The 62,053-nt window shown below is 53.4% G+C and overlaps 1 protein-coding gene across 1 annotated transcript; it reads right to left on the reverse strand.

The window, feature by feature from the left end:
* Positions 1-231: 231 nt before the first annotated feature.
* On the reverse strand, positions 232-54,315 carry MRC2 (mannose receptor C-type 2). Its single transcript, XM_065896930.1, has 30 exons — positions 54,210-54,315; positions 20,997-21,410; positions 20,114-20,287; positions 19,780-19,944; positions 19,502-19,615; positions 18,842-18,988; positions 15,997-16,185; positions 15,719-15,873; positions 14,527-14,634; positions 12,667-12,782; positions 11,653-11,801; positions 10,811-11,028; positions 9,965-10,107; positions 8,765-8,867; positions 8,359-8,497; positions 8,211-8,246; positions 7,791-7,951; positions 7,636-7,703; positions 6,826-6,926; positions 6,399-6,535; positions 3,721-3,835; positions 3,438-3,601; positions 3,161-3,269; positions 2,391-2,629; positions 2,099-2,267; positions 1,855-2,004; positions 1,417-1,536; positions 1,048-1,227; positions 561-587; positions 232-452 (listed from the first exon to the last, which is right to left on the reverse strand). Exons 1-30 carry the CDS (start codon positions 54,313-54,315, stop codon positions 232-234), a joined length of 4,437 nt encoding a protein of 1,478 aa, XP_065753002.1.
* Between the last annotated feature and the right edge of the window lie 7,738 nt (positions 54,316-62,053).

The following is a 62,053-nucleotide window of genomic DNA, read 5'->3' on the forward strand; positions in this document are numbered from 1 at the left end:
GGTGACAAGACCTTAAGCCCCCCCCCCCAGAGGGAAACGCCACGCTGCACTCAGCCAGGTCTCAGCCCAGCGCTCGTGGGAGGGAGGAAGCCCACCAGCCCAGGCCCTGCCAGCCCCAGCTCCCCACGGCAGCTCCCAAGGGCACCCCTCCATGGGCCGACTGGACTGTAGCTGGGGGAGGGCCCGGCGGACCCAGCTCCTCCTGCCCCGGCCCCGCCCACGCCCTTGGCTCTACTCCTGCTGCTCGTTCATCTCCATGTCTGACACCAGGATGTTCTTCTCAGTGGCCTCGCCGGGGCCGGAGGAGCTGCGGCTGTAGCGGGCGCCCTCGAAAGCCCCGCGCTCGACGCCCTGTCGTCGCCGGTAGAGGATCAGGGCCGCCGTCAGCAGGGCCAGGAGCAGAAGCACCGCCATCAGCACCACCAGCAGGGCCGCAGGGCTCCCCGGGAGGGCTGCTGCAGCAAGAAGAACCCCCGCTCAGAAGCCCGGCTATGGCACCCGCCGCCCGGAACAAGGGGGGAAGGAGGACAGGGCTAGTCTCAGCCCTGCCTGTGACTCACCTGACGGGGAGAAGCTGCTCTCCTCAGCTGCAGCAGAGGAGGAACCAGTTAATAACAGCAGCAGTGGTAATATGATAATAATAAGCAAACATGTAAGAACATTTTCTGCAGGCCCAGGCACTTCATTTGCTCATTTAATCCCCTCATACGTACTCTTATTACCCCATTTTACATATGTGTAAACTGAGGCCACAGAGTTTGAATGACTTACCCAAGGTCACAGAGTTGGCAAATGGTTTGGCCTGGGCTTGAACCCCATCCCTGCCTTGAACCACTACAAAATGACGGGTTTGCTGTCTAGTTTGGAAATGTGCAGCAAGGCCCAGTCCTACAGACTAATTAATCCCCGGGGAAGGTCCCGGCGCGGCCCCAGGCCTGTCTGTCTATTCTCTCCCAGCCACTGCATTGTCTGCAGAACGAGAAGCAGGCGGGCCCCCAGCCAGCACCAGATGGCAGGAAGCCGCGGGTGTGCCCGCCGGGCGCTCACCTCGAGGGAGCTTGCAGACCACACCCATGGTGATGTTGGTGCAGGCGCCCGGGCGCCAGAGCCCGCTGCTGCTCTGGATCCAGTAGCAGCTGTTGTGGCTCAGCATGCTGGGGCCCAGGCCCGGGGGCCCCCAGTTGGAGTAGTTCACAGCTGTGTTGTCCTGCCAGACCAGCGTGCCTCCTGGGGGAAGAAGGCACTGAGGGGGCATTGCAGGGGCGGGTAACAAACTGGAGCAGGTGGGAGAGAGCAGGCCTGTTCTAGGATCAACTCCCACCTTCCTCAGGCCCTCACCTCCACCAAGCCCCGCTGGAGGGCATCGCCCCTGCCGCCCGAGGCTTCCCCATCCTGATCCTACACACAGGGACCCACCTTTGGGGTTGAAGTTCATGCCCAGCCAGGCGCCCCGACTCTGGCCCTCAGAGCTCTGCAGATGCTCCCAGACAAACACGTTCTCCATCTCATCCAGGATGGACAGGACCACCCCACCCTCTGGACACAAAGGAGGCTCACGTCAGGGCAGACGGGTCTCCCCGGGGTAGCAGAGCCCCCCAGAGAGGCCCCCGCCCTCTTCCCTGGCAGCCAGAGGAGACGATGGCGTGGAGTCGTGCTTGGAGGGAAGGGGGTTATAGTCACACACGTTATGTCACGGGTGGTCTGTGCGTATTGCAACGTGAGGGGCACTTATGTGTGAGGGCTGCCGACAGGTAGACCGCAGCACGGGGACTGCATTCACAGGGGCTTTGAGTGTCCACGAGAGGGGCTGCCACCTGGAATGCCCACATATGGGCTCTCACCCACCCGGCCCACCTCTCTGACAGCGCTGCAGCGCCTCCTTGTGGCCCAGCAGCAGCTCCATGTGGAAGGAGTAGCAGTGCTCCCGGAAGGGAATCCACGCCGAGTCCGCCAGCCCCTGGGGACAGCTGCCGTGGTAGCTTATTCTTCGGGGAGGAGGGGGCCCTATGGGGGTGCAGGATTGAGAAAGTGGCCCAGGGTCCTCCCAGGGTCAGCCTACCCCCAGCCCACCCCTCGGCCCCAGCGGGTGGGCACTCACCTCCGTTAACTCCACACACAGCCCCCTGCAACTTGGTGTCACAGCTGGTGGTGCGCCAGGCCCCATCCATATCCACGTAGGCGCAGCCCCCCGGGTACTGGGGCTCCCAGTCCTGCCAGCTCACATAGCTCAGCGGCTCCTCCGAGACCCAGGAGTACCGCCGGGAGCCCTGGGCACAGACAGCCATCAGGGTGGGAGGAAGGGAACCAGCCGGGTCAGGGAGCAGGTAAGGCACAGGGTTAGGGGGAGGCAGGGAGGGAAATCAGGGGAGTGGGCCCAGCCCGGTGCCCACCTCCTCACTGGCCAGCCCGATCCAGAGTGGCGTGCGCAGCCCTCGGGCAGCCTGCGTGAGGAAGGCCTGGGTGTAGGGGTCAGGCACGTGCGCCAGGCTGGCGTTGCGGCTCTCACACAGCAGGAGGGCATCGTGCCAGCGCAGCGGCTTCTGCAGCAGCCGGAAGGTGCCGTTGAGGTAGGAGAGCTCAGTGCCCGGGGCAGGGAGCGATGCTGCTGGGCATGGGCTCAGGGAGGGGTCTACAGGGAAGGGGGCAGGGCTCAGGCCGGGCTCTGCCCCCATCACCCCATCCCCAGGCATGAGGCCGGGAGGGGGGAGCGCCGGACATCAGGCAGAGACCAACTCTCCTCTGGGCACAGTGCCTGGCTCAGTGTCGGTCCTTGCTGTTATTAGTAACAATACGTTCTTGCTGATAAAGGGATGAGCAACCTAGAGCTCGACCATGAATCCAGGGCAGAGGGACCCCTGCACGGAGCTGCAGGAGCCTCAGACACAGAACCTCAGGGCCCCCGCCACCAGGCGTGCCCAGTGTCTAGCTCTCCCTGGTCAGCCCTCCGAACCCCAAACCTTCCTCCTGAGTCCCCTTGGTGCCCACTGCCTTTCCCTCTGATTGGCGCCTGGCCTTTCTGCCCATCTGCTTCCCAAGCAGACTAGACTCTGGGGGTGGCCCAGGGGGCCTCTGAGGTCAAGGACCATGTCTCATTCCTCGGGGCATGGCCCGCGGAATCCAGTCCCGGGCTGGGGTTTCCGGGTTCCCCGGTGACACGTACCCGTGCCCTTCTGGCAGATGAAGCCGTGTGTCTCCTCGGCGCAGTTCCGATCATCCCAGCGGCCAGTGAAGTGAGCTGAGGGGCTGTGCAGGACCACCGCACAGCTGGTCTGGGGGGAAGGAGCTGCTCAGGGGAGCCCCGGCAGCCGCCCGCTTGTGCCACTGCCCCCAGAAAGCTGTACTGTGAGCAAAGAGGCTGGAAGGGGGTCCCCAGGTAAGCGCTGCAGGGCAGGGTGGGGGTGGAGGGCGAAGGAGAGAGTGGGGAGGGGCTTCCTCACCGGTATGTTGCCGCTGGGGGCAGGGCTAGGGCCAGAGGGCTCCCCGGGGGCCCAGTTGGTGTACCGCAGAGGCTCCTGCTCTACCCACTGGAAGTCCCTCTGCGAGGCATGGAGGCCAATCCAAAGGTCAAAGGTCACATTGGGCAGGCTGGCTGTGACGAATGCTACAGTCCCCCAGAAGAGAGAGTGATGAGCGACAGGGCAGCCCCCTCCTCGCTCTGCTCTAGCCCTCTGGGGGGATGGTGTCAGAGGATCACGGGGCCTCCCCATGGGCTGGCCCTACCTTGCTCTAAGGGGTTTGCAATGGTGACCAGTTGGGCCTCTTGCTGTTCACAGGAGAACTGTGCCTCTGACCACTTCACCCGGTCCTGGGGGTCCTGGCCCTGGATTCGGAAACACTGTGGGGCGGAGGGGGAGGCATGGCATCCTGCTCCACCCCCCTGTCCCACACACCCAGAAACTCCACTGCGGTGCCCTCGGCCGCAGGCCCTGGGGAGGCTCGGGGGCTGTGAGAGAAAAACATGAGAACCAGGACATCTGGGTCTCCTTGACCAAGGCTCCGGCACCCTCTCAGCCGGGCACAGCGGAGTCACGTACACTTGCCCACACTCTGGGGAATCTTTAAGTGGGAAGATTTCTCCGGGCCACCAAATGCTCTACTACTTGTGATGGCACCGCCTGGGCCATGCCTGGGGACAAGGTCTGTCTGGCTCTCAGCTTTGCATACTCCAAAGGTTTTTGACAGAGTTACTGTATCCTTACAATGATGCCAACAAATTAAGCAAAGGGCCAATTACGTATATGAAATATATTTTGTTTTCAATTAGGTGGAAGAAGTCATAATAATCTTTTGGATAAATTTAATGACATGGGGAAATGCTGAAAATATAATACCGAGAAAGAAAAGCTGGCTACACAATTGTGTTATTTAGTATAATCTCAATTACACGGAAAAAGTCAGGAAGTGAGTAACAAATATTGATAGTGGTCATCTCTGGAGAGTATGGATGAGTTTTAGTTTCATTTTTTGTTTTTTTCCCCAAGATGTTAAAAATACACATCTTACTCTTTTTTTTTTTTTTTTTTTTTTTTTTTAACGTAGAAAAGGTGTAATATTCGCTTGGATATTCTGAAGACAGTGAGAGCTCCAGGACACTATGGGCAGGCTGCAAGCCAACGTATGACAAAGATTTATGGATTATGTTATCTAGTGTTAACTAATCTAATCCTCACAAGAGGGGTTAAGTGGTCTTACAATGTCCTGCAAAGAAGGCATGGATGGAAGCTTGTACTAATGATGCCAGCGCAAACCACAAGGAAATAGTGCCCTTCTCTGTCTGGGGTAAGCGCTTTCAGCCACTAGGTAAAAACAATGAAGGTCTAATCAGGTCTAATGAATAAGCCCCAGGGTCAGGAAGTAACCACTTTCGGAAAGAAACTCACTCTCTAGAGGGAACATTTTGAAAACGCATTTAGATGCATATCCATTCTAATTCACTTTATCGTCTCAAACTTTCCTAGCTGCACACTCAAAACACTTGGGAAGAGAATTTTCTAAATGTTGTTTATAAAAAATCTTCCAAGGATTTTTTTTAACTCTTTTTTTTTTTTTTTTTTTTTTTTTTTTATGCGTTACGCGGGCCTCTCACTGTTGTGGCCTCTCCCGTTGCGGAGGACAGGCTCCGGACGCGCAGGCTCAGCGGCCATGGCTCACGGGCCCAGCCGCTCCGCGGCATGTGGGATCCTCCCGGACCGGGGCACGAACCCGTGTCCCCTGCATCGGCAGGCGGACTCTCAACCACTGCGCCACCAGGGAAGCCCTTTTTTAACTCTTTTAATCAGCTCTTCTGATTAGTTTATAAGGCAGATTAGTTTAAATGCAGAAACGGACCAATTTTTAAACAAAAACCTTTGTTTAATTTGTAGAAGGACTGGAAAATAGGGAGAAGGACTTAGAAAGCCCAGCCAATGATGGATGACCTTTCTTCATCTTTATCTATTTGTCTTCGTGAGGTAATCTTTCCGTCTACAACAACCATTCAATCCATGTGTTAAAATAATTTGAACTTCAGGGAACTTCCCTGGCGGTCCAGTGGTTAAGGTTCTGTGCTTCCAATGCAGGGCACGTGGGTTCGATCCCTTGTCGGGAAACTAAGATCCCACATGCCACATGGCCGGAAAAAAAAAAAAAAAAAAATTGAACTTCAAATACGACCTGTGAAGTCTGAATCACAAAGCGTCAAACCAAGATTTTTTCAAATAATGAAGTATATGCAATCGCTTTGCTCTTATCAAAATTATTTAAATAGTAACAATTATAATTGATAAATTTTGAGTGAGCGCAAAAATTTTTTCATACCACTAAAAGGAAAATTTTGAAAACTTGAAAATACTATTTAAAAATCTCTAGCTCATGGTTTATATTGTTTTGTTCTTGTGTATATTTAATTACATATGACGTCAGTCACATTAATATGTAAGTAAATATATATTTACTTACACGCACATGTGTAACGCACACATACGTACTTTGTATGTTCAACATTTTAATAGGAATTCATTATCAAGGTGTTTGGGGACTTTCCTGGAGGTCCAATGGTTAAGACTCTGCGCTCCCAGTGTCAGTCAGGGGCACGGGTTTGATCCCTGGTCGGGGAACTAAGATCTCGCAGGCTGCACTGTGCCTCCAAAAAAAAAACAAAAAACAAAAAAAAACCAAGCAGATGTTTGGCGACCAGGGATCTAGGAAACTCACCAAACTATATGGGCAACCTCATTACCTGGTGAATGAGAAGGTGTTACTACGCTGACTTAGTTTCCAAGGAGTCTGGCCCTGGCACTGGGGCCATGCAGAAGCCAGGGTGGTGGGTACAGGCAAGAGGCCACGACTTTGATGCTGCCAAAGGGCGAGGACTCCTGAGGCTCAGTCTTCGCCTTGGGTGCCCCCTCTCCACCTCCTACCTTGTTGAGGAACTGGCTCCAGCCAGGGGGGCAGCCACCTGTGGGTTGTGGGTCTGGGGGCTGCTGCTCTCTGGTGCTGTTGCTGCGCTTGCAGATGTAGGGCAAGGCTGTCATGCACCTCTGGTCCCCCCACTCCTCTGCAGAGAGAGAAGAGCAGTCACCCCAAGGGCAGGGCATGGCTGCCAGCACCCTGGCCTCATGCCCTGAGAGGAGGTGGGGCTGGGGCTCATGTCCCTGTGTCCAGCTCTGAACTCAAGTCCTCTGTGGCTGCTGGATCACAGGGACAGGCCCGCCCCTCTCTGGGTCTAGCCCTTCTTGGGTTGTGGGAACAGAGAGAATGAGAAGAGACCTAGGGCCCCTGCGCAGGCTCACCTCACTGCCCCCAACGCCCACCCTCCCCTCAGCTTCTGCCCCACCCTGTGCTCACCTCGGCTGGCCATCATGTACACGCACTTCTTGTCCTTGCCTATGGGCCGAGGCTTGCCGGGTGCCCAGGAGATGAAGTTTATAACGGAACCATCTGTCCATCTGCAATGGCACCGAGCAGGGGTGACTCCAGCACTGGGCACCGTGCTCCCCTGTATGCAGCAATGAGGGGGCAGGGACCAGAGCCCAACACCAGGGGCTCAGTGGCCGTAGGCTGAGGAGTGGGGCTACTGAGCTCAGTGCAGCTAGAACCCAAGGACCTGGCGCCTCCAGGTAAGGGCCAGCCTTCCTGGGCATCCGTTTCTCTGACTAGAAAAGAAGTCTAAGGATCCCAGGGCAGGGGTCCAAGGGCAGCGCTACACTCAGACACCCATGTGCTCCTGGGCCTTCCATGCCTCACACATGGTAGGTGGGCCGTGAATACAAAGAGGCCCCTCCGGACCATCCTATGTTCTTGCCCATGTCCTGAGGGGACCTCATTCATGAGTGACCCCAGCCTAATAACGAGCTGTCATTACTTAGTGCCCGATAACGTGCTGGACGCCATGCTAAGGGTTCACATACCTCATTTCTAATTCTCACAATGATCCTACCAGGCAGGCCTCGTTTCATTCTCAGGTGAGAAAACCGAGGCCCAGAAAGGTTAACTCACTTGCTCAAGGCCACACAGCCAGTGCAGAGCAGCGCTGGATTCAAATCCAAATCTGTCTGTCTCTGTGCCGCCTGCCTCCCTCCAGCCTGGGTTGAGGCTTGCCATTCACGCATGCGCCCCGCTGCCCATCCACACCCGCTGCCCCGCCAGGGCTCCCACCTGAAGCGCCCGTCGCTCTCTGAAGTATGCAGGCCGATCCACCAGTGCTGCTCTTGGCCCCGAGAAAACTAGGGAAAGCCGGGCAGGCAGGTGAGGGATGGCAGGCCCTTTCCCTGGCTCCCGGGCCTGCCCTCCCTGCTCGCTAGCCTGCCCACCTTCTGCAGGTTGTGCCCCAGGAAGTCCAGCTCCGCCTGGCTGTGCACGGAGACCAGCTCGGCCAGGAACCACGTGCATATGCGCTGCGCCTGCGCCCACGTGGAGTGGTGCTCAAAGAACTTATACTCCGCCTCCTGGAAACGCAGCCATTCCCGTCGGCCTGCGGGGACGGAGGGGGCGTGGGGATGGAGGCCAGGCTGGGGCTGCCTGCCCGCCCAGCCCAAGGAGGACAAGGCGGGCCCAGGGCAGCCTAGGCAGGCGGGCCTGCGAGCCCATCCGACCTGGGCCAGTAGGGTGCCCCCATCACCTTTCCCTCGGCTCAAGCCCTTAAGCCCCTTCGTTCTGTCCGGGCCAGGCCCTGCCCAGGAGGTGACGCCCCTTACCCCCTCCGGGCCGCCGTGGGGAGCGGGGTGCCTCACCTTGCGGGCTGCCGTCAGGCTCCCGCACGTCGGCGCCTATGGGGACAAGAGGGACAGAGACGCTGCAGGGAAAGGTGCCCCTCCCCTGGACCCCCGCCCCCTCCGCCCTTCGTCCCATGCCCAGTCCGCCAGCGCCGCCCCACCCAACCTCGAGGGATCTTGCAGATCCAGTCCAACTGCGTCTCGCACTGCATGGCTACCCACTGCAGGGAGGCCAGGTCGAGCACTGCACAGCCCCGGATGTCGTCATCGTCGTGCCGGCTCCGGTCGAAATTGTGGTAAGAGAACTGATGAGGTCGGAAGGGGAGAGGGATTTCAGGCACCAGGCGCAGGCTGCACCCACCCCCCCAGAACAGACCAACCAGAGACCTGGCATAAGCTAGGAACCCCCAACCTGGGCTAGACGGTCCCCACCCCCTTTCCCTTACCTGCCAGCTCTGGCCTGAGGCGCTGCCTCTACTAAACCTCACGCACCTCCAAAAGACCACGCCCACATCCAAACCTCCCCCGCCCAGGCTCCGCCCACCTGCCCCGCCTCCTCCAGGCCCCCTCACCCCTAGTCCATCGCTCCAGCGCCAGCTGTGCCCCGCTCCGGGGTCTCGACGGTTCAGGCCGATCCAGAACCAGTGCTGCTCGTGGATCTCGGGCTCTGACTCACTTTAGCACAACCCGGGGGTGAAGACAGAAGACATGGGGATGAGAGTTATAGGGGCCCCTTGCAGTTGTGACCTGGGCAGTCCCAAGGACCTGGGGCCTCTCGAACTGGGCTTCACACTCACCGGGCAAAACACTGTTGGGGCCACGCTTAAAAAGCTCTCCCCAGAGAGAACTGGGCTAGCTGGGCCAGGCGCCACGCTCGCTGCGGGCAGGTGGCCTGGCTCCCTTCCCTTGCTTTCCTTTGGGTGGGGTTTGCCCTGCCAGCAAGATTGCAGGCTTTCACTTTAGGCAGCGATGGGGACGGTGAATAGACCTGGGGCCGTGGAATCAGATACACCTGGATTCCGGTCGTGGGTCACCCAGGGACCAGCTCTGTGACCTTGGGTAAAAAAACCCAACCTCTCTAACAGCCCGCAAGGGACAGTGTCTACTCAGTAGGATTGAGAAGAGTCTTGAACGTGGATTAAACGTTTAGTGCAGTACCTGGCACATGGTGAGAAGCAACTGACACGAGCTATTATAATTACTAGTCAAATAATGTAATTGTGCTGTTTGCTGGGAGGAGATATCCCTGGAATTAAGATGTCAGGAAGCCTGGATCCATTTGGATTTTTCCCAAGGCTAAGGGACTGTAGGGCTGTATGTCCTAGGAACCCACAGGACAGAGACAGGGATCTGGAGGGACCCCGCGGGCAGATGCTCACTTTTGTAGCCTTTCTATTCCCCTCTCTCAGAAAAAGCTGTTTATTGAGAAAGTGTGGGCTATTATGGGATGGTGTAGGGTTGCAGGAGGGGGCGCTCACTTGGATCAGCTTGGAGGTTTTGCCATGGAGAAGGAGGGATGGTGAGGGCGGTTACTTGTGTAAAAGTCTGTGAGTCTCAGGGGGTGTTGCTGGCTCTGGTGAGCAACCCAGGGTCTCCGACTCCAGGGAGACCAGGGTTACTTGAGGGGGGGTCAGGATGGGCCTGGCATTAGTAGCAGATGCACAGGTCATTCCAAGCCCTGGAACCGACCGCCCTGGGGTCGCCTTAACCCTGCCCAGCAAAAGCAAGAGCCCGACTCGTGTGCATATGGACCACCGCCCCAGGCTCAGTACCCGAAGATCTTGTTGAGCATATTGGCCACAAAATGTTCCTCCTCATAGCTGGCCAGGCTCAGCAGCTGGGCCCCCAGCTCCTGGCAGGCCCTCTGGGCCTGGACCCAGCTCTTCTTGTCCTGCAGCCGCTCCGCGCTGAACACCTGCAGGAGCAGAGTCCAAGCTGTTCCCCAGCCCAGCTCCCCACGGGACACCTGCCCTCCCAGGACATGAGTGGGGAAGGGGGCTGGGGCCTCACTGGACAATCCTGCTCATCAGAGAGGGAGCCCCAGGGGAGGGGAACTGGCACAGCCATCTCCCAGAGATGGTCCCCCTAACCAGCGGGGCAATCAGGGCTCTTATCCCAGCAGAGCCACAATTTGCTATGGGCAAGTCCCTTCCCCTCCCTGGACTTCAGCTTCTTCCTGTAATTAAAAGACCCTGGACTACCTCAGTGGCTCCCAAACCCAGCAGGGTTTCAAAACACAGATTCCCAAGCCCCACTACAACCCACTGAATCCCAATCTCCATAGTGACAGCCTGGAAGATTTGTTTAAACCGGGCTCCCCAGGCAACTCCAAAGAGCAGCCAGCCTGGCCCCAACGTTTGGGAACCTCCGCAACCGATGGTCTCTGTGGTTTTTTCAACTCCTCAAATATTTATTGAGCACCTCCTATGCACCAGGCCTCAGATGCCACTGACAAAAGGGTTTCAACAGAAAGTACCTCTGCCTGTTGTCTGTAAGTTTCTCCAGGGCCCGCCTGCCTGGATCATGGCTGGGTCCCACTGGGGCCACCCACCCTGCCAGGGGTGCTGCCTCTTTGCTCTTGTTTCTCTCCCCCGACCCCAGGCCAGCAGGCTGCCTACCTTATAGCAGTGCCGGAGCTTGGGGTCTGAGCCCCAGCCCTGGGGGCAGGCACCGGTGAGGCTGGGTGTGGGGTCTGGTCCAGGCAGCTCAGGCGTCACTGGTGTGCCCAGGCTCTGCCGGCAGATGTAGCGAGCCCGGAACGACGTGCAATTCTTCACCTCCCACAGCCCCATGGCGCTGCCCGTGGCCAGGGCCACACAGCCCCCACGGCTGTACCCTGGAGGAGGGAGAAGGGAGACCCACATGCTGAAGAGGACTCACCAGTCCTCCCTCACATCCCCGAGGGGCACCACCACGGCCCTCGCACCGGGAATCAGCTTAGCCATCTCTGCAGGGACATGCTCTGTGGAGTCGGGGCCCAGTGGGGAGGCCTTCTATGTTTGCTCCTGTGAGACCTTAGGCAACTTGCTTAACCTCTCTGAGCCTGTTTCATCATCTGCCTCATCAGGTTCTTGAAAAGGTTAAAAAAGACGATGAATTTAAAATGGTAACAGTAATAGCGAGCACGTGTATGCTCACTACTCTAAGGGCTTTATGTGTATTAACCCATTCAAGCCTCATGTCAACCCTGTGAGGAAAGTACCATTATCCCCATTGGACAGATGAGGAAACTGAGGCTCAAAGATGCACAGCTAATAAAGTGCACAGTCAGGATCTGAGCCGGGCAGTTTGGCTCCAGAGCCTGTCCTCCTATAACCACATCACCACACTGTACGAATGATCTGTTTCCCATGAAGCCCTGGGTCTCGGTCGTGGCAGGGCTGGTCCACCGCGGCCTCCTGGCTTCACCAAGGAAAGTCCAAGAAGGGGGCTGAGCGGGCGCTGTGGAGGAGGGGCTCACCGGGCTGGTCCCGGTTCCAGTGGGTGTACATGACCTCATCCCCGCTGAGCCAGCGGAAGGAGCCGGTGAAGTTGAGGTCCTGCAGGGCCGTCCAGAAATACTCGCCATCCCAGTTGTAGATGAGGCTGCTGACAAAGGCCTGCTCGAACCTGCGGGAGAGAGGCTGGTCGAGGCAGGGAGCTCGCCCCCCACCACTCCCTGGGCTACAGCCCAGATGCCCTGCTCCAGGAGCCTGCGTGCTGCGCCCAATCAGAAACTTCCTCAGGGGGCTCCCTGGGTGGCGCAATAGTTAATAATCTGCCTGCTAACGCAGGGGACAAGGGTTCGAGCCCTGGTCAGGGAAGATCCCACATGCCGCAGAGCCAACTAAGCCCGTGCGCTACAACTACTGAGCCTGCGTTCTACAGCCCGCGAGCCACAACTAGGGAAGCCCGCGTGCCACAATTACTGAAGCCCGCGCGCCTAGAGCCCGTGCTCTGCAACAAGAGAAGCCACTGCAATGAGAAGCCCGCCCATCGCAACAAAGATTAGCCCCTGCTCGCTGCAACTAGAGAAAACCCGTGCACAGCAATGAAGACCCAATGCAGCCAAAAATAAATAAAATAAATTAATTTTAAAAAATTAAGAAATGCTTTAAAAAAGAAACTTGCTCAGGGAAGTGGGGACCCCTGGGGACCCTGCAGCTGACACACAACAACCCAGGTCCCCTTCTACTGTCTTCACCTCCATGCCTTGCTGAGGAGAAAGATAATCAGACACAGCCAAGGTCTCTTTGGGGCATCCAGCCCACACCTATGCCTGTTCCTGCCCCTGCCCCTGCCCAGGACCTGTCCCATGCTGGGGTCACTTAATAAACAGGAGTCATTCTGGTGACAATATTAGAAAAAGGCCCTGGAGCCTGTTGAAGCTCAAAGGACTCGAGTCCCTCTGCACTTGATGGCAGGATGCTGCCCCGTTTGGAGGAGGGACCACATTAGGCCAGGACATAGGGGAGGGCTGGTCCCTCTCCTGTACCTGTTGGTGATGGTGACCAGCTGAGAGCCGTGGTCGGTGCACAGGCGCCGGGCCTCACTGTAGGTCACCTGGTCCTCTCCCAGCCAGTAGCAGGATGGGCTGTGCCACGTCCAACCCTGGCTCAAGAGAGTGGGCAGAAAAGGGGTGTCTGGGGGGAGGACTCTCCTTTCTCACCCATAAATCCTGGAGTACAGGTGCCATCAGTGGCACCACTGAATTTTCTGCAGGCTTGGGCACAGAACAGAAGGGACTGGTTTGACACCAGAGCCGGCTCTTCCTGTGCTGTGTTCTGCACCTTGTCACTCCACACTCCCCTCCCTACCGTTACCCACAACTGCCAGGCCCAGGGTATAAGCATGGCCCACGGGTGGCTGATTGGGAAACAGCCAGTCACCCGGCCTGTGGCCTGGCCACGAAAGATGAGTGGCCCACCGGATTCCTCGCTTGGGTGTTTGAACCAAGAGACGCAGTGGGAAAACTGCCAGTTGGCTGGGAAACCAGAGCCGGAAAGCTGGGAGAGCTGCCAGGATGTGGAGGGGGCTGGGCAATCCTCGGGGGCCTGGAAAAGCTGGAGTACACAGAGGATGCGCCTGGCCCGCGAGCAGGGGGGACAGACCCTCGGCGAGGGGCAGCAAAGCCCCTCCTACACGGCTGGCTCGCTACCCCCGTCCCCATGAGGCCGGGGAGGCTTCACCCCACAGACCCCTTGTCCCCTGGGCCACCCTGAGGGCCTCTCTGCTCTTGCCTTGCAGGTGAGGACCTGAGGCTCAGAATTACGTGGCTTGATTTTGTACAGACAGTGCAGGCAGAGCCCAGACCGGAACCCACACCACAGAGGTTGTGTCTGTCCCTGCCACAGCCCTGTTCCTCCTAAGATGACACCAGGTGCCTGCCAGGGCCTTTGCCTCCAGGAAGCCTTCAAGTGGGATCCCTGGGGGTGGGGGCTGGAGCTTGGGAGAGACAGCGAGGCAGCCCCCAGGGCAGGAACCAACGCAGAGGAGAAAGTGGCGTGTGTGTGTGTGTGTGTGTGTGTGTGTGTGTATGTGTGTGTACATGTGCATATGTGTATGTGTACATGTGTGTACATGTGTATGTGTGTACATGTGCATGTATTTGTGTGTATTATGTGTTTGTGTGTGTTTATGTGTATGTGTATATTGTGCATGTCTACGTGTATATGTGTGTACGTGAGCGTGGCCTCTGCAGATGGAGCCGCCAGGGGCCAAAACACAACCAAGTGGCCTTGAAGAGCAGCCTCCCCATGTGTGTCCACACTGCTCACACCCCTGCTCCTCTGGGGGCAGCGAGGGGTGGGGCGGGCGGGCGGCTGGAGGAGGGAAACAGATCCATCACCCATCCTCACCCTCTTTCATACCTCTGCCCCCCCGACTGATTCATTCCCCCCATTCAGTCCTAATCCCTTCCCTCCCTGGGGCTAGAGCCCAGGGATGGAGACACAGGATGGCCCCATTCCTCCTGAGGAGACAGACAAGCACACGCTGTGCCAGCAAGTGAGGTGGGAAGATGGGGCCGGGGTGCACAGAGGGCCAGGGTCTCCCCAGCAGCCTCCACTCAGGGGATGACTGAACCAGACTGGGGGGCCCGCCCACCGCCACCTCCGGGTTCTCCGTGGCTTTCCATGGAGGGGGGCTCAGGGCTAGGGGTGGCGGGGGAGCTCTGCTTCTTCCCACCCCACCTCATCCAACATCACTCCTGGAACGGAGCAGTTTGGAGAGCGGAGGAGGGGGCGTGACGAGGAAGGGACGATGCCATGGGAGGCTGCGGGCTTCCACCTGCCCTCCTGCCCCTGGGAGCCCCTCTGGTTGGCCTCACCCGGGGCAGCTCCAGAAGCACCCTCACCTTCCGGCAGCCATGGTCCTCCTCAGCGGCCCCCTGGCTCAGCTGGCCTGCCTTCTTGCAGATGGATGGCAGGGACTGGTTACAGGGACTGTCATTCCAGCGACCTTCCTAGGGACACAGGGTAAGCGGGAGTCTCAATCTATGTCCCCCAAATCTCCCAAACCCCTTCAGTGAACCTGGTTTCCAGACCTGGCCATGCCTCTGACTTGCTGTGTGATTCTGAGCAAGAAGCTTGACCTCTCTGTGCTCTAGGCTGGAAAATGGGGGGAGCAGGATTAGTGCTACAAGCCTCACAGGGCTGATGAGAGCACACAGAGTTGATGCGCAAATGCCTCGAAACTTTGACAAGCACTGTCTAAATGGAAAAAGGTGCTCTCTTAAATTACTTACAGCTCATTTCATAAACATGAAGGACAAGCTGGCTGAGACTGTTAGCAGGACAGACAAATGAGATTCCCAGGTCAGCAAGGCGTCCAGCCAGTACCTGCAGATCCAGGGCGAGCAGGGGCCGTGTGCCCAGACCCTAGTCCTCGGCCCCTAACTGCCTTAGCCCTCCTGTGTCCAGGGCACCCAGCCAGCAGTTTTTGTCTACCTTGAGCTGCATCTGGAGGGCAGAGGTGTTAATATGTCCCAGCCCCCAGGAGAATGCCTGGCACGTAGCAGATGCTCAATAAATAATTGTTCATAAATTTTTAAATAGCATCCTCTAAGCCAGACATCTCCACAGTCGCTGGCACTGTTGGCTGTATCTCACGGCAGAATGTCCTGTCTCTGGAGTAAGTAGTCTGTCCCTACAGCTTTGTCCATTCTTTAAGGGCCAGACTTATCTCTGCTTGAAGCCCTGGATCAATTCCTTCATCCACCCACACTGTCTGAGCCAAAGCCATGGCAAACAGTCACAGCTCCATCATTTCTTGAGGGGGCAGGACCCTGGGCTGGGTAGGGCTGGCACCGAGCAGTCCTGCCTGCGGAGCATGTCCACATAATGTGAGTTCTGACGCCACCTGCAGGTGGGGAAGTGCAGCTGGCAAGAGACCAAGATCGTACCAGGCACCGTCCTAAGGCTTCACAAGAACTAACTCCTTTAATCCTCCCAGTGACCCTCTGAGGTTGGCACCATTAGAGTTCCCCTGACACATGAGGAAACTGAGGATAGGCTGGGGGCCCCGTGACAGGGAGAGGGGGTTCTCACCGGCCCCCAGATGGTGACACAGTCCTCCAGGCTGTCCCGGAAGTTGTTGGGCTCAAAAGGATGCCAGTGGGTGAAGCTCACGAGGCTCCCGTCGGACCACTCAAAATTCATCTGCAGTTTCAGATCGTTGAGACCGATCCACAGCTCCTCCACCTCTGGGGTGCGGCCGGGGAGAGGGGAGAGGGGACATCGGGAGGTCAGCCTCAGTCACCGGCAGGGAGGGACAGTCCCTGGGCCCCCGGGCGGATGGGATGGGCGTGGGGGAAGCAGCCCCTCACCCTGCTTGATCTGCTTGGTGATGAACTCCAGTTCGGCCACGCTGTGGATGCTGAGCAGGTCGCCCCCGCCCCGCAGACACATCTTCTTGGACTCCTGCCAGCTGCGCTTCTCAGCCTGCAGGCGGTAGCAGTGGCCCTGGAAGGGCTGCCAGCTGGGCTCGCACTCCACCTTCACGTTGGCCCACACGTCTGCGGACACCAGAGAGGCCGCTGCTCAGGGACCGAGCTGCCCAGCCCGGGAACCGACCCACTGGGTGTCAACACAGGCAGGGGCCTGGAAGTCACCTCCTCCCCAAACCTGTCACAGATCCGCCCTTCCCACTAGGACAGGTCTGAATACCGAATGATGCTGAAAAGACAAAACTCCCAGGGTGGCTGAAGCCCCAGGAGGTGGTGGCAGATTCCACCCAAGACAGGACGGCCCCCCCAAGCTGGGGCTCTCATGGAGAGATAGATGGGGATTCAGGACAGACCAGCCCCAGGAGCCTCAGTTTCCTCCTCTGTAAATGGGGTTTCCTGCTGTAAGATTACAACTTAGCTCGTGTCCACCTCACTTAATAAATGACACAGCCGTCATTGTCTCAAAGAACATCTATGGAGTGTGGCTCCATCAGTTCGGGATGAAGGGGGTGGGGAAATGGGGCCTCCCAGGTCAGCAGCTCGTGAACTCACCACTGCCTGACAGGCATCCCCTGGCTGGGATTTTTACTCTTAATCCTACCCTGCCCCCCGCCACCCCCAGCTCCTCTCCCTGAACCCTAGGGCTGAGAAACCAACCGGTCTTAGGCCCTTCCTCACTCCCATTTCCATGCATTGCAAGATCACCCTCTAGGGATCAGGGTCCGCAGGCACCTGATGCAAACAAGCTCTCACTTGGGTCTTGGCAAGAGAAAACAAGACTTTACCAAACCACCCACAACATCAGGCTTGGACAGGATTCTGCTGGCTGGGCAAGAAAGCATGTACCCACTTGAAGCATCGCCCCACTGGGATCCACTCCATCCTGGGAGATGCTCCAGGGTCCAACCATACTGTCTCTTGGAGACCTGGCAGACTGGGGAAGGGCCGAGAGCCTGAGCAGCCTCCCTCCTTGGCTCAAGACCTATCGATCATCTCTTGTCAGCCACTGAGCTAAGACCCAAGGCTGCCTCCTTGGACAGAAGAGTTTAGTGGGTGTGCAGACCCAAGGGCTGTAGGAAGAAGGGAGTTTAGGAAATGAGGACGCTTTGGGGGCATGATGGCGCCTGCCTCTAAAATGACACGCTTCGAGTGACGAGTCCCAGGAGGCAGAAGCACCCAAGACACTGCTTAGAAAATACGCCTCGTGCAGAGAGATGTGAGCCGGGATGAAAGAGGAACTCCACGGCTAGAGACACACCTGCAGGTCCGTGAGGCCCCAGAGGAGAACTCCCCACAGCAGCCACTCTGGGCAGATCCAGGGGACGGAGGACTTGGTGAGGGGCCAGTCCCGATGGGGGCCACAGAGAGGCCTGCCCACACCGGCCCTGTGGCCCTCCTTTCAGAAAGGGAAGCCCTGGAACTGGTGCCTGCCCCAGGCTCCCCCTGAGCTGGAGGTGAGGTACCCTAGATGTGGGTGCCAATGTTTGAAACCTTTGCTCCTGACCCCCGAGGGGGTGAGGAGGGACAGTGATGGCCAGTGACCCTGAATCAACCTTTGGCAACACTTCAATGGTCAGAAGCAGAAGTTTTGCTCTGTAAGCTCTTACATTCTGTTTTGTGGATTATTTTCTGGTTTTGCTGTATTTTCCGTGTACAAATCCCATCTTCACCCCATGTCTACTGGACTCCTGCAGTAGCCCCTCCAACCTAAGGAGACGCTCCTTTAAGCCAGGCCAGGCCTCCAGCCTTAAAGCAACCCTGCAATGGGGTCGAGTTTATCCTCAATTTGCACCTCTGAGACTAAGCTGCCGACCCAAGGCCACACCCCAAAGCAGTGCCGGCCTCTAGAGCTATCTCGGTGAATCACAAACGTGAACCAGACACTCCCTGCCTTAAAAGTCTGCAAAGGCTCCCACAGCCTACCCGGCCCCACCCAGATTTCACCCAGAAGCCAAGATCCTTCAGGAACTGGCTGCAACCTGCCTTTCTGAACCGTCTTGTTCCCATGCCCTCTAATCCAGTACTTTTCAAACTGTACCTGCACATGAATCGCCTAAGGATCCTGGGAAATGCAGGTTCTAATTCAATTAATTGGTGGGGGGTGGTGCGCCTGAGATTCTACATTTACAACACCACCCGGGAAGTGCCGCTGTGCTGGATGGCGGACCACACTTTAAGTAGTTCGCGCCTATACGCTAACCCTTAGTTAGGGAGCAATACTCCCCGTCCTTAAAGCTGCTGTGAACTTCCAGGCCTCCGTGCCTTTGCACCTGCAGTCCCCTCTGCCAGGAATGCCCTTCCCTCACACCTCTTTATGCCTTTTTAAACTTACGCTCAACTTGAAAGGCCCAAATCCAATGTCACTTCCAGGAAACCTTCCTTAAGTCTCTGGAGCTTAATCAATTTCTTCTCTAGGCCTCTCTGATATTTATTATACATGTGTTTTCTAATAGCACATAACTCAGGATATTCCAATTGAATGTTGAGATGTCTGTCACCTCCAGCAGGCTGTGACCACCATGAGGACACGGTGAGTCCAGAGGCATTGACCACTGTGCTCAATGAACGTTCCCGGAACGAATTAATGGCACATTTCAGTTTGTTCAGACTTCAGCTGAACCATTAAAGAATAGAGAGGATCAGAGCCCCCTGTGCTGGGAGGCTGAGCCGCCGGCAGCTGCGGCCCTGACGAGCCCCACCCACGCCCCTCGGCTGTCAGGCTCACCGGGAGGCGGGGGCTCGGCGGCCGTGGCATTGGGCTTCTTCTTGCAGACGTAGGGCAGCGCGATGCTGCAGTCGCGGTTCTGCCAGCCGCCCGACGACTCCGTGCGGATCACTCCGCAATTCTCCTCGCTCGGGTTGTCCGGCTGATCTGTGGGGAGGGCAGGGCGCCAGCGCCCCAGGCGAGAGAAACTCACCCCCTGGCCCGGGAGACCTACCCCGAACCTCGTGCTCCCTCGGGAGACCTGAGTCCGCTCAGATGCCCAGCGCCCCGCTTCGGCCCTCCTGCTGCCTCACCTGGGCCCACGTGGTCCTGGTGCCTCTGCGCAGCAACCCGTTCCAGCCCCGCCCGCCCGCCCGCCTGCCCGCCCACCCTGGCCAGGCTGCTGGTGCGCTTGGTGCCCCGGTGCCCGCGGCTGAAGGGGTGCATGGAGAATAAGATCCAGTCCCGCTCCCAGGCCCTGTGTCCCGAGGAAGGGGCATCGGTTCCTAATTCAGACAACACACGCCATGGACCAGTGGCGCCCAGTCCAGAAGGGAGTGGAAATCTGCCCCCACCCTCACTGCTCTCCTGGAGTAGGGTACCAGCGAAGGAGTAAATAAGAGACCGAGTGCCTGTGCGGTGGTCCCCTGGCCTCCCTGCGCCCCAGACCCCGCGCCTCACCACTCTCCCAGTTGAGGTACTTGAGAGGCGAGTTGTCCGACCACTGCCAGCCTCCGCTGGTGTCCAGGTCGTTAAGGCCAATCCACAGTGTGGAGCTATAGCCAGTCAGCAGCCCTGTCAGCAAGATGGCGACAGTGAGGAAGGGGTCGCCCCATCCCTGGCCCTCCACCCTCTGCCCCACCACCAGCATCCTTACCCCCACCAGCAGAAAGGGCTCTGGGCCCTCCAAAGGCGGGGCAGGTCTCAGGCGCCTGCCCCCCGCCCCGCCCCAGCCTCACCATTGATGTAGGTCTGCTCATGGATCTCCGTGATGCTCAGCAGATCCGCCCCCTGTTGCTCACAGCTGGCCCAGGCCTCCCTCCAGGACAGCGTGGACTGGAAGTTAAACTGATAGCAGCTGTCCGTCAGCTGGTCCTTGTCCCAGAAGGTCTCACAGTCGTTACCTGCCACCACGATAGCCGAATGTGGGTCCCTCCAGGAGTGCAGTGACCCCACACAGGCTGCCCCGTGCTACGAGGAGAGGCCACTTCCCCACTCTACCCTACAAGTTCCGCCACCCGCACGCGCCCCCCAGGGCCAGCCTCCCGCCAGCCCCGCCCGCTCCACTCTCACTCTTGATGGGGCAGAAGCCCCAGCGCTCGTCCTTGCCGTAGTCCTGGGTGGTGGCGCACCACAGGTGCCCGTCCTCGCGGCCTGTGCTGGTGCAGCTGTGGAACCACTGGTTGTCATACTTGAAGGGGATGGTGCACGGCTTCCCGTGGGAGTTGCCCTGGATGGTGTAGACCTCTGCAGGAGAGGGGAGCCAAGACCTTGGCATCTGGACCCCAGAGGCTGCCCCTCCCTCAGACAAAAACCCCCTATAACCCTGGGAGCCGAGGTGGGCAGGGGTCAGCAGAGAGTGGGAGGGGCAGCGGCACCAGACTGTGGCTTTAACGCTCCCTCTGCCGTCAGGTCAGCCCAGGAGCCTGGGAGAGGGCCTACTGCTCATCCCATAGGGCTGGGAAGGGGGCCCCGCAGTGCCCCTTAATGCCTGTCCAAAATCCAGCTGGCCCTCACGCCAAATTCTATCTTGGAACTCCCAGAAAAGGACCCTTAGGATGAAGCTGCCCACCAGGAAAGGCCCCCCTCACTGGGTGACTCTGGTTCCTGTTCACCCCTGCAAAATGGGGATCAAGACACCTGTGGAGGATTACCCTGGGGTCTCCCCGGAAGAGTGGGCCTGGGGGAAGGGATTTCTCATTTGATTTTACGTTATACACTGTTGTACTGTCTGAGGTCTTTACAAGAGTGTATTAACTCTGTAACTTTTTAAAAAGCAAATTATATGCTTTGAAGTTCATTTTCTCAATTATTCCAAAATGCTTCCCATTGCAATGAAAGAGGTGACTGCCAGAGGTCTGCGGAGGCCAAGGTTTTGTCACCCCAGTATCTGCCCTTGTGGCCCTAGGCCCCGGACACGAGGAGCCCCAGCCCTGCCCAGCCAGCAGCCTCTCACCATAGTAGGGCCGAGCACACAGATCCTCATCGCTGCCATAGATGCGCCACTGGCCACTGCGGGTCTGGTCGCCGCGCTCAGGGGTGCCAGCCTTGGACGTGTTGCTGGAACGGCCCCCCAGGAGCAGGGACAGCTGGTCACCGAGTGTGCGACAGTGCCAGCGAAGATTCAGTGCCTCCCGGTCACACTCGTACATGCCCAGGGAGGCGGTGGTGTTGGTGCCCGGCCAGCCTGTGCCCAGGCACTGCATGGTGCCCAGGTTGAAGAGCCGGTTTCGGGAGACCCACTTCCAGCGCTGGGCAGGAAGGCTGGCATTGCAGGCTGGGGAGACTCGGACTTGCCCACCTTGGGTCTCCAGGCAGCCCTGCAGTCCATGGCTGAAGATGAGGAAGACGTTGGGTTCTGGAAGGGAAGGCAGGACACGAGGCCATCACAGGGGTCTCCTGGCCGCCCTTGATGGCCAGGCCGCCTGCAGACACTGACCATGATCCTGGTGCTGGGTCGTGAGCCTTCTCTCATATGATAAATCACTCAGCCTTCACTACTGGCCCTTTGGGTGTTGGCAAGAGGCACTGCTGTCTCCCTGTGCCCAGTCAAGGCAGAGCCTAGGCGACCAGCCTCTGTTCTAGCCCCATGCCACCTGAAGGTAGGACTCAGCCTTCCGTCCCACCCCCCCAAAGCAAACCCAACTCCATATGGCAAGTTGGGAACTGTTTACTTTTCTGAAGATCTTACGAGGATGGTGAAGGTGTTCACATCACACACCACGCTGCAACCTTTATCCCAACCTCTGTTACGTAGCGCTGTTTTTCCGCCAGAGTTCTCCAGCCTGGAGTCGTTTTGTCTCACTCTCCCCTCCTGCTCCTCAGATGCAGTGGCTCCATCTTTTCCTCTCATTTAGAATCTTCCCAAACCACTCACCACACCCGCCCCCAGCAAAACCCAACCCTTCACGTCCCATAACCATCTCACTCCTTAGATTTTAGACAGAGCTTAGCTCTCTGGCTTCCCCAACCCTGCATCTTCTCACCCATCACCTCACTGAGCAGACACTCTATGAAAGACATTGAAATCCAACCTGCCCCCAGCACACCTACTTTACAGATGAAGAAATCGAGACTTAAATTTAGAGGAGGTAGATCAATGGTTGCCTGGGGCTGGGTTGGGGTGATGGGAATGGGGAGTGACTGGGGAAAGGTACAGCGTTTCTTTGGGGGGTGATGAAAATGTGCTAAAATTAGATTGTCATGATAGTTGCACAATTCTGTGAACATACTAAAACCCAATTAAAGGCACATTTTAAATGGGTGAGTTTTACAATATGTGAATTGTATCTCAAAGCTGTGATTATATCTTAAAGTGTTTGAGAGAGAGAGAGAAAGGGAGAGAGAAAGGACGAAATTGACGTGAGTTTGAGCTGTGACGTGACCCACTCATGGTACCAAACAGCCAGTAAGCGAACCCAGGTCTCTGTGACACCCACGTTTCACCACCTCCTTCTTGTTCCTTAGCTGCCACTTAGCACACGACACACACATGCAGCACATCTCAGTCTCCAGAGCACGTCTGCATCCACTGGCCCTTCAGGATTATTTTCATGCCTTGAAAGCGTGAGTCTGACTGCTAGGGTTCAAATCTCTGCTCTGCCACTTAATGTGTGAGTTGGGCACGCTGCTTGGTTTCCTCATCGTGAGACTACTGTAAACGTTAAATGAGATAAGACATGTAAAGTGTTTGCGACAGGGTCTAGCACACAGTAAGAGCACCATAAATGTTGATGATGATGATTCCATATTTTAGGCAAAGTATTTGACTAGGGGTAGTAGAGCAATTTGACCAGAGTCACAAGGCTGAAATTTGGCCGCAGTCTTCTGAGTCCAAATCCCAGACCTTTCTGTTCCACCATGCTGGCCTTCGCATTCCTCTATAAGTCATTCTTCATGGCCAGGCAGCATGATCTTTTAAAGATGTAAATAAGTTGTAAAAAAAAATTTTTTTAAATAATATTGGAGTGTTGAAGGTCATAAAGAAAACAGCGATAACTTCAATAACATAATAATTTTTTCATGGCATGAAAAATGCCATAAAAAATCAAAATTCAAGTGACAAAAATATGTGTAACTTACTAGAGGCAAATAGTTTATTGCCTAAAATGAAGAGCTTTTATAAAAAATACAATAAATTATGAGTAAAATGGCACCAAGATAGTAGAAAATGAATAAAAGATATGAATACACAGCTAAAAAAAAAAAAAAGAAGAAATGCAATTGGTTCTTAAATATTTGAAATGACAGCCTCTCTCATAGTAAAAGAAAAGCAATATAAGTCAGATTAGTCTCTCTCCTGCCTTCAAAGGCAATTCATCATTCTGCAGATAAAATTCATACTACTTCCTACGAGCCATGAGACCCTACATGTTCTGGTCCTGCCTACCAGTCTGATCTCATATGATACTACTGTCCCTTGCTCAAGTCAAGGACCTCCTTGCCCCTTCTTGAACAGGCCTCTTTCCTGCCTCAGGGCCTTTGCACTGCTCCCTCTCTGCCTGGCATTTCACATTTCAAAAACAGTCACATCTTTAGAGAGGCCCTCCCTGATCTCCCAATCTAAAGTGGTAACCACAGTTATTCTCTAGCATAATTCTCTTCACAGCATTTATCGTTATCTGGTATTTTTTCCAACATCTGGGTTATCTGTGAGTCTGGGCCTACTGACTATTTTTTCTGTTGATTATGTGTCACTTTTTCCTGCTGCCTGCATGTCTAGCAATTTTTATTACATACTGGATATAGTGGATAATGTTACAGGGAGTCTGGAGGTTTTTTTTGGCATATTGGACTTGTAGATGACATTGTTACAGGGAGTCGGGATTGTTTATCTTCCTAAAAAGAATGTTGAGTTTTGTTGTGGCAGGCAGTTCAGTTACTGGTGGATCACCTTGATCCCGGAGAGGCTTTGGTTTTACGTTTTGCTAGGGGGGGGTTGTTCAGTCTTAAGGTGTGGCGCTCAGCCTTGGGTTTAATCATAGATGAGGCCTTCTAGAGTTTTCAAAGAGAACCTTAGGCAATTACTCAGCTCCTCTAACTTGGTGGAACTTGAATTCCAAACTCTTGTTTCCTCAGCACCGGGCGGCAACTGCAAGCTCTTCCTCCCAGCTGCTGTTTCTTGCTGGGCTCCTTAAAGCTTCACTCTGCCCACGCACAGTTTACAAGCCGCCAAGGATTTGAGGAGAATTTGTAGGAGGACATCTCCTGCCTTTCCAGGATTTTCCCTCTTGATTTTTAGCTCTTCTGGTAGCCCCACACTCTGACCAGTAAAGATGTCTGAGCTCCTCAGCCTGGGCAGGGCTCTCAGGAGGAAAAGCTGCTGAAGTGAACCACTCGCTCATCAGCCTCTTCTCTTTCAAGGACTGTTTCCTCCCCAGCATCCGTCTGGTTTTGATTGCTCTCAAACCACTGTATTTTATATTTTGTCCTTAGTCGATAAGGACTCTTGGCCAGAGAATTAGACTAATACAAGCTAACCTGCCATTTCCAGAACCAGAGCTCATGATCTGACGTGGTTTTATTTTCTGTCTCCCCTCTTGTTCCGAAGCTTCCAAGGACTTCATCTTCACACTACATTCCCCAGTACCTATAACTCTGCCCAACACGCAGTAATACTTAATATAATAACGAATGAATGAATGAATTTCATGCCTAAATAACAATCACAACCAACCCGTCTAACTTTCTGCTCCTTGTCCCCGCTGCCAAATTCATTTTCCTAAAACAGAGCGCCCACATCTCCTGTCGCTGCGTGTTTGAAACTCCACAGTGGGAAGGCCAGTGGGGAGGGACACTGGTCACTCTATTCTCTGACAACACCAGGATGGGGGTCCTCTCGGGGCAAGACACGGGTGACTTCCTAAAGGACCAACGAGGGCGACTGCCACAGCTAATCCTCCCCCGCTGCCCTCACCCCAACCCTCCCTTCCGGCCCCCCTCCAGGAACCGTGAACTGGCCCAGGACTTAATCCGGGCCTGAGTGTTTGATTGGATCGGGCATTTGATTCTCAGAAACTCCACTCCAGCGAGGAGAGTCAGTAGTAACAGAAAGTGGCCCTTGGCAGGGGGTAGGGAGAGGGCGTGGGACCGGAAGAGTAGTGCTTGCTTTTATAGGCGCTCTTGGAGATGGGGCTGGACATGCAGCTCAAAACGTCACAGGAGCCCACAGCAGCCCAGGGGGACAGTATCTCCCCTTCCTCCCTGACCAGAAAACCCACGCATGGTCTACATCAAGCCGTAACAAATGGCAAATGCCCATGGGGTCGGGAGACGCCACCTCTCACCTCTCGGCAGATGAGGAAACTGAGGCCCAGAGAGCAGGATGCCCCAATCGCAGTACCCTTCAAGGCCTCCGTTTCCTCCTCTGTCACATGGATCACTGCTGCAAGTCCCCTCCTCACTCAGCTGTCCTAGGTTCTGGGTTCAAATCCACATATCTACCTGGAGCGCCTGCTATGTGCACGGTATGTCCCAGGCAACGCGGGGAACACGAGGAAACACACAGCACCATCCTAGTTAGAGAACGGGGGGTTTGGACGCGGCAGGACATGAGGGCAAACGAGCCCTTCAAGTCCAGGTGTCTGGGGGTGGTGGAGAGAGCTGAGTCTTCAGAGTGAAGTCACTAAGGATCCGCAGGAGGCAGAAGGTGAGGGATGCGGGTCACAGAAGTGCCTTGGCGGCAGCGGCGGCAACAAATGAGAAAAGGATAAGGAATTTGGGAGCGGCAGGGAGGCTGAGGGCAATTCTCAGCGGTGGAACCCAGGGGCTTTGCTAAGCAGGGGGCTGCGGGGCTCTAGGGAGAGCATTTTCCGCTCAGAGTCGAGGGGCGGGAGGAAGGAAGCTGTTTCTCCAGGGGCCAATGGAAGCAGAGATGAAGCCCAGCCTTGGCCGAGCTGGAAATGCTCAGGCGAGAGGGAGGGGAACCAGGCATTTTGAGAACTGCCTCTGTGTGCTTTGCATCCACGGTCTCCGCGGGCACACAGGAAGCGGCAGAGGGAGCTCAAAGCGCGGAGGCCTGATGCCCCCCACCTCCCAAGAAGGTCCCCTCCAGCCTCACCCAGCCCCCTAGCCTCACTCCACTCACTTGGGGAGCCTCAGGTGGCAATGCAGGGAGTGGGAGTGGCCCCCACTAGGACCTCGGTAGGGTCCTCAGCAAGGACAAAGATGACCCCTTGTATCTGGATGGCAACCACACCGACACCACAACACCAGGCACCCAGTTGTGCGCCACGATGCACTTGTTCAGGGAGTGAATGAATGAATGAGGCCAGGGAGGGAACTGTGCATCGAAAACCAACTGCACGTCATTCATTCGTTCAACAAATATTCCGAGATTCTCACAGGTGGCAGGTAGGGTGCCAGGCACAGAGGGTGTAAGGATGAGCCACCCAGATACAACCCAGCCCCTGTCACCATACGGGCTGGCGGGAGCCAGGCTCTGCGTGGAACATACGGAGACGATAACGGAATCCCTGACCTCGTGGAGCTGCCCACAGTCTCTGGTCTTTGTTTTTGTCTACCTAGCAAACTTCCCACACTCTTCCCCTTATTATTTATAAAGTATTTTCCTGCATCTCTAGCTATGTGAGTGGGCACGAGGCTCACTACTGGCCAATAATCACGTCCATCCCCCTGGCTACAGTGATTGGCACTTAAACAGGGCTGATCAGAGTCCTCTCCTGGAGCCCTGACGTCTCCTCTCTCTGTTCACGTGGCTAAACTGGGGCTGCCAACGGCCACGTTTCCACCACGAGGAAAAGATCTTTCTGCTGTAAGCAAGGAAGAAGATAATACGGAAAGAGACGCAGAGCTGAGAGATGCAAGGAGAGGAAGCGAGTCCTTGTGGTGCGGAATGCCCAGCCCCAGCCCCAGCCCCTGGGTTCCTGCGGCTCTTCCTCCGCCGCCCCCGGGTTCCTGCGGCTCTTCCTCCGCCGCCCCCGGGTTCCTGCGGCTCTTCCTCCGCCGCCCCCGGGTTCCTGCGGCTCTTCCTCCGCCGCCCCCGGGTTCCTGCGGTTCTTCCTCCTCCGCCCCCGGGTTCCTGCGGCTCTTCCTCCGCCGCCCCCGGGTTCCTGCGGCTCTTCCTCCGCCGCCCCCGGGTTCCTGCGGCGGTTCCTGCGCCGCCCCCGGGTTCCTGCGGCGGTTCCTGCGCCGCCCCCGGGTTCCTGCGGCTCTTCCTCCGCCGCCCCCGGGTTCCTGCGGCGGTTCCTGCGGCTCTTCCTCCGCCGCCCCCGGGTTCCTGCGGCGGGTCCTGCGGCTCTTCCTCCGCCGCCCCCGGGTTCCTGCGGCTCTTCCTCCTCCGCCCCCGGGTTCCTGCGGCTCTTCCTCCGCCGCCCCCGGGTTCCTGCGGCTCTTCCTCCGCCGCCCCCGGGTTCCTGCGGCTCTTCCTCCGCCGCCCCCGGGTTCCTGCGGCTCTTCCTCCGCCGCCCCCGGGTTCCTGCGGCTCTTCCTCCGCCGCCCCCGGGTTCCTGCGGCTCTTCCTCCGCCGCCCCCGGGTTCCTGCGGCTCTTCCTCCGCACTGTGCGTCACTCAGGATTTCAGCCACATCCCTTTCACTTTTTTGCTGAGCTGGTTTGCGTCGCGCTTTTGTCCTTGTAACCAAAGAATCCTGATAAACACACAACCCTAGGTCCATGCACCAGTCTGGAACATTGGTCCATGCTCCTTACTCCCCTGGAGGCATTGTTCCAGAGTCCCCTCTGACCGTCAGACCAATGATGAGCTTCTTGGGCCAGTGGGTGCCTCTGGGCCACGTCACAGGAGGTGCTTGGAGGCTGGACCCACCGCATCCTCTCGATGGCGTCTCCAGCTGCTCCCCCAGAGACTTTCTCATTCATGACAATGACAAGCATTTACGAAACACTGAACTAGATACTATAGGGAAATTAAGGATGTGGCTTCTGCCCTCAAGATGTTTACAGCGAAGCTGGAGACGCAGAATTCACAAAGCAATCCATGAAAAAGTTACAAGCAACACATCAACAAGTGTGCAAAACAGTCAGATCTAATTTATACCACATGGTTGGGGGTAAATGGATAGAAATGGATTTCCCAGGTAACTGAAGGAATCTTTCTGGTGTGGAATCCATACTTCCTTGCTTCTCAGACATCCAGGGCATCACCCTGGAAATTTATTCCCGTGCTCAGAGGTAACTGGGTTTTAAAGATATCTGCCCTACACTGAGTAACCACACCTCCTCCCTCCGGGTTGAGGGTCACTGTGGCCTCCTTTCCTTTCCCTTCTGCTGTAAGGTACACACAATGTGCTGCTCCTGAGGCTGAGTGCAGAGGCTCACAACTGTCTGTTTCTCAGCAGCAAACCTCTCAGCTGTCCCTGCAGCTTCCCGGACTCAGCCCAGCAGCAGAGGCAGCCAGAGGTCTGACCTCCGATGAGACGGCTGTTCCCCATCACAAGCTGAAGACATCACGCTGAAGGAAGTGGAGGGGAAGTTCACTCGAGCACAGTGCCTGGCACACAGCAGGCTCTCCACAAATATCTACTGAACGAGGGACACGTCAAACAAAACCCTGAAAGGCGCAAGCAGAGACAAGGACACGGAGGGTGTTCCAAGTTCGGGGAATGGCAGAATCAAAGACTGGGGACCCAGCGAACAGCCTGGCTCAGCTCCTAGAGAGCTGGGGACCAGGGACCAGCTGGCGAGCCTGGGGGTAGCTGACCATATTTGGTCCCAGAGGGCGCAGCAGGGTGGCCTCCAGCCGCTGAGTCTCTCCCCGCACCACCCGCCCCCCACCCCGGCCGTCTCCCCCTTTGGCACCCCTCCCCAGGCCACACAGAGGCCAGGGGTCATCCCAGGGAGAGCCACAGGCCGCCCGCAGGGCTGCCAGCCAAAAGAAGCAGCTGTTTTCAATAAGTCACTTGGCCCTGAGGCCAGGCCTGGAAATGTCCGAGTCAGCAGAAGCGGCCGGCTCCGCCCTGCAGAGGGGCCAACCCTGGGGACCAGGCATCCTACCCTGCGCCACCCTCTGCTAGAGGCTGTGTCCATGTCCCTGCACACACACTGGACCTGGGTGGGGGGGCGGCAGGGCATTCCTTCCATGGAGGGCAGGGGAGTCACACGCCTTCGAGGCCCAATACTCTGCCCAACCGTGCAGCATCCCCACCAAAATCCTGAGATAGTGTGGGCTCCCCCTCTACCGTCCACCCTCCAGGCTCTTCCTACTCTCCGGCCTCCTCCCCAGCAGCCCTTCCACTCCAGCCAGGCCAAACTGCTGGTCCATTACAGAGCATGGGACAAAACCGAACACACACAGCCCCGAGGAGGCTCCGCGGCTGTCCCACGCACGCTTGTGTGCAGTGTCTCTCTCAATCTCTCCAGCAGCGGTCAACCTCCTCTAGAGACGCTCTTCTCCCCCCTTAAAATGTCTGTGTTGCACGATGTGATATGCTGTGTCCTAAGATGTTAAAGCAAACTCTGGCAGAGAATGGGTTAAGAGATGGGCTTGTCACCTAATACATGCAAGAGGATGGTGTGAAGGGGGGATGGGAATTCCGGTAAATTCGGAAAGGCAGCTTTCACCCTCCCATGGCTCTGCCTGGGTCCCCCAGGTGGTGCCGGCTGAGGGGAGCTGGCCCCTGGGGCTCTCGGAGACGCAAATCCTCACCCGCCCTGACCTTCCCCCCGTGGCGATTTAAGAGTGTTTGATCTCATGCCCTGCTGTCTTTTGTCTTCTCAGACTAAAGCATCACGATATTTTCGACCTGTCCTTTCCCAGGCCCCATCTTGTACTGAAGGCTAGGAAGGGCGGGGGATGCCGAGCCCCCATATCGCCTCTAACCGCTGGGGGGACCCGGCACCCCTCTGCTCACGGGCAGCTCCCGCAGCCTCGCTCCCCTGCCTGGTCCCCACGTCTCTTTCTCTACTGGAGCATCCCAGGGGCGGGCCCACCTTGACCCCATCCTCCCTCACGCCCGTCTCCAGGACCCGAGGTGCTGGGCCCAGCCCCGTCTTCGGAGTTCCGGGTCTTCGTGGCCGCTGCGCCCCCCACCTAGGCCGTGCGCCCTCCTTCCGCGATGCGCCCCCATCTCCGCGGCGCGGCCCGGGGCCTTTGGGCGCAGACCCCTCCCCCAGCCCCGCCGCGGCCACGAGGTCCGCCAGGCTCCCCAGCCCAGCTCTGCGAACCCCAGGTCGGCGGCCTCCGGCGCCGTCTGCTAGCCCGCAGCCAAAATAAACAGCCCAAAGCCACTTCCTTCCCCGGGGGGCAACTTTCACAACAACGGCCGGCTCCGGTCGTGGCAGGAAGTGGCCTTCTGGGCCAGGACAATCCAACCTTACTGACCAGCCAGCGAAGGGCAGGATCCAGGACCCGCGGCGGGGGCCGGGCCCAGTTCCGCACTCGACCCTGGAAGGGAGCGCGCGTGGGTGGGAGCGTAACCGTCCCGGCGCAGAAATCACGCGCCCGCCGCCCGCGCCGGCCTCCGCGGAGCCACACTTGTTTCACTTATCCGTGGGAGTCGTCAGCAGATTATTTCATAAAAGCACGGATAGGAGAGCCCCAGCCCCAGCGCTGCATTAGATGCTTCATACCTCTGATTTAGGATGAGTAAATGAATGAGTGAAAGGATTTATAATAAAGGAGACACCGGGACAAACTGAGAGAGAGCAACTTTTAAAAAATTTAGTTTGCGGAATTCCCCGGCGGCCCAGTGGTTAGGCCTCCTCGCTTTCACTGCGGGGGCGGGGGGAGGGTTGGTTCAACTGGCCAAACAAAAAAAAATTTAGCTTTGCCAAAGTGGCTGCAGAAGTGGGGGGGGGGGGATAGTAACTTAAAGCTAAAATACTAGAAGCCCCGCCCCCCGCCCCCCTACTGCTTACTGCAGAGTCAACAGAAAGGAAGAAAAAAATCTCCTTTAGGCCTTTCTGTATTTTCCAGAGTGAAGATTTTTTTCAAACAAAGAAAGAGAAACGTGTGGGGAATTAAACTAAAATCTAATGATTTGTTTGTGAGAAACTGAGGTTTCAAATATAAACCATTGGATTCGCAAGAACTATTTTATGAACAATTTTTCGTTTTTCTTTTGGCTGCGTTGGGTCTTCGTTGCTGCGCGCGGGCTTTCTCTAGTTGCGGCGAGTGGGCTTCTCACTGCGGTGGCTTCTCTTGTGGAGCACGGGCTCTAGGTGCGTGGGCTTCAGTAGTTGTGGCTCGCGGGCTCTAGAGCACAGGCTCAGTAGTTGTGGCGCACGAGCTTAGTTGCTCTGCGGCATGTGGGACCAGGTCTCGAACCCGTGTCCCCTGCATTGGCAGGCAGATTCTTAGCCACTGCGCCACCAGGGAAGCCCAACAATTTCTAACTAACAGTCTTTCACATAACATAGAAAAAAGGGTAGGATCCCTCCCCCCCCATTCACACAACACAATGAGTTCCTCATTGGCTAAGTGCTCCTTGAGGGCTCAGGTTCTATCCTCCGCCTCTCCATGTCCCCAGCGTTTGCCTGCCATAGTCTGGACTCACAAATGTCGAATGACAGAATGAGTATGAACTGGAGGGTCTCAGAATTCATCTTGTCAGTCCTTTAGAATTTGGAAACCGAAACACATAAAGGTTAAATGACTTGTCCAAGGACATTCACACAACCGGAACCATGACCTTTCCATTAGGACTAAACCTTATTCAAGTCCTGAACAGCATCACACCAGTATCTGCTTATATAAGTTGACCATATCATTTATTGTCTCATGTTGAGAATGAGAAGGGGAGTTACTAATAATTACAGCACTACAACATGCTTGAGCCAGGGCTGTCCCAGGCAAACTAGGACATACGGTCACCCTGCACTTATGGAAAGAGACCACAAGTAATGATACAAGTTAATGTTTACCATACACTTGGCTAGGTACCCGGCACCGGCTTCCCAGGCTTTCTCGTTAATCCTCACAGCAATGCTCAGAAATAGGTAAAATTCCTATCTCCATTTGACAGATAAGGAAACAGGTATTAAATAACTGAGAGATCAATTCTCTTGATAACACAGTTAATAAGGGGCAGAGCAGAGATGGGAGACCAGGAAGACTGGTCAGTTCCCAACAACTATGCCAGGTACTTGAAACTGATAACCCACAGGCAAGGTGCATTTGGCCGTCACGGTATGTGAAAGAAAAGTGAGCGAGCATTGAAAACTGGAGAGATTTCACATAAAAATCTGCATTTCCAGCTCTCTCAGAAACATTGGGAGGCCTGACAATGCTGAGCCAGTGTGCCTGTAAGGCGCCAGTCACAGTTTCTGGGTGGAGCTGCCCACCTGACAGGGATGCTCACCGGTTTGCCACAGTCCCCACCCACCCCTTTTGCACACCCCCCACTCCAACACTGAAGTGGAAGGAGAATGGCCATATGTTATCATGTTGGCACTACTGTTTTTATCAGAGTGCAGAAACATTCTTCAATATCCTGGTCTCTATTAAGAATGACCAGAGGGTTACGCCTATTTCAAAACCGAAAAAAAAAGTGTGTTAGGGGGTCCCCTCTAAATTAGGCTCCACGGCCCAGCAACCATAATGTCCCTGTGACTCGCTGCATTCCTTTCTCGAGACGTGTCTGAAACACAGTACGATTCTGAGAACTCCTGACACGATTCACCACAAGCTTTTGCTCCACTCGCTGGCAGTTCCGTGACCTTCTGATGTGGCAACATTCAAGGACTTGTTTGGTTCTCGAAGCAAGGCATGGATGGCACTCTTTTTAAAGTTGTGATGAGAACAACAACTCCTTGGAGTTGCTGCCTCGGCACTTTACCGTATGACAAACCTGCTCACACCCAGAGTCTGGACATTTAGATAAGGGTCTGAGTTTGGGATTCCCACCCGAAGTTCCTGCTTTGCTTTTTGGGGGGCACCTTTTAAAATAACCACTTAAGAGCTGAGCCCTTGGAGCTTCCCTGGTGACGCAGTGGTTGAGAGTCCACCTGCCGACGCAGGGGACACGGGTTCGTGCCCCGGTCCGGCTGGGCCCGTGAGCCATGGCCGCTGAGCCTGCCCGTCTGGAGCCTGTGCTCCGCAATGGGAGAGGCCACAACAGTGAGAGGCCCGTGTACTGCCAAAAAAAAAAAAAAAAAAAAAGTTGACCCCTTGAAAAATTAGTGACGGAGTAGGCGGGGGGGATGTGTGGTTGACGAGCCAGTGCGGGTGTGCCGATCCCAGTGGCCGGCGGCGGATGGAGCGGTGAGGGAGAGGGCACGATGGGCAATGCTGGGGAGAGGGCACGATGGGCAATGCCAGAGAGTGGCGCTGTGTGGAAAGTGACCCCGGGTCTTCACCGAGCTCATTAAAGCATTCAGTTGCTGAGGAGCCCAAGTAGAAGAAATAGGGAGTTTAGAGCCTGAGAATTTTGATAAATCCGGTTCATGGGTTAATTTTTCTTTTTTTAATTTTATTTTTATTATTTATTTTTGGCTGCGTTGAGTCTTCGTTGCTGTGCACGGGCTTTCTCTAGTTGGGGCAAGCGGGGGCTACTCGTCGTTGTGGTGCGCGGGCTTCTCATTGCGGTGGCTTCTCTTGTTGCGGAGCACGGGCTCCAGGCACACGGGCTCAGTAGATGCGGCATGTGGGCTCAGTAGTTGTGGTGCACGGGCTTAGTTGCTCCACAGCATGTGGGATCTTCCAGGACCAGGGCTCGAACCTGTGCCCTGCATTGGCAGGCGGATTCTTAACCACTGCGCCACCAGGGAAGCCCTGATTTTTCTTTTCAAGTTGCAGCCAGGAGAAGAAACAGCAGGCTTTGGGGCCTCAGGACTCCAGACTTGACATGATATTTTTTGCCAAGCGGGTAATTAATAATGCTTGTGCTACTCGAGCCATAGTAAGTGTGTTATTGAACTGTACCCATCAAGATGTCCACTTAGGAGAGACATTATCAGGGTTTAAAGAATTTTCACAAAGTTTTGATGCAGCTGTGAAAGGTCTGGCACTGAGTAATTCGGATGTGATTCGACAAGTACACAACAGTTTCGCCAGACAGCAGATGTTTGAATTTGATGCATAGACATCAGAAAAAGAAGATGCTTTTCACTTTGTCAGTTATGTTCCTAGTAATGTAAGACTGTATGAATTAGATGGATTAAGAGAAGGACCCACTGATTTAGGTGTATGTCATCAACATGATTGGATCAGTGCAGTGAGGCCAGTCATAGAAGAAAGGATACACAAGTACAGTGAAGGTGAAATTCAATTTAACTTAATGGCCATTGTGTCTGACAGAAAAATGATATATGAACAGAAGATAGAAGAATTACAAAGACAACTTGCTGAGGAAGAACCCATGGATACAGATCAGGGTAATAACATGTTAAGCGCTATTCAGTCAGAGGTTGCCAGAAATCAGATGCTTATTGAAGAAGTACAGAAATTAAAAAGATATAAGATTGAAAATATCAGAAGGAAGCATAATTATCTGCCATTCATTATGGAATTCTTAAAGACTTTAGCAGAACACCAGCAGTTAATACCACTAGTAGAAAAGGCAAAAGAAAAACAGAATGCAAAGAAAGCACAGGAAACCAAATGAAGAAGATGCTTTGGGATGTGTACACATTTCTGCTTCTGCACTTATTGTCGAGGAAACCATTAAGTATAAAGAACTTTGAGCAACAGCCTAATTGACTCAGCGCACGTCTGACAACAGTCCCAGCTGGTCTCACCTTCAGTCAGTGCGTGGATTCGTAACCTCTCCCTGCCTGCGTCATGTGCGTGTGACGCATATTAAATAAAAGTGGTCAGAAAAAAAGGAAAACAGTTACTGACCTCTGCCCCAACCACCCGGGATGAGTGCTACCCTGCTCTCTCCGTCCTGCCCGCTGACGACCTGGGACTGAGGGCTGCCCTCCCCCTGGCCCATTGTGCCACCAACCCCCCGCCCCTCACCCTGTTTCTGGGATGTGTAAGTAACAAATTGTTACTTTTACTACCTCTCTGTTGGTTTACTGAAATTGTCCCTTCAACCAAAACAATCCCAGGGTTTTCACTTCCCCAAAGCGGGAGCTCAGATGCCGAGGAAGTACCCGCCGACCCCAATCCATGTAGGTGGCTTGTGCCTCCTCTAACCTGCATAATCTCCTTCTTCTTTTTTTTTTAAATTAATTAATTAATTTATTTTGGGGTCTTCATTGCTGCGCATGGGCTTTTCTTTAGTTGCGGCAAGCAGGGGCTACTCTTCATTGCAGTGCGCTTCTCTTGTTGCAAGCATGGACTCTAGGCACACAGGCTTCAGTAGTTGTGGCACACAGGCTCAGTAGTTGTGGCACACAGGCTCAGTAGTTGTGGCTCATGGGTTTAGTTGCTCCACGGCATGTGGGATCTTCCCAGACCGGGGCATGAACCCGTGTCCCCTGCATTGGCAGGCGAATTCTTAACCACTGCGCCACCAGGGAAGTCCTAACCTGCATATTCTTAATTGAACACACCAGCTCTGGCTTCTCAACACAAAAGTTAAATGATCTTAGAATCTTTTTTGCTCGGGAAACTTTAGGATCTCCCTAAGACTATATGCCAAAGATTAAACACTTGCTGACTTCTGCAATGACAAACCAATGGAACCTTCCTTACCCACACCTTCTTTGGAAGCACGGTGGAGGGCTTAGGAGGGTGACTCTGGAATCTGGACCCACCCAGGTACAAATCTCTTCTTGGGCCCTGGGGCCAGCTGCCTCACTTCTGCAAGCCTCACTTTGGGGAAGACACCAATCTCATGAGTTTCTGGGAAGATTAAGGAAGAAAATGCTTAAAGATGCTTTGTACCTTTAGCATTTGGTAAAGGAAGGCCATTATTTTTTGTTTGTTTTAAATATTTATTCATTTTGGCTGCGTCAGGTCTTAGTTACGGCACGCAGGATCTTTCGTTGCAACGTGGGCTTCTCTCTAGTTGTGGTGCACGGGCTCCAGAGTGCGTGGGCTCTGTAGTTGTGGCACCTGGGCTCTCTTAGTTGCCCCGTGGCATGTGGGATCTTAGTTCCCCGACCAGAGATTGAACCCATGTGCCCTGCAATGGAAGGCAGATTCTTAACCACTGGACCACCAGGGGAGTCCCCATTATTGTTTTTTAACATTGAAGAGCCTCTGCCCGGATCAAGGCTGTGAGCTCAAGAGTCTGTTTCACAGCAGAGAGCCTGGGAACCAGGCGTAGCAGATGCTGCAATCCGGATAAGAGGAAATGATAAGAGTAAATAAAGCCAAGGACTTGAGTGTTTAAGCTGCTCTTCAGAAGAATTAAAAGAAAAATAAATCCACGGTCCAGATGCAGAGTCCTCCCGCAATTCCCATGGGTGGGTCCCTGGCAACTATCATTTGTTTCTAACTTCTGAGCTTTTGGACCCTCCTCGGGTGCACCTGGAAGGGAGATGCAAGAAGAGGCCATGGACAGTGTGACAGGGGAAAGGGGGGTACTTCTGGGGAGGTCAGGGCAGCATGGGGTATGCTGCTCTCCCCGCCACATTCTGGTTCTGCAGAAATCAAGTCCAAGGGCAGTCGTAAAGGGAAAATGAGGTCACAAAACAACGCAGCTGGAAGGGAGTGTGGAAGGAGGCGGCGAGGGCCCACTCCGCTTGGGGTGGCAGATGCTGGGGCAGGAGGAGGTGGACAGAGTCTGCGTGGGCCCCTCGCTGGGACTCAGGCAGTCGCATGGCAGTGGGGCTCCAAGAATGGGAGGAGGCAAGGGTTGGAGCAGCGCAGGCTGAGAATCTAGTCTAGGAGTTCAGGTTCTGATTCTGCCATTACAATGTAAATGACCTTAGGGTATTCGGTTTTCTTACCTGTGAACCGAATTCAAAAATACCTTTGCCTTGGGCTTCCCTGGTGGCGCAGTGGTTGAGTCAGCCTGCCGATGCAGGGGACACGGGTTCGTGCTCCAGTCCGGGAAGATCCCACATGCCGCGGAGCGGCTGGGCCCGTGAGCCATGGCCGCTGAGCCTGCGTGCGTGTCCGGAGCCTGTGCCCCGCAACGGGAGAGACCACAACAGTGAGAGGCCCGCATACCGCAAAAAAACAAACAGACAAACAAAACAACCCTCCCTGCCTCTCCACAGCTTCCTGGGGAGATCTACAGGGAGAGTACTATGGGGATGTTGACATGATTCTTTTAGGGTCTCTCTCCCCCATTAAATGGTTCCTTCAGAGCAGAAGCATGTCTCATCCATTTATCTCCCCAGTTCAGGGCATACAACAGGTGCTCAATACATGTGTGTTTTGAAATTTGTTAAAATTTGCCTTATAGCACAATATGGTCAGTTTTTAAAATGTTCCAAGTGTGCTTGAAAATAATTTGTAATCTAAAGTTTTGGAGCATAGTGACTATATATATATCTGCTTGTTGAATCAAATTTGCTGCTCACGTTATTTAAGTTTTTTATATCCTTACTAATTTTTTGGGGCGGGGGGTCTACTGGTTCTGAAAGAGGTATCCTCTATCAGTGAATGATAGCAGTATGTTAAATCTCTATTATGATACTGAATTTGTCTATTTTTTCCTTGTAGCTCTGTTGCTCTGTATAATTTGAAGTCAAGTGCATACAAAATTTAAAACTTCCTGGTAAATTGGACTTGTTGATATGAAGTGCCCTTGTTTATTTCTAGTAACGCTTTTGCTTTCAAGTTTACTGTATCTGTTATTATATAATTTCCTTTTGGTTTATATTTGCACAGTATATCTTTTCCAATTCTTTTACTTTCAAATTTTTTGTACCATTATGTTTTATTTTTTTAATAAATTGTTAAAAATTAATTAATTAATTTTAAAAAATAACTGAAAAAGTTAAAAAAAAAAACTAAGAAGCAAATTCAGTGGAATGCATAATAGGTTCCTTGGGAGAATGCTTTAGGTCTCAGTTCATTTCTTCATAAGATGAACGTTCCCACCAAAAGCATCAGAGTAAACATCACGCCTCATCATTGCTTTCCACTGTTCATACAGCATGCATGTAGGTATAATGCTGGTTAATGCAAAAAAATCACAATATTCAATGACTTTGAATAAGCAGTGGAGGAAGCAAACATTTACTAGATTCCATGAATAAAAACCTCTCTAATAAAGCTTATGTGGGAGGATAATGGCTCCAGCTACCCTAGCAAAGGAGGCAGAGTCCCCTTTCCTATGAATAGCTGGGCTCAGGTGTGATGTTGGGAACAACACAAGGCAAATAAATAGCAACTGAGAAAAAAACAAAAACAAAAACACATGTGTGTTGAACTGAGCTGGACCAGGGGAGGTGGAAAGGCAAGCTGTCCTATGTCCTATAGGCAAGGGTTTAACATCCTCTGAATTGTATCCTCCTTTAAAAGCAGATCATGTATGGACAATGAATAGAAGAGGATAAGGGAGACATGAAATTATTTATTGTGCCAGGAGGTTGGGATTATGTGTACCTTTCTCTTATATTATTATAATGTTTCTAAAGTAAATAAAACGGAGGGAAGCGAGACACGGGGCATCTTAAGGTCTTTGAAGGAACCAAAGCTCTCTGCATTTCCCACAGAGCCCGGCTCCTTGCTCAGCGTTCAGTGAGTTTGACTTGCTTTGCCCTGGAAGCTACAAAGAGTCAGATGTATACACAAGACCCATCATCACCACCACTGTGACATCACTCAGACCTCCAATGACACAACAGACTTGACCTACAAAGGAATGTCTGTGAGGGTCCCCCAAACCCTTCTCTCTCTCCACCCTTTCACACCCTTTTCCTGATTTCTTCAGTATATTTTTAGGACCATATTTTAAAAAGTACTGCTCCCACAACCATCACAGTTCCTCCCTCTCTGATATTAATTAAAAATCAACAGCATGGTTAAGAGAGCTTGGGCTCTGGGTTCAAGGCTGGGTTTGAATTCCTGCTCTTGAACTAGTCATTTGACCTCTTCATCCTTCAGTGACCTCATCTGTTCAGTGGAGGAAATACTCCTGCTTACGGCACAGAACAAGTACTGAGCACCTCGCATGTGCCAGGAGCTGTGCTGGTGCTGACCCCTGAGTGGTTGGCAGAACTGGTCGAGACCACAGATGGAACGACTCACCACACTGCCCCACACAAGTGAGCTCATGGTGACAGCAGCCCTGGGGGCAACCCTTCTGGAAGAGAATATGGCACCATGCGTCAAAAGCCTTCAAAAACACAGACCTTTGACCCAGAGTTCACTTCTTATGAATTTAACTTAAAGAAATAATTAAGAATCTATGCAAAGATTTTGCTACACAGCATTATTTATAACAACAATGACTGGGGGAAAATTAATGTCCAACAATATGGCACTGACTGTGTCAACTGAAATACACTCACACAATGGGATACTATGCAGACAACAGTAATCAATTTATAAGAGTATTTCGACATGAATAGAGGTTCACACTGTAACTGATTTTAAAAAACTGGATGTATAATATGACCTTATTTTTATTTTCTTTTAAATCAAGTCAAGTCTGAAAAGACCTTTGTGCATTCTTGTTATTAAACTTGGGTGTCCAAATCGCCAGGGTTGCTTGTTTACAGAGCGAGTGCCCAGGCCCTACAGCAGACCTACTGAATTAGAATCTCAAGATGAAGGAATATCTGGATCGTAAACAAGGTTCCCAGGCGATTCTGAGGCTCACCAGAGTTTCAGAAACACTGTACATGCCTAAGTGTTAACAGTGGTTATCACTGACTTATGGGATACCTGGTGATTTTTATTTTCTTCTCTTTGTATTTTCTACAGTTTACATGTTTGGAAATTAAAAAGAGACATGACCTGAATGTCCAACAAGGGATAGTTACAGGACATCCGTACAACGGAATCTTATGCAGCCATGGAAGCATTGGGTGGAAATACGCTGATGACATATGAAAGAATGTTACAAATCAACACTAAAACGTCTATGTAAAGTTTTATACAGAGAGAGGAAAGGAGAGGAGAGGAGACACAGTCTGGCAAGATATTCTTTAAAATGTTAACGTGCCTGTTTCTTAGTGGTGAAATTTTAGGTAACCTTTCTTTTTTGTAACTTTTTCTACCTTTTGAATTGTGTACTATAAATAGGTAACATTTTTTACAATCATAAAAATGTATTCTGATCCTGAAAAAATATATATGTAACACTGTCTTTCTGAGGGCCTTGTGGGAGGGAGGGTTAGTGAAACAGAAAAGGTGCGGGTGCGTAAAAGGGGAAAGAGTAGCCTTCCAGGGAAGGAGAGAACTCAGTCTGACCACAAAGGGCTTTGTAAACCTTACTAACAAGGCCAATTGTGTGGAGGAGGAGGGGGGATAAAAAGATACTTCAGACATAGATATGGATGTAGTAATGTGTGGCTTGAGGGACCCTAGTTCCCTGACCAGGGACTGAACCAGGGCCCTCTGCAGTGAAAGCCTGGAGTCCTAACCACTGGACCGCCAGGGAATAAAAATTTTAAATGAACAACAAACAGGGGAAAGATATTTCTTTTTCTTTTCCCCTATTTTTTGGCCGCGCCATGCGGCATGCAGGATCTTAGTTCCCCAACCAGGGATGGAACCCCTGCCCCCTGCAGCGGAAGTGCGGTCTTAACCACTGGACTGCCAGGGAAGTCCCTTGGTTTTTTTTTTTTTTGCTGTATGCGGGCCTCTCACTGTTGCGGCCTCTCCCGTCGCGGAGCACAGGCTCCGGACGCGCAGGCTCAGGGGCCATGGCTCACAGGCCCAGCCGCTCCGCGGCATGCGGGATCCTCCCAGACGGGGGCACGAACCCGTGTCCCCTGCATCGGCAGGCGGACTCTCAACCACTGCGCCACCAGGGAAGACCTGTTTTTTTTTTTTCTTGTTTTTGTTTTTTGGGGTGGGGGGAGAGATTTCTAACAAATATGGCAAGAAGCTCATATAGGCCAATGAGAAAAATATAGAGACCCAGTAATTCTAAGCCCCTAAGACCTGAACAGATGCGATGATCAAGAATATGTATGAACAGACAATTCATGAAGAAGAAATATCCATGTCTAATGAGGTTATGGAAAAAATGTTCAAAAGCATTTGAAATACTGGTAATATTCCTATTTGCTGGATCCGACCCTTGGTTACATGGGTGTGTTCAGTTTGTGAAAATTCATTGAGCTGAACATCTGAACATGGGGTGTTCACTTTCCTGTATTTATATTATACCCCAAGAATGAAAAAATTTTAAAGCAAGGCATGGATAAACACAAAACAGAGACTGGGTGGGAGGAACAGGGAGAGAGAGGGGGAGAGGGAGAGAGAGAGAGAGAGAGAGAGAGAGAGAGAGAGAGAGAGAGAGAGAAACATAGGTAGATGTAAGTATTGTAATGTTCTCTGTCTTGGATTAGGTGGTGGATTCGCAAATGTTCATTATATTATAATGCATACTTTGTTTACAAAATAAAAGACCATGCAGGGAAGCAAACTGGACTGAGTGCCCTGCTCCACCAATCACTAGATATGTGATCCTGGCTCGCAGCCTGTCTGGCTCAATCTCCTTATCCGTGAAATAGAGGAATGTGAGGATTAAAAATACAGGGACTTCCCTGGTGGCACAGTGGTTAAGAATCCGCCTGCCAATGCAGAGGACACGGATTCGAGCCCTCGTCCGGGAAGATCCCACATGCCACAGAGCAACTAAGCCCGTGAGCCACAACTACTGAGCCTGCGCTCTAGAGCCCGCAAGCCACAACCACCGAGCCCATGCACCACAACTACTGAAGCCCACGTGCCTAGAACCCGTGCTCTGCAACAAGAAAAGCCACCGCAATGAGAAGACTGCGCACCGCAACAGAGTAGACCCCACTTGCAGCAACTAGAGAAGCCCGCGCACAGCAACAAAGACCCAACACAGCCAAATAAATAAATTTATGTAAAAAAAAAACACAGTGCATGTGGAATTGCCTAATACTGACCCTGGCAGACTATATGTGCTCAAGACTATACGTGATCAGTCAACATTACCACGGTTTCCATTTCTCTCACTTGTTACAGTGTTATATAGAAACGTCATAAGGTTTTCAAAAAGGAGGAAGCCTTCCAAAAGCTCGTCCCCCGACTGCTACCTTTTTGATTTGCATTCCAATCTTGTCCGTATGGACGGCCATTTAGTACTTACAGAATTTCGTGTCCTAGTGTCTTGAAATGCAAACTTGTATTACAGCGTTCGCATCCTCTCCAGCTGTCCCTTCTGTAAACACTCAGCTGATAAGTGCAAGATCAAGAGGTTCGCGTTGGAGGGTCTGTTAATGGAAAGAGCCTGAGGCGGGTGCCTACACCGGTGATCCAGCTCTTGAAGGTGAGCACCCTGAGCGCGCCTTCAGGAAACCCCGCTCTGAGGCTGACCCTCCTACACAGGCCTCCTCGCCTGCAAGTAGCAGAAACCTAACTCCAACTCATCATTTTAAAAAAACAAGAGGGGGGGGTGATGGGCTTCCCTGGTGGCGCAGTGGTTGAGGGTCCACCTGCCGATGCAGGGGACACGGGTTCGTGCCCCGATCCGGGAAGATCTCACATGCCGCGGAGCGACTGGGCCCCTGAGCCATGGCCGCTGAGCCTGCGCGTCCGGAGCCTGTGCGTCCGGAGCCTGTGCTCCGCAACGGGAGAGGCCAAAACAGTGAGAGGCCCGCGTACCGCAAAAAAAAAAACAAGAGGGGGCTTCCCTGGTGGCGCAGTGGTTGAGAGTCCGCCTGCCGATGCAGGGGACACGGGTTCGTGCCCCGGTCCAGGAAGATCCCACATGCCGCGGAGCGGCTGGGCCCGTGAGCCATGGCCGCTGAGCCTGCGCTCCGCAACGGGAGAGGACACAACAGTGAGAGGCCCGCGTACCGCCAACAAGAGGGACTGGCCTGGAGTGGCTAGGAAAAACTGTAACCAGGGTCTCGGCCAGCCTGGGTCTCAGTGCCACCTACCCCGAACCCAGGTTCCACCCTCCCCTCCCGGAACTGGGCTGTCCCCTCTGTGCTACACCAGACCCTGCAGGGCTCCCTTCGCGCCTGGGAAAAGCCCGCCCAGCCCCCACGAGACTCTGATTGGTCCCGTCGGGTCACGTGCTGCAGGCTTGGACCAGTTAGGTGATGGGAGTGGACGGAGGGTGCGACTGGAATCACTTGGTTGGACAGAGAGAAAAGTTGTCCTCTGCCACCCCATTGCTGCAAATTACAGACATGCTAAAAAGAAAAATCACCCCTGTTAAATAATCAATACATAATATAACAGAATATGACATAACTTCTATTAAATTTTGGTGTGATCTTTACCAATTTTATCTTGTCTCTATGCCTCACATACAAGTTACATTCATTTATGTATCACATACACACGCACACCCAAACAAATGTTTTTGAGTCTTGTTTTTGTACTTAATATTTTAGAAAAAGGATTTCTCTGTATCTTTTAATTTTGTAAAAACCATTTTAATGGCTGTATGCTATTTCATGATGTGATATACCACATTCCATTTACTCATTCCCTAGCTATTACTGCTCTTCAACTTGTAAGCAGATTTTTCTTAATTATAAATAATATATTGACCATATTGTTACATCAATCTTTGTTGGCACTTTGGAGGCATATCTTGCCTTTTTTTCTTTTTTTTTTTTATTGCTAGTGATTTAAAACATTTTCCAAAGGCGTATTAGACATTGGTATTCCTTCTTTGTGAATTCTGTTCCCAGCTTTTACTGGCTCATGTATTCTAATCTTAGATGCCTTAAAACTAGTGGAGGTTCCTGTGTTTTTCTCACTGGCTTATGTGAGCTTCTTGCTGTAACTATTCCAGACATCTCCTCCCTGTTTGTTGTTCTTCTAAATTCTATGTGTGACTCCCTCTGGTTACAACTTCTCCCACTAAGGGTAACGGCTCTCCTGGCTTTGAACAGCGTAGGTCAGTGTTACCCTCTTTTTTGTATTTTATATAGATGGGATCATACGGTATGAATGCATCTGACTCAATAGTTTTGTGAGCCTTAAACTGTCGCATGTGGTCGTAGGTTGCTCATTATTGCTGTATACTGCTTAATAGTGTGGAGCCACCATGATTTATCCATTCTGTTGTTGATGGGCATTTGGGTAATTTTCAGTTTTGGGCTATTATGAATAGTACTGCTGTGAGCAACTTGGCTTTTTTAAGAATATAGTTTAGGGACTTCCCTGGCGGCACAGTGGTTAAGAATACACCTGCCAATGCAGGGAACACGGGTTCGAGCTCTGATCCGGGAAGATCCCATATACTGCGGAGCACCTGGGCCCGTGAGCCACAACTGCTGAGGCCTGCGTGCCTAGAGTCAGTGCTCCCCAACAAGAGAAGCCACCGCAATGAGAAGGCCACTCACCGCAACGAAGAGTAGCCCCTGCTCGCCACAACTAGAGAAAGCCGGCGCACAGCAACGAAGACCCAACGCAACCAAAAATAAATAAATAAAAAATAAAATAAATTTGTTTTAAAAATTATTTAAAAAAAGAAAAGAATATAGTTTAGGGACTTCCTTGGCGGTCCAGTGGTTAAGACTTCGCCTTCCAGTGCAGGGGGTGTGGGTCTGATCCCTGGTTGGGGAGCTAAGATCCCACATGCCTCTCAGCCAAGAAACCAAAACATAAAACAGAAGCAATATTGTAACAAATTCAATACAGACTTTAAAAATGGTCTACATTAAAAAAAATCTTTAAAAAAAAGAATATAGTTCCTTAGGTTATCTACTAAATACAAAGGAGAAAAGGTACTTTTTTAGTGGAGAGATCTGGTAGACATCAGATGAACCAATTGATCAAAGTCAGCATCACCAATAAGGGAACAAACTGACAATGTGATACGACGGGAAGGACACATTTGTGTCCCACCCCTGTGGTTCTCTTTCCAAAAATGTTTAACATAAATTTAATGATTAAACAATCAGACAAATTCAGACTGCGAACACTCAACCAAACATTTGATGCCTGAAGTCATCAAAAATCCAGTGTCATAAAAGACAAGAAGGCCAACTATTCTAGATTAAGAGAGGCTGAAGAGACACGACACCAAATTGAGTCCTAGACTTAAACAGCAGCTGACATTATTGGGACAACTGGAGAAATTCAAACACGAACTACATATTAGAAAAAACTATAGTATCTGCTGTATTTCTTAGATGTGATTACGGTATTATGGTTTTAAAGGAGAATGTCTTTGTTTTTACTTGATACATGGTGAAGTACTGGTGTGATGTCACGTCTACAACTACTGAAAGATTCACCACACACACACACACACACACACACACACACACACAGTGAGGTAAAGCAAACATGACCAAAGATCCTCAGATCCTTAGAAATGAGGTTAAGCATCTATGAAGTTAGAAAATCCTTTCCTCAGGGACCAGGACTGACTGCAAGGCCATTTCCTGTTGAATTCCTATTTGACCAAGCTGGTCTGACTCAATGCGGTTCCCTCTGCAGTCAGACAGGCTCCCAACCCTGTGTCTGAGATTTCAAAGGAGTCTATTGCTTCCATCTTCCTTCTAACAAACTTAAAAATTGCACCTAAAATGAAATCAGCACACATTTGCCTCTAGAATGTTCCTCTACATTTGGGGCTGAGAGGTTGCTCTTAAAATATAAGCTTCAGGAAGGTAGGATTCATGACTGGCTTGTTCACCATGGTGTCATCAGCATCAAATACCACGCCTGGCACATTGTCAGTGCTCGGGAAAACAGAACAGTTAACCAAATGAACGAGAAAATGCATGTCAGTGATCAGACATGCATCTTCACTTAATTATTACCCGTGTGTGTATATTAGTTTGTATGATTGCCTTGTGGTCATGATCACTTTCCTTCTTAGATATATCTCCATGTACTGGCATTAGTTCTTTTTTTTTGGCCACACTGCTGCACCTCATGTGGAATCTTAGTTCCTCGACCAAGGATCGAACCTGCATCCCCTGCATTGGAAGGGCGGAGTCTTAACAACTGGACCACCTGGGAAGTCCCTGGCATTACATGTGTCATTATATTCTATATTTGTCATTTAGAACTACGTAAATTGTCCATCGTGTTAAGGTTCTTGATTAGCCATGCTCTTGTTGTTGGGCATCTAGATGGGTTCCAATTTGTTTTGCTACTATAAATAGCACTTCTATGAACATTTTTTTTTCTCTTTGGGATTAATGCCTTACAAATTCCCCAAGTGGAATTATGAGGTCAAAGGAGATGAAGTCTTACATATCTAGTGTCTTACATCTTGTCTGAAAGACTGAATGCTAAAAAACTGAACTAATTGGGGCTTCCCTGGTGGCGCAGTGGTTGAGAGTCCACCTGCCGATGCAGGGGACACGGGTTCGTGCCCTGGTCCGGGAAGATCCCACATGCCGCAGAGCGGCTGGGCCCGTGAGCCATGGCCGCTGAGCCTGCTCATCCGGAGCCTGTGCTCCGCAACGGGAGAGGCCACAACAGTGAGAGGCCCGCGTACCGGGTGAAAAAAAAAAAAAAAAAAACTAACTACTTTACGTGCTCCAGTCATACATATTAGTTGCCTCACAGCTCTGCCAAGATTAGGTTTTCTATTTTTACTAGTTTAATTACATATTTTTTAAAGTTGATTTCTTTAATTTCTAGTGATCTTTGCACTTTCTACATGACAACTTGCCAGCTGAATTTTCTCTTGATCAGCTGTAAATTGAAACTAAAAATGTTAAATTATAATCCTGTTGTCCAATACCATTTACAAGTACAGATTCATTTTCCCATTAGTGTGTTGCTTCTGGTGTGTCTTACATTAAGTTCTTATAACAGTCTAAGTCTACTTTTGAAGTGTATTCCGGTCCACTGGACTTTTTTTCTGTTTATTTTAATTCAATGCCATATGTTTTTCATGATTGTGACATCATCTAAAACTCTGGAAACTCATTGCCTTTCTACTACTACAAACTCATTGCCTTTCCACTACTACAAACAAAATTCTCATCACAAGAAAAAAACTTGGTAAAGATGTGAGGTGATGGATGTTAACATTGCGGAGATCATTTTGCAGTACATACAGATATCAGATCATTATGTGTACACTTTAAACTCAATACAATGTTATATGTCAATTACATTCAGTAAAACTGGTGGTGGGGGGGAGCTCTTTGGAACACCTGTCTTTTTTTGTTTGGTTCAATAAATATTTACTAAATGACAGTGTCCAAGGCTGGAAGCTGTGCAGGGTTGACAAAGCCCTGCCCCAGAGGTGCTCACAGTCTGGGAGGGGAGGAAGGGGCTCCACCAGGCGGGCGGCAGCAATGAAATGGAAAAGGAGTCTGGGGAGAAAGTCTACTTCCAGCTGAGGCTGCAGGTATGAGCGGGGACCCAGAGCCACACCTGCGGAGCCAGGCGTTCCTGGCCAAGAGAAAAGCGGGAGTGGGGGCTTCACTGGGCAGGACTCAGGGCATCTGAATTTTTTTTTTTTTTTTAATTTATTTATTTTATTTATTTATTTTTGGCTGCATTGGGTCTTTGTTGCTGCGCGTGGGCTTTCTCTAGTTGCGGTGAGCGGGGGCTACTCCTCATTGCAGTGCGCGGGCTTCTCATTGCGGTGGCTTCTCCTGTTGCAGAGCACGGGCTCTAGGCGCACAGGCTTCAGCAGTTGTGGCGCACGGGCCCGGTTGCTCCGTGGCATGTGGGATCCCCCCAGACCAGGGCCTGAACCCGCGTCCCTGCATTGGCAGGCGGACTCTCAACCACTGCGCCACCAGGGAAGCCCAGGGCATCTGAATTTGACTTGCTCAAGGGTTTGAAGAGAAAGGCTGGAACCTGACCATGGAAGGCCTCAAATTCTCAATTCAACTCTGTTCTGTTGGCGATTAAATCCGCCCTCTTGGATCACAAATCTGGCAACAATGTGGGCTCTGGACTGAGGATGGAAGCCAGGAGGCAGAGACTGCAGATGCAAACCACATCACAGAGGCCAGAGGGAAAGAAAATTTTCAAACAGTGTCCATCAATAGGGAAGCAGCTAAAAAAAAAAGAACAGTACATCCTTCCTACCAACTACTGAGCACCATTAAGAATGGCACAGCTCTGAAGCCATTGGAAATGCCATGAATATTGTTAAATTAAATGTATTGTATTATACAGTATAAAACGTGGTTCTGTTTGTGTAAAAGGAGTATTTATATGGGTGTATATGCATAAAGAACGGAAGATTACGCCGTTTAAAAAACTACTGACAGTGGTTACTGTTAGGGTGCGTGTGGAGGGAAGGGAGGACCTCAGATTTTTTACATGTTACCCCTGTATGGTCTGACCGTTTTCCACCGAGCATGCATCATTAAAACTGAGGCTATCTCAGGGTAGTAGCCTCAGTTTTAATGATGCATGCTCTAATGGACTTGAGGATATGGGGAGGGGGAAGGGTAAGCTGTGACAAAACAAGAGAGTGGCACGGACATATATACACTACCAAACGCAAAATAGATAGCTAGTGGGAAGCAGCCGCATGGCACAGGGAGATCAGCTTGGTGCTTTGTGACCACTTGGAGGGGTGGGATAGGGAGGGTGGGAGGGAGGGAGATGCAAGAGGGAAGAGATATGGGGACATATGTATATGTATAACTGATTCACTTTGTTATAAAGCAGAAACTAACACACCATTGTAAAGCAATTATACTCCAATAAAGATGTAAAAAAAAAAAAAAAACTGAGGCTAATAACAGCACGCGTGCTGCAAGGTGAGGCCTGCAAAGGGGCACTGCATTTAGTAACTAGGAAGCCTAATTACCGGGACCGCTGGGAGGCAACTCCTTAGGATGCAGGTTAGGTGAGGCAGGACGACTGGCCGCTCGGTGTGCGCTGAAAGGGCAGAGTCCAGGGAACTCAGCTCTGAAAGGAAGTTTAGCTGAAGAAGCTTCATGATGAAGAGAAGCAAAAAAAGGAGGGAAGTAAATTGAGGGGCCTAAGGGGTAAGGACAGCTGAGGATGGATTTTTTTTTTCTTTAGGATTTAAATTTACTTTCAGAAAAAGTATGGTTACTTTTTGGCCCTTATGGTATGTCATCAAGCAGTAAAGGGTTATCAAAGACCTACTTCGATTAAAAAAAAAAAGTGGCTGTAGTTAGGGCTTTGTATGTTGAGGATTGTGTTTCTTTCATGTTTAAGTCCCTCGATATTCATGTTTTCTCTTCCTAATAATAATAAAAATAGCAATAATTTAATATTATTTGTTAAGAAGTGACTGTGTCCAGTACTGTACCACGTAACTCATACATATATTGTCATTTCTTACGATATCCCTACGAGGGGCTATTATTTTATTTTTCCCATTTTACAAATGAAGAAACTTGAGCCTCTGCCCGAGGTCACGCAGCTGGCGAGTGGCATTAATTACAGCCCCACCGACCCTGTCCCGATTTACATCTGAGCCTCAGGAGGCGGGGCGTTCCCATCCACGCCCCCTCCAGCCTCAGTCTACAGTGGGGAGCGCCGTGTCCGCCTCCCCTTCCAAACACTTTCTGAGGATGTCGGGAGAGGCTGGGAAACTGGCTTCTTGTTTTTCCCTGTAGGAGCTCCAGGCCCACCACGGCAGCTTCTCACCATGTCCTTCTAGAAGTGACCCCCAAGAAAGAGAGAAAAAAGGCAGCCCCTCCCTTCTGGGGTTTACCCCCGTGTTCGCCCTCTGTGAGCTTGTGTCCCTTTAGCCCAGGTGAGCCCAAGAGGCAGTGACCAGGACCCCTCGGTGTCCTTCTCAGGATCCTGAGTCTGGAAGGAAGGGGCAGTGGCAGCCAGGCAAGAAGAGAGGAAGGGCATTCCAGGCAGAGGGAGTGGTGTGCGCAAAGGCCTATGGGAGGGCGAGCAGTGACGGTTCAGGGAGGAAGGCGCAGCGCGCTAAGGGGGAGGGCAGGGAAAAGGCGTGGGGGGCTGGGTGACTGGGAAGAAGCTGAGGTTTCAGAGCCATCATCCTGCAACACAACCAAGGCTTTTGCGGGGCCACAGTCAGAGGTACTCAAGTGGGGCGGGGAGAGCTGAGGAGAGGCAGAGAGCCTGGGCTCAGCCAGGCAGGATGGAAGGAGTCTACACGCTCAAGGGGCTCGGAAGAGGGGACAGAGGGTCCAAAGAAGAGGGGGAAGGGCAGGAAAGAAACTAACCACTGGACTTGCACATGGAGCCACAGGTGGGGGACCAACCCAATGTGTCCTCTAAGGCTGGAGCTGGCTGATGCCACAGATGCCACTACACAGCCTTCATTCCCTCTGCCTTTTCAGGACACAGCCCCTAGCTGAGGAGTGACTGGGATCTGCAGTGCCCGGGGTGAGTTCCAAGAGCTGCATCACTGCTCAAAGGCTGCGCCCCCGCCACCCACCCCAGATTTATAGGATCCAGTCATAGGAAAGCGGCACCCCGTCATCTCATGAAGGACTAAACCGGAAGGAACACTTCCTGTCAGCAAAGCCCAGGCCCTCCAGGTCCAGGGACCCCCACAGGGGGTGCAGGGGAGGTGGGCTCACAAGAACAGGCTGCAGTCACTCCTTCCCGCAGCACCGCGCAGGCTGGGTAAACATCCTCTGACTGACTGGATGAGCAAATACGAATCCCTGACCGCAGGGAAGCGGGGCTCCTCCTCCATCGGGCCCCTTCAGTCCCTCAGGAGCAGGCACCTCAGACCCCCGAGGATACTGAGGGGGGCTCCGTCCCTGCGTCTGGGGCCCCTGGGGCTGGGGAAGAGACAAGCACCCAGACAGCTGGGGTGTAACAGAGGGCCGCCCCCTTCCCGGGGTTCCTCTCAGGGGGACACATTGAGAGGATGTTCTGGCAGACTTGGGGCTTTGGGGGAAAGCCCCTAAAGCAGAATCTTGCAGCCTTTCCTAACACACACTCTGGCAAAGTTCATTTTATGGAGACGCAGCGTGGTCTGGTACCTAAGTGTGCAGGCTCACCAGCCACACCTGAATCTCGCTTTCGCCTCCTTCTAGCCGTGTGTTCTCGCACACGTCTTCACATCGCTAGTCTGTTGACCGGCAGAGTGTGAGATGGGTGATAACACATCCCAGGGTTGTGAGACGGAAGAGCCTTTGTCCTACAGTATGCCACACAGCGCCCAGAGCATGAAGAATGGTAGCCACTGCTGTTACCACCTCATCCCTCTGAAGGGTGCCACAGGGTGCCTATCTAACGCTTAAATGAGTGGTGAATCCACATGAATGCTCTTCTGAGAAGTCCACGGTGCTTCTGAAATCATCTCACCGGCCCAAACCAACCGTACCCTGCAGGCATCGGGAAACCGATGAGATGTCCCTATTGTGAACACTGGGGACCAAGCCCCTGGCCACCTCCTCCCCTGCCTGCACCCTCACCTTGTCCAGGTCAACCCGGCAGAGGACTGGATCTCAGCGCTAACCGCAGCTCAGCCGGGCACTACCTCAGCCCTGGCAGCTCACAGAAGGCAAGCGGCTGGAGAAAGGAAGACTGGGTGGAGGGGCAGTAAGAGAGCTCTCAACTCCATGACTCACCAGGATCTGGGCCATCTGTGCGGCTGACTCCGGCAGCAGCAGCAAGTACCTGCTGCCTTTCCGAAGGGGTGCCTCCCTCCCCGTCCTTCAGACAGCAGGGTCTGTCCCCACAGCAAGATCTCCCAAGGTCTCCTCACTCCTGGACCTGGATATCTGATGCCTGCGGCTCCCAGCAACCCTCTTTCCAATCTGCACCTCATTCCTCTGGTCAGAAGCTCCCAGGGGTTCTCCAGGGCTCCCCACCGCCAGCCAGCAAGTTGCTCCCCCACCTTGGCCTTCCGGAAAGCTGGCCAGTTTCCTCTTCGCTCGAGCTTCTCCCCCACCCCACTCAGGAACTCGCCACCTCAGCCCAGCAAGCTTTCACAGAATCCCCAGCACAGCCCAGGCCGCCTCGCAGGTCTCGCCCTCTCTGCTCCCCTCCCCGCGTCTGCAAAGCCTGGTCCCTCCCAGCCTCCCTCCGGAAGGCCTTGGTGACCCTTTGCCCCACACAGTTTCTTCGGCTTCTCTAAGAACGCAACTTACACCTCCCCTGTACCTTCCCTCCTCCCCAAGTAGTTGGCTCAGCATGGAGCAGTGAAGGATACAAAAATGCATCAATACTGCAATTCACAAAGAGGTCTTGCAGCCACAAGCTTTGCAGGGCACCCCTCTGGGTACTCCACAGCGGGTGGAGAAAAGATGGACTCTGCCATTCCACACCAAGAAGGCGCTGCTGCCCTGCCACCCCCAAGGGGCTCTGCGGTGCCCCATCCTCTCCCCTACTGGTGGTCAGGAAGCCACCACGTGCAGGTCACCCCCAGGGTAAGTTTCACCCCAGCAGCACTGGCCTACCAAGCCGAATCCTATCTCCCACGAGCATTTCCTGGGGCCATCTGGAGCCTGGTGCTGATAAATTCTTCCCAGTGACCACCTAATTCGTCAGGTACAGGGGGATGAGGAAAGAATTCGGCTAGGAGTATTCTGGGCAGAGGGAACAGGGCAGGGACAGTACCTGCAACAATTTCAACATCCTCTTGCACAGCTGCTGCTCTGGAGACCAGGCTGTCCCCGCCCCACTCCCGCCCTCATCTCCAGCTCCCCTCCATCCACCCCTGCCCACACCTAAGCTTCTCTGGGGTGATCAATGCATTGCCCTGGGGACTGGCCTCTCGGAGGCTATGGGGGATACAAGCCCAGGGACACAGCCTGAGGAAGGGCAAGCGGGGCCCGGAGGAGACGCAGAGGCAGAGGGCCACTCCAGGCATCCTCCCTGACCTGGCCTCTCACCAGACATTTCCAGCTCCCTCTGTCAAAGGCTCCATAGGGGAAAAGGCCGAGTCAGCACTCTGGCCACAGCTCTCCCAGGGCCTGGCTTTACAATGTGCTCTGGGGCTCTTGGAATAGCCATGCTCCTCCACCCCTCCCACCCAGCCTGCCTTCACAGAGGAGTGAGATGCAGGGAGGCAGGGGAACAGCCTGGGTGCCTGGACCTGCAGTGGATAGGGAGGTACTTCCTGGTTTGTGTTTGCCTGACATTCAGTTCCGGGTGGGTCTGGAATTCAGCAGAGGGTCTCTGCCCGGTGTGAATATGCATCACCCGGCCCCCACCTCTCCCATCGGCACAATCGGGCACAATCAGGGCAGATACGTGTCTTGGTCGCCTACATCACGCCATCAGTGGGGCAGGCCAACCCAGCAAGCACTGGCTGTGGCTAGAGGCCCCAGATCCTCCATGGCGCTGTCTGGACTTGGCACAACACTGCGCACGCTGCACTGACCGTCCCCTTTCACTCAGCCCCCTCCCCAAATGAAACATAAAGCAAGACCAAGCTTTACAGGCCCAGCAATGGGGCTGTAATAACCACACTCCCTGGCAGCTCCAGCTCTGACTCCTGCAAGCCCCCCAGGAAGTAGATCTTTCCCTTTCCCTCTGGAATTCCTGGTGAGGGGTCTGTCTGTCCCCACACTTCACTGTCATCCTTTGAAAGACCAGCAGAAAGAATGCACAGCTTCTGGTTTTTGTTTTCTGTCGGGTGGGTTTTTGCATCTTTTAGCAGCTTTCTTGCCGCCCAAGATCTGTCCCTTCTGGAGGGGTGCCAGCTTGGCCAGAGCCGCCCACACAACACTACACCACACGCACACGCACGCCGCGCCCAGCCTGTCGCCGCATCCTCCTGATGGCACAAAACTGCCCCACAGAGCTGCGTTCAACTGGTGCGGATGCCGCATGCCACAGGCTGTCCTTGAAGACAGTGTGGAAAAGAAAATACAAACATCCCCGAGGTACCGGTAAAGGCAAACAAGCCCTTACGGATAATTCAAAAACAACAGTAATGCATCGGTCCTGGAGCAAAGCAAGGAGCCCGGCCTGGAGCCTCCCCTGGTTTCGTCGGACGCGCCCTGCCTGTCCCCGGGCCCAGGGCAGGGCCGGCGCCGGGTGGTCCCAGAGGGCGGGCGCGGGGGTCCTCCCGGAGCCCGCCCTCTTCCTCCGAGGCGGCTCGAGACCCCCGGGCTCCCCTCCCCCGCCGCCCGCCACATCTGGTTCCACTCAGGTCCTCCCCCCACCTCCAGGCGCGCTCCTCCTCCCTTCTCCCCCGCTTTCAGAAAAGCGGAGACGATTTTTTAAAACCCAGTCACACACGCGCGCGCGCACACACACACACACACACACACACACACACTTCTGGGGGAAAAAAAAAAAAGGAGGGAAAAGTCGGGAGAGGCCCGCTCCCCGGCGCTCCCCCCGCCCGCCCCCGAAGTTGGCCAAGCTGGCAGCGCCTTACCCGAGAGGGCAGCGGCGGCGGCCCCGGGGAGGCCGAGGTGCAGACCCCCGAGGAGCAGGGCGCAGCGCAGCAGGTGACGAGGCCAGGGCGCGGGGGCCGGCCGGGCGGGCCCCATGCCCGCGGCGTGGCGCTAGGGGACGCAGGGACCGAGGGCGCACAGGCGCGGCGCGCGGTGGCGGCCCCGGCGCTGGGCTGTGGTGACCGCCCGCGAGGGGCTCGCGTCTTCCTCCGGGTCGGGAAGAAGTGATGCCTCCCGGGGCGAGGAGGGGAGGAGGAGGGAAGGAGGCAGGCCGGGCGGAGGGAGGGCGGAGGGAGGAGCGCAGAACCCGGGAGGAGGGTTTGAGGGGCAGAGGGGAAGGGGAGGAGGAGCGGGTGGGCGCGGGGCCGGGGCCGGGGCGCGGGGCCGGGGCCGGGGCCCGGGCCCGAGAGAGAGCGCCGAGAGGGAGAGGAAGGGGGAGGCGGGAGAGAAGGATCCGCGAGGTCGAGGAAGACCCCGGCGTGCACTCTTTCTCTCGCTCTCCGCTTCCCTGTCTCCCCGCCTCGCCTTCCCTCTCTGTCCGGGCCTGGAGCCCCAGACGCTGCGTCACAACTCCCCGGCTGGCGCGGGCGGGGAAGCAACTGCAAAACTTTCCGCAAACTTCACCGCGTGGCGGGACGTGGGCTGCACCGCCCGACTGGGCGGGGCGGCGGCGCGCGGCTGACCCAGGCGGCCAGACCCCGGCCCCTGGCACCCCCTCTGTCCCGCCTCTTTCTGCCCAAGTCTCCAGCCGCCAAGCGTCCGCTACCTCCGCGCAGAGGACGACCCCTCCCCCGGTCTGATGGGGAAGGGGCGGAGTCCAGGGCTCGGCCACCCAGGCAAAGATTGGGGGAGGAGGAGGCACGGTCCCTGTGCCCTGTGCGGGAGGGCAAACACTTGCAAGTGTTGTTTTAGCATTTGCGTGTCCCCCGTGTCTGCGTCTCTGGCGCAAAGCGGTGTTAGTGCTTTTGCTAGATGGGGCTGTATCCAGAAAACCAGGTAAAATCCGTCCACTGGACGTCCCGGAAGACAGACATCATCACTCTCACCAGCAACCTGACTGCTGACGGGTCGCAAAGGACCAAATGGACATTTCATAAAAGAGAAGACAAGCCACAGTTATTTCGTATTATGCAACAGGTCACTACAGCGCAGAGCACTGAACTGAGAGGATGTTAAGAGTCCAGCCCCACCTCTGATTCCCTGAGCGACCTTGAAAAAGTTACTTGGGATGTCTGGGCTCAGCCGGCCTGAGACATTTAGACACCCTAATGCGAAGAAGACTCACATTCTCCCACCACGAGTAATCAAATAAAAACACTATGAAACTGTAATATAAATTTTATTGTTTCCTGTACTGTCCACCTCAGTGCTATTTTTGGAAATAACAAATTCAATGTTTTTTCTTTTTACTACCCTTGCCTTGGGTAAATCTTTCCCCATCGCTGCAATGAGGGTATGGGGCCAAATATGCTCACTAGCTCTTTCCATCCCTGCTGGGCTGAGATTCTTCACAAATATCAACCTAGAGGCTGCAGGACCCCAAAGTGAGCGCCCACTAAAATCCCCTAGAGTCCCCTGGGAAGATTCCTACTCTCCACACTTTGGCCCTAAAAACTGGTTAGCAGTCAGGCCAGCAAAGCCCTTGGCACTCCACAGCTAGCTTGGGCAGGTCTGACAGACCTAAGTCCCTTCTGATGACTGCCTTCACTGCCCTTTAGCACACATCTTGATGTGGCATGTCCTGGGATCCCAGCGCTCTGCGGGTTATTGACCACGCTGGGGCTGCCTCCAAGATCATCCTCTTGCTGCCCCCTTTCTCACATTATTTACAAGGGGGTTCAGGATTTGCCAGCTTCAGCTAAGCTGCCCTCTCCTTCTTCCTGTCTGAGCAGCTAAAACACAGGAATCTTCTTCTCTAAGTCATCTTACAGGCTTCTATCTGCTTGCTTATCTCTGGATGTGCTGGCCACAGTTCTCACCAAGGAGTCCCCTTGCCGCTGGAAGGGAACTCAGGCAGGGCTCCCAAGGAGCCCTCTAAATTCTGGAACAGGGTTGGATCTCTCTTCCCCACCAGCCCAAGTAGGTTTGGGCATTCCTCCCACCAGTAGGGCGGAAGCTGACTACCTGACATCACCAGTGAATCACGTGGGTCCAGAAAGTCCACCACTGGCCAGCACGGTGCCCTGAGCGCCCAGTACACAAGAGATGCTCTTATTTCTTCGTTCACCATTCAACAAGCACTTGTGGCTAGCCCTGGGCTAGCTGCTGGGGAACAATGACGAGCAGAGTCGCGGTCCTAGAAGAGTTCTGTTTAGTGGGGAAAATGACACTTTTGCCATATTCCAGGCAGAGAAGACTGCCACGAAAGGGCTGAGGAGCACGGAAGTATGTTGCGCTACTAGCAGGGGCAGATGTTTGTTCAAGTCTCTGAGGCCCTGTTCTAGTCTCTGCCGAGGGTGAGGCTTCCTGCTCCAGCGTGCCAGGGTTACGCGTTGTATTCTGCTGATTGTCTGGGCCCACATCCGTGGCCACCATCTGTCTTAGATCTTCAGCTTGCAGGGCAGAGAGCCAGCGACGTCTGGGCAATTCTCCCTGTGGAGAGTCCAGCCCAGTCCCCCATCGCTTAAAGATCTTGTGCAGGATCAGTTGTCAGTGGAAGGTGGTCACAGTCTGCAGGAGTGCTGGGTGTTGTGAGGAGGTTGGGGCTTTCAGAGGGACCCCCTCATCAGCACCCAGAACCTCATCTACTTCCAAAGAAGGGTCAGTGTCCTCTGTGCCTACTGCCTCCTCACCGTTCCTGTTAAAGCTCAAACAGCCATTTATTGAGGGCCTACTGTGTCCCAGGCATCAGGCTAGATGCCGGGGACTTAGCCAGTGCAGGAGATTTTTGCCAAGTTGATATTCACTATAATGGAATCGATACTGAGAAATGGCTCTCCCTCAGCAGCAAAGGCACTGTGGGTCTGCTGATCTCATCAGAACCAGTTTAGAGGAAGGAGCACAGACTTTGGAGTCAGAGAGACCTGAGTTAGAATCCTGACTTTCCCAGTTACTTGCTTTGTGACATGCAGTGTTACTGAAGCTCTCATTGAGGTCACAATTCATATTTGTAAACGGGGTAACAATTCCTATCTTGTCCTGAGAATGAAATATTTTGTGCAAAGGGAGGGCATGGCCCCTAGATAAAGACATTCAGGAAACGTCAGTACCCTCCCTGCTTCCCATCTTCCTCTGCTGTTTGGACAGCAGGGTTATCTCCCTTACTCCCTACCCTGCACTCTGCCTACCTTTCGACCCCACCCCACCGGCCACGAGAGCTACACAGGTCAGTTTGATCAGGATTGCAACACGATGTTTTCCTTTGCCTGAGAGAACAAGACAACCTCCCCACCTGCTCTGAACATCTTCCATGTTTAACTGTACATAAAAATGGTGTTCTGAAGTGTAAACTAAACCGGGTAGAAGCAGCTCTCTGCCCACTTCTGCTGGCCAATAAACACATGTCCAGAAGTAGTGGGACGAGGCCAGGCCTGGGGGTCGGACTTGAGCTGGAATTCCAGCTCAGCCACCCCCTATCCAGGTGCCCTCCAGGCAAGTCACTTCCCTTCTGAGTCTCAGGAGCCCTCTGACGTACAAGTTATGGGATCATTACTCACTGTGCTTAGGGTTCCTCTTGCATTCGTCTCTTCTTCCCTGGTTCTGGACCTCAGCAGCCTCTCCGGCCAGAGGGTGCCCAGGGGAGCAGAGCCCATGGACACTCCTGGCAGCCGGGCCTACAACAAAAGCTTAGGAGAAAGGAACACAAGGCAGGAAGAACGCAACTGGATGGCCAAGTAGAATAGGAGAACATAAATAAAGGAAAGAGGGACTTCCCTGGTGGTCCAGTGGTTAAGAATCCACCTTCCAATGCAGGGGAAGCAGGTTCGATACCTGGTCGGGGAACTAAGATCCCACATGCCACCAGGCAACTAAGCCTGCACGCCCCAACTACTGAGCCCACACGCTCTGCAGCCCACGTGCCACGACTAGAGAGAAGCTTGTGTGCTGCAACTAAGACCCGACGCAGCCAAATAAATATTTTTTAAAAAGAGTTTGATTGGGCTTCCCTGGTGGCGCAGTGGTTGAGAGTCCGCCTGCCGATGCAGGGGACACGGGTTCGTGCCCCGGTCTGGGAAGATCCCACATGCCGCGGAGCGGCTGGGCCTGTGAGCCATGGCTGCTGAGCCTGCGCATCCGGAGCCTGTGCTCCGCAACGGGAGAGGCCACAACAGTGAGAGGCCCGTGTAACGCAAAAAAAAAAAAAAAAAAAAAAAAAGAGTTTGATCAACTAAAGGCTCTGGCTAATTAGGTGGCAAAATCTGATGAAAGAAAGAAAAAGAAAGGGAAGAGAAGAGAAAAGAAAAAAGAAAAGAAAGACAAGGTCAGTCCTTACCTGAGGCAACTAGGCTAAGGGGGTATGAGCCCCAAGGAGCATCTAAAATTTTCCCCACCCTGCACCTTTCCAAGCCAGGGGAAAAGTCTGGCCAAGCCTGGGGCTGGTCTGGGCAGATCCCAACCCTTCCGCCTTCTCCCTGGGCTCCTGCACCTCAAACCCTTGGCTCTCCACTCAGGCAATCTGCCCTTTGAGTCCCCCCTTGTCCGCAGCACTGAGGACCTGAGACGGAAGGAAGAAGGCAGGCTTGGGGTTCAGACACACCCAAGTTTCAAGGTTTGGCTCCACCTCAGCCAGCTGCATGGTCTTGGGACAGTTAACCTAAAAGAACTATTATTTCTCCCAGGACTTCCCTGGTGGCACAGTGGTTAAGAACCTGCCTGCCAATGCAGGGGACACAGGTTCGAGCCCTGGTCCGGGAAGATCCCACATGCTGCAGAGTAACTAAGCCCACACGCCACAACTACTGAGCCCGCATGCCACAACTACTGAAGCCCGCGCGCCTACAGCCTGTGCTCTGCAGCAAGAGAAACCACCACGATGAGAAGCCTGCGCACCGCAACGAAGAGTAGCCTCCGCTCACCAGTTACAGAAAGCCCGCGTGCAGCAACGAAGACCCAACACAGCCAAAAATAAATTTAAAAAAGAAAAAAAAATTTTCTCCAATATCCACATAACTGGGAAAGTTTATGGCTGTCTGTCTTCTCCTGGTCTACCCCATCATGGCCACAAATATAACCTAAAAACAAGTCTGCCCACTTTCCCTAGGTTCTTTCCTTTACTCCCTCTTATTGGAGGACACTGAGAAGGGCCCTCCACTCCCAAAAGGGCCGCTGAGTTTGTATCCACTCACTTCGAGCCCGAGGCCTGGATTAGAAAACTTCCTTTGAAGGGACTCCAAACCCCAGCTTTTTCTTTCCCAGGGAACAGGAGATAATTACCTCATGACCCCTTCCAGGAAGCAGGACATGCAGACTTCCTCCCCATGCATCTAGTTTGGATGTGCCTCCCAGCTGGAGGAGTCACCACAGTGATGCCCACAGCTAACAGCAGGGCCCCAGAGCAAGCTCAGAGCAGGGGGTTTACAAATCCAAAGCCTCCAGGATCCTCACTGGCTCCTGTGTCTCCTCAGGAGGCTTCAGCAGGTCAGAAACAAGCTGGCCAATGGAGGCTGAGACAGGGGTAGAGGTTGGCCTGAGGCACCGCCACAAACAAGAGGGGGCGACAGAGCTGAGCTGAAGGATGCAGTTCCCCAAACCTTCCTTCTACTGCCCTACCCAGCTGGTGCCGGAGCAGGCAGGGAGGGATGTCGCATCACCCTGTCTGCTCTACGGGGCCCTCTCCCAACCTGGAGGTGCAGGTCCTCTTAGCCTGTCTCCTTGCACTGAGGACAGGGCAAGCCAGGAGTCGAGGCCTGCTCTGCTCCACAGCTCTGGCTGGGCCAGCAGCTTCTGCATCCCTCTCTTCAAGAGGTCACCTGAGGCTTCAGGAGGGAGCTCCTGACTCCCAATTCCCAACTCAGGAAGGACAGGCAGGATGAGGTTTTCTCCAGTCTCCGAACTTGACCCTCCGAATGCAGGGCTGGGCCCAGTTCCTGCCCACAGTTTTGTGTGGCCCTCCCTGATCCGGACCAAAGGCAGAGCCTCCCCTGGCGGAACAGAGCCCCGCATGCAGGTGGCTGCACCCAGCTGGCCCGGCACCCACACTCCAGCTGCAAGAGACCGGCCAGACCCTTCCACAGCCCCCAGCGAAGCAGCAGCAAGCACAGACTGGGGCACCAGTGGCTGGCGACCAGCATTTCTAAGATGAAGTAAAACGGTATCAGCGCACTGTACATGAGCCAAGCTCTAGTCTGGGAAATGTGCGTTGGGTTGAGGTGTTAAGGGTTTCTTTCTGTGGCTTGCCATCAAAGAAATTTGAAAAATACTGCTGTTGAAGACCTGGAACCAGCTACACAGTCTCCCTGGCTGTCCCTGCCCAGCTCCAATCTGCTCACTCCCTGACCAAAGACCTGCATCCAACACACTGCCCCAACCTCCTCCTCGGTCTCTCCTCGGTCTCTCACCCCCACCTGTCCAACCCAACTTCCCCTTCCAGGAACTGTGCTTCAGCAGGCCAACGACCGATGTTCCTTTAGCCATGCCCTGGGCTCACACACACACACACACACACACACACACACACACACACACACACAGACACACGACAAGGCAGAGAAGTAAGGGAGAGTTGTTCAAGGTGCTGTGAGAGCCCAGAGAAAGGAAGGCTGCAGGGGATGCTTGAGCTGAGTTTTCAAAGATGCTCAGATGACCAAGTCCTGGAGGCATGAGAGTGCAGGGAGAGATCTAGGCATGACAGACACTTCATGGCAAGAGCACAGAATGGGTGAAGGACCCTTTGCTGCAAACACTGCCCTTCCTCACTCTCTTTCATTCCGCCCATTCTTCAAAGCCCAGTTCAACGCCATCTCCCGAATCCCCAGGCACCTCATCTCACTCTTATGGAATTCATCAGCTCCAAGCTTACATTTATTACATGTAGCTACTATATGATAACGCAGGAGCCAAGTCTGATGTACCTTTTTACATCCCACACAGCCTAGCCCAACGTATTACAAACAGAAAGCTCTCAAGAGAAGTGTTTTGAGTGGATGCATGAAGTTTAGAGCTGTGACAACTGTAGCTCAGAGTGCGTGAGTGCCTGGCCCAGGGTCGCAGAGCATACAGTCTTCACTAGGAGCTCTCCTGTTGTCTTGTTTTATCAGATACCAAAACCAGGTCCAGTTTTGTCTGGTTCACGTGGGCTGAGGAGCAGGGTTAGCATTAAGGTTGTGGGGAGGGTTCTGGGTGTCTGTAGATGCGAAGAAGCAATGGCTCCTGAAATTAATTTGTAGGGAAAGACCTTCCTTTTCATGTACACCCTTCTCTTAGGGCACAGGGCTGAGTCTGACTCTAGGACAGTCTTCCTTCTAGAAACAGGCCCGGGCCCACCTGCACTGGAGGGCCCTCTGTGTCTTGCAGACACCTCTCCAAGGGCCCCTGTGATGCAGAGGAGGCATCTAGCAACACCCTCTGCTTTTTACTTTTTCAGTTGCTGAAAACATCTTTACATCTCTCACCCCCTTCAAGACTTACAGCGACCGTGAGCAGTCAAGGCAAAGGGTCTGATTCCCACTTGTCAGTTAGGACACAGGGACAGGGAGTTACAGAATTTTTCACTGCCTCATCTACAAAGCCAGATGACACGATAAGAGGGCTTAGGGAACCTGAGGCAGGAATGTTCTGGGAAACCATGGCCCCTTCTTCCCACCTAACTTCACTTCTAGCTCAGGACAGCAGAGGCAGGGCTGCTGCCCAAGCCAGCTGGGTCTCCAAGTAGATTTCTAAGGGCTAGCCCTGAGGG

The sequence above is a fragment of the Phocoena phocoena genome, chromosome 19 (genome assembly GCF_963924675.1).
Source record: "Phocoena phocoena chromosome 19, mPhoPho1.1, whole genome shotgun sequence".
Lineage (NCBI taxonomy): Eukaryota > Metazoa > Chordata > Mammalia > Artiodactyla > Phocoenidae > Phocoena > Phocoena phocoena.

What these genes read in the sequence shown, in the direction of transcription:
- MRC2 (XM_065896930.1), bottom strand. Translation starts at nt 54,315, where the DNA reads ATGGGGCCCGCCCGGCCGGCCCCCGCGCCCTGGCCTCGTCACCTGCTG. An exon ending in CTGGTCACCATCACCAACAG is followed by an intron (nt 11,802 to 12,666) that starts GTACAGGAGAGG and finishes TCTCTCCCGCAG; the next exon opens with GTTCGAGCAGGCCTTTGTCA. An exon ending in CATGAACTTCAACCCCAAAG is followed by an intron (nt 1,228 to 1,416) that starts GTGGGTCCCTGT and finishes TTCTTCCCCCAG; the next exon opens with GAGGCACGCTGGTCTGGCAG.